The sequence below is a fragment of the Neolamprologus brichardi genome, chromosome 1 (genome assembly GCF_056152115.1).
Source record: "Neolamprologus brichardi isolate AB-2024 chromosome 1, ASM5615211v1, whole genome shotgun sequence".
NCBI lineage: Eukaryota > Metazoa > Chordata > Actinopteri > Cichliformes > Cichlidae > Neolamprologus > Neolamprologus brichardi.
The window spans coordinates 27,187,856-27,259,944 of NC_142104.1; the positions used below are offsets into that span (position 1 = coordinate 27,187,856).

A 72,089-nucleotide genomic window follows, 5' to 3' on the forward strand; every position below is an offset into this window, starting at 1 on the left:
TGTTGATGAGAAGGTTATCACCTCCTTTAAACTTTAAAAGAAGTTGCTTTGCCTGTGAGAACTTGAGAACATCGGTGTTATTTGCTCTGGCTGCCTATTAAAAATCAGCTTTTCAATAAATGCAAATTTTTCATCTGTTTTTACTAAACAAGCGAGACAAGGGAATGGATTAAATGTTAATATTGACATATGTACGTGCATTTGAATTATAATCTTCACTACATTGATTCCAGATTTCTGTTCAAAAGCTGACTTGGATTTTAGGTGATACATTTTCATTCAAAATCAGAGCTATTTGTTTTAATCAGAGCTGCTATGTATTCATATTGTACTCACACATGTGATCATATTACAGTAAAGTTTAAAAAATAGGCAAATGCTACCCATTTAATCCTGGCTTCCTGTGTTTTAATTTATTTGGCGTTGCTCTCAGATCCAGTGAAGCCAGGAAATAAGTTACACATAATACCAGTGTTAAATGTAGATGTATTTGTTTATTTGTTTATCAGATGAATAAATGAAGATGATATGCTCTATGTACTACAGTAAAGCTAGACTGATCTGTTCATCTCCAGCCCCCAGACACTTTGAAGAAAGAGTGGATAGCTGTAACTAATGGAGAGACTGGTGGAAGAATGTGGAGAAAAAAAAGAGGTCATCAGTATTAAAGCTGGTTTGTGAACTAAAAACATAGAACAACTCAGTGAATATTGACATTATCTGTGACTTTTAGCCACTTTCACTTCTCCGCTGAGCATTATAAATTCTAAAAATCCTCAACATAACCCATGCTGTCTGCTCTTGTGCTTGCCTTTGTTTCCTTGGCTCATTCTGCATAAAGAACCCTGCAAACTCACCGCCCACACTCCGGTCCAAGAATGCGCACACTTCAAATGACTGACTGTGTGCTGTGCCCCTGCCTCGATAACGATGCCCTGTGTGATGGCGTAGACCTAGATTGTTCTGCATGATTAAGCGGCGACAGCCCCCTTTGTTTCTCCTGAAAAGTAGAAGTGTGCGTAACCTCGTCTCTGGGCTTTGAGTTGTGGTCAACCGCATATTTATCACTAGTACATGTTTAGGGAGTTATTCAGAAACGAGCTGTTGAAAAGGTTTTTTAAATGTCAGAATATGTATTATATGTAGGATTATATTATTACATCACATATTTAGATAAGTATAAAAAATTAAGTACACCCTCTTTCAGCTCTAATGCTTTACATACTGCACAAGGGTTACACACAATTTATACAACCTATAATTTATCACCATCCACAGTCATTGCAGGAGTGGACTTCCCAACAAATTCAGACTGTGCAGTGCTCAGAAAAACTGAAAACCTCAGCTAGCATCTTAAACATCAAAGTTCAAGACAGTACAATTAGAAATAGACTGAAAAGGTATGACTAGTTGTTTTGTCCACAGTGAAAGGCTGTTCTCTCTGAAAGATCAATGGCACATCTAAAACAGTCTCCCTGAAAGAGAAATGTCCTCAAACCTCAATGAACTCAAACACTGCTTTAAAAAAAGAGTGTGCTGAAGTATACCACGTGTTGTTGTTCTTCCGAGGTTATATTTAAATAGCTTGCTAAAATCATATATATTTTTTTAATCACGTCCTGATGTAAAACCTCAGAAGTTAAAGAGGGTGAAGTTTCACTTTCAAACTAACAGAACAGAAGGAGAGACTGATGATTTTGACCGGCAGCAAAAGAAAGCAGATGCTCAGCTTTGTGCTGCCCGAGCAACCTTGGGGAATTTATCACACGATTCACATTTAAAGCAGCACTGGAGAGTTGGCCATGAGATATGATAACACTGTGAAGCTGAACTTGCCTTCCCAACCAGCTCCGCCGCTGCACATTACAAGCTACATGCAACAGAGAGTGTAGCCTTTACTGTTTGACATTACACGCTGAACTCCACTTTATTCTTTTCTGTTGACACTATGAGAGGACTTACCTGCAGTACAAGTAATCCCTCACTTTTATTTCTGTAGTAGTCCTAATAAATTTTAAATTTCTGAGCAGGAAGAAGTGGGAGGGTGGATGAAGTCTTCAGGAAGGCTGACCATCTGTCTGTCCTTGGGCAGGAGTCCGAATTCGAACATGGACCTCTGGGAAGAACAGAGATAAAGCTGCTTTCCCAGCAGCTGCAGCTTAGGAGGGAGAAAAGGCTACAGGTGGGAATGTCAAAATATAGATTTAGTATGAAATGGAATGCAGAGAAAATAAAATAAAATAAAATAAAATAAAATAAAATAAAATAAAATAAAATAAAATAAAATAAAATAAAATAAAATAAAATAAAATAAATTATTATAAAAACTCATTTGTACATGTCTGGCTGGAGCAGTTCAAACTGTCCAACCACTGGCCATCAGTGACCCACACCCTCAGACCACAGTGCACACACTACAGGGTGAGCTCAGGGCTTGAATCTATGTTGCTTGGCTGATTTCTTCCTCCTCCTATGCTGAACCCATGTGTGTGTGTTTGTGTAAAAGTGCTGTAACGCGGCTGCAAGAGCATGTAGGTCAGCTACATGAAGTGAGCAGTGCTCTAAAACACCGCAGAGGCCAATTACCTTACTCATTAAAGCACTATTAAGGTAGTCACATCTTTGTTTAAGCCAAAGCAGGCAGTACCAGCTACCTTTTGCAGGGAGAAAAGCTTCAAATGCCTTCATTTCTTTTCCTCTGAATTGTCACCTTTCCAGTTAAATGTCATTTTTCAGTTCTAAATCAAAGCTGTGGAAATGGGCCATTGTTGCGACTGGTGAATGGAAGCTGTGAGGATGTGACAAGGACGAGAGCCGGGGGGAGAAATTCAAGGATACAGGAGGTGGGAAAAAGGAGAGAACTCAGTGGAGCTATATTAGTGGTAATATGTAATGATGTAATGTATTTTCTTTTAATGCCATATAGGCATTAAAACAACAACAACAACAACAACAACAATAATAATAATGTAATTGTGTAATAATGTAAATGTACCAGTGAACAGTTGTTTTTTTCTGGTGTATTTGTGCTTTCTTGTAATGTGTTTGAGTCCTCTTGTGTGTTCATCATATATGTGCGCGTGCATGTGTGTGTGTGTGAGAGAGAGAGATGTCAGTCTGCCCACGGCGGTGCAGTAGAATGGGTTCAGATGAATATAAATCAGGTGACTGAACAGGCGGGGGTTTCTCCCCAGACAAGCTCAGAAGATTGTGTAATGCCCACTCCTACATCACTGGTTTGCATGTACACACACACACACACACACACACACACACACACACACACACACACACACACACACACATACATAACCCCATCTCCACTTGGTGAACAGCCACTGTATTTACCAGTCTGCCTTCAGACAGACCACCAGTGTTGAGCTCAGATACTGAAGCTGACTAGATTTTATTTAGAGATTTCAAACAAGCTGAACGGGAGCTTAAATTTCCGCTAAAGTCTTCCTGTCTCTTGGATTAGTTTGAATTTTAGATGTTTTGATTTTTGTTGGGAGCATCTTGTTCCATACGGTCATAGAGCTAACACATCCTCTGTGCTGTTTCACTGTTCTTTCATTCTCTTTGAATGCTGAGGTCAGTGGTTGACCCCCAGAAGAGAGGAGGTGAAGTGGTGACAATGTGGATTCCCACACCCAGTATGACTCTCCCTCAGCGGATGGTGCTGTATGGGACGTGTGTCGTGGCACTGATGAACTCTATAGGCCTTCTGGTGCTCTTGGTCCAGCAGAATCAGCAGTGTGCCAGGCTGGAGCAGACAGAGGCACGGCTGATGGAGGTGGAGCAGAGCTCTGTGGTGGAGTTTCTTCAAGAGGTGCCCAGAGGAGCAGCAGGGCTGCGGGCGAGCGTGGGGGAACAGCCACAATATCAGTACCAATACTCCAGGAACAAGAGGAGCAAAGAAGTGGAAAAGGAGCTACAGCAGGAGCTGCAGGAGATTCGCCAGGAGGAGGGAAAGGAGATCAGTGAGCAGGAGGCCAGCCAGGAGGTCGGAGAGGAAACCGAGAAGAGGACGAAACACGAGAAGCACAAGCAGCGGCACAGCCAGCACTACCACAAGGCGCACGTGCAGGACGACATGATGATGATGATGACATACTCCATGGTCCCGGTGAGTCTAGATCCTTGAATGAGAGAGAGAGAGAAGGCAGGCCAGGACATGTAGAGCAGCTCAGCCTGCTTCCTTGTTTTGTGATTGCTTAATAATGCTGTCGCTAATGGTTCACTGGACTAATGGCTGAAAGTCGTAACGCTCATGGAGCCTGACGATCTGGCAGCGCCGAAGGCTCCAGATCCTGATTGTGGTAATATGATTACAGGAATTTTAGTTTAGATGTCCTAATCAAACTCCAACAGAATATTTCCAACACATTTGAATTTTAATTTTGTACCATTTTAAGCTTCTACTCAGCTACATTTGACAGAAAAACTGTAGTTATTTAACATACTGAGATTCTGCATTCAAATCATGCTCATCTTATTGAATATGACTTACTGTAGTCACTGCCACAAAGTAAATATTATTACATATCAAATAATAATAATAATAATAATATTCCTCGCATATAATTATGTATATATATTAAATATTATTCTATAGATACTGACTTAAAAGCACTATACAAAAGAATTTCAACCAATGTGAATGACTGAATTTGAGCCAATGAATGTTAATGTAACTTAAAAAAGGAAACATTCCTGACATTCTCAGTAACATTGAACAGTCTGATTTCTTTGGAAACACTCTGTGAAACTCATTAACTATCTTCTGATGACTCAGAGGGTAACGGTAAAGGTTTGGGGGCGTTATGTGTAGCTGGTGGATTTCAAGACGCATAATGGATGAAGTTAGAGCCACAAATTCAACTGTGAGACAAAAGCAAATCAGATTTCAAGCTAGCACTTCAGTCAGTGCAGTCCCCTTTTGCTCTGAACATGAACCCTTTACCCTTCTGCAATCAAAGCCTAGACGAGTAAAACTAGTCAGTAGTTTTTGAACTACAAAACAGAAACTGGATATTCTATTCTAGAGACTATCATATAAAAAGACTGGAGTTAGATTTACCCCATACATCCAAAGAAAGCGACATTTAATCTTCCTTTAGAGCACCTTGCCTCAGTGCTTCTTTTTCTCCACTTCCCTACAGAGCAAAAGTGTGCAGCAGTCAGAGTCAGTGATTCACTAATGTCAGCAAACAATCAGTTTCAACACAGCCAGAATTCTACCTGCACTTTAAAAAGGTGACGCCCGCCTTGCATGAACAAGGGTCAGCATCAACAAGCCCTTAATCTCCATGCAATATTTTAGCTCCTCTTGCTCTTTCCTCTTTAAGAATCTAGCTCAGAGTCAAATGTAAAACAGTTAATACTCAGACTGTAGTAACAGCGTTCGTTTACATTTCTCATCTACCAAAATGATCAGTCAGTTTAATGTGTATGTCAGGCTCATGTTCTGGCCTGTGCACAGAATGCTGACTCATACCTACTGAGTATGAACACCACACAATTAACATGATGCGAACTGCAGTTACCTTAATGGCCGCTGGTGTCTTTTAACATGAAGGGGTTTCTGAAGTCTACACAGATAATCTTTAACTGGCACGTTAAAAGGTGCAGGGTTTTTATTTTTAATAGAGTAATTTTAGGTAAAGTATGCTGCTAAATTTACTGCATTAATATTTTTTCTATTTCCTCTTTTACTTCAGATCAAAGTGCTGATTGATATCTGCAACAGCACCAGGGGAGTCTGCATAGCTGGTATGTTTTACTCATATGAATCATGTGATCATGTTCAGAATATTACTTTTAAAAAAATTCTCTAACATTTCTAAACTTTCGTTTACAGGCCCTCCAGGTCCGCCGGGTAAGTCAACCCACAATTCCTAATCCAAATTTAAAACCTGCTGTAGGGTATGTCTCCTTTGTGGTTTAGTGACCCATATTCTTGATAAGTCTTTTTTTAATGTTTATTCTTTCGTTGGGTCCACAGTAAAGATTTTTTTGTGTTACTCTAGGTTTGCCTGGTGCAGATGGCCTGCCTGGACACAATGGGACTGATGGCATCCCAGGACTGAATGGACTTCCTGGGGCTGATGGGAAAAGAGGAAGAAAAGGTAAGGAATTAGTGCTTTCACTCGGCATCCATCTTTATTTTGTCCTCAGGCAATCTTGGCCATTTAAGCATAGAAGTAGTGGTACAATGTAAAAGTCAAAAGGTTGAGTATAACCTGCAGAGAAAAGTATTAAAATAGCAAAAAAGAAGAAACAGCCACTTAAAATCCTTGGCACGCGCACACACACACACACAGACTTCTTTCTGTCCATGTATCACAATGCAAGCAGAATTTATTCACATTTTTGCTTCATGAATGAGTGAAGAGTTTGAAACAGCTTTCTTCCCTTGCCGATATTATTCATCTCTGTGGTTTTGGGCTTCAGCTGAATGAACTGGAAAACTGTCTTCCAGTATTCTCCCACTTCACTCTGCTCTCCTCCACAGTGGATGGCATGATTCATGCCAGCAATTCAATGGGACAATTCATTTCAACAATGGGGCAAAGTGTATTGAGGTTACGAATACAATGTTCTAGCTATTTTGCACGGTGTTCTCCGCAGGGCCAGCAGGTGAGAAAGGAGAACCAGGAGAAAGAGGGGAGCGAGGAGAGCCGGGCCCACCCGGAGAGAAGATCCAACCATCCAATGATGCCATTATTGAGGGCGAGCAGAACTTTATTGACTTGAACCATTTTGCAGATGACCTGAAATAAACATACATTTAAATGGATAACATTTAGACATTCTCTCCATTTGAGCAGGTCCACCTGGGCCTCCAGGACCACCTGGGCCTATGGGTCCTCCTGGCCCGCCTGGGCCTCAGGGGCCTCCCAGAATAGGGCACCGCAGAGCTCACCTCCAAGCTTCTCATAATCAGGGTGAGAGATCAGTCATACTTTGCAGGTGACATTTGTGATCCTAGAAACAGTTGTTGACAAAATAATTTTCAATGCAATCAAAGCTCTCGGGAAGAAGGTTCAAATTCTCTCTCTTTTTTTAAATTCAAAGACCCCCACCTCCCCATAAAGTGTCTAATTGAAACCTTCTGACAAACTAGTCCATCAATGACATGACTAAAACAGGATGAAACTGCTTCTAACAGGGCTACATGCAATCCCAAATGATGAAACCTCACCTGTAAAGGAGACAGAAAAACTACACGAGAAGACTGCCAAAAGGAACGGTACGTTTCCAGAGGAGGTAGTGTTCATGTGCAGTCATGTGACCTGTGAGTAAATCACCTGAGATTTTTTGTTTTTTTCCCACAGACTGCCTGATTAAGTCTCTGATCAACCCCAGAAATGTGACAAAGATGAAAACCACATTTGGCACATGGATGAAGGACACCGCTCAGCTGAACGATGAGCGAATATGGGTGGCGGATCACTTTTCTGGTAGGCTGGTTACAGAGTGTCGCGCAGGTGCTCCTGTCCCCACTTTTATAATCTCCACATCTTTTAGCAGTAAAGATTTTGCTTGTTCTTCCCCAGGTCGCATGCTGAAGGAGTACAAAAGCATTTCCTTCTTCCAGAAGAACAGCAGCGACACCATAGACGTTATAAAGTACTATCAAGGCTGCGGCCACATCGTTCACAATGGTTTCTTTTATTATCATGCTGCTGGCACTCCCAGCATTGCCAAGTAAGCCTTAAAGCCACTCGATGCACATCAAGGTGATTTTTTCATGACTTCCACATCCTTCATTTAGCAGCTTCCTGCTTGTGTGTTCACAGATTTGACTTCAGCACCAAAAGACTTCAGACTCTCACTATTGAAAACTCTTTGTACAACAACCTCGCCTACCTGCTCCCCAACTCTAAGACCTACTTCAAGCTGGCAGCAGATGAGAACGGCCTGTGGCTGATCTTTGCATCCAATGTTGACGAGAGCATCATGGTGGCCCAGCTGGACCAGAAGACCTTCTCCGTCACATCCTACGTGAACACCACCTATCCTCGCATCAAAGCCGGCAACGCCTTCATCGCCTGTGGCGTCCTGTATGTCACCGACACCAAGGACACCAGAGTCACCTTTGCGTTTGACCTGCTGAAGGGAAAGCCGGTCAATGTGACCTTTGACCTGAGGTCTGCTGGTGAAGTGCTGGCAATGCTCTCCTACAGCCCAAAGGACAGACACCTGTATGTTTGGGACCACAGCTACGTCAGGCTGTATGTGGTCCACTTCATCTCTGATGAGTGAGAAACATGATGTCCGAACACGACTGTTACAGTAAATACTGAGAGCAAAACGCCTGCAGACTTTCATCTATTCACTGCATCTGAAAACTGATAACTCAAGAGTGACATACAGTGTGTGTGTCACTGTTTTAAATATATTGTCCTGTGTTACTTTTGTGTTAAGTGAAATTGTAATTGACCGTCAAACTATTTCACTAAAGTAAATATGGTTTTGGTTAACAAGACGTTTGCGCTGTTGCCTCACAGCTAGAAGGTCCTGGGTTTGAATCCGCCACCTGGCCAGGGGCTTTCTGTATGGAATTTGCATGTTTCCCCCGTGTAGTCCAGCTTCTTCCCACAGTCCAAAGACATCCAGTTAGTGGAGTGAGCTCAACTGGCAATTATAAATTGCCCATAGGTGTGAATGTTTGTCTGACTATCTGTTAGCCCTGCAGCGACTGCTGACCGGTCCAGGGTGTATCCGTCCTTTCGTGGAAAAAAAATGTCTGAATGGATGGATGAAGGAAGTGCTGTATTTACTGTACATGGAGTTTTCAAAGGACACAAGATTTACTAATAGTGTGAAAACTTATCATTTTGTATAAGCTGGCAGTTTATGCCAATCAAACCTATAACTCAACTTTTGTTGCCATTTGCGTTTTTGCATGGTGGTCACCACTGCTTGATTTTTATACAGATGCAACTCGTGATGTCCCTTCCCCCTCTTTCTGTACATATAGACAAACCTGCCTTTGTAAGGGAGCAGCACAGCTCTCTGGCTGAACAAGATAATAAAAATAAAAGAAAAAAGAAAAAAAAAAGCGCCAATTCATCCTGATGAAATAAAAAGAATTTATTCACTTTACAAAGGTAAAACTGATCATGACCTGTTCTCTTACACACCTTCAGGCTCAAGTACCCTAATAGGCCTCTACTCATAATAATGGCTTCTTTTGGACTGTTTGATGTGCACGTACGCACATGAACACGTGCGCACACACAGACACACACACGACACCAGTGGGACCATTAGGGAAACACTTAAGATGCATACAGTACACACAGAGGGCAGAAAGAGAGGGAGAGAAACACAAATCTCTTTAATAAATACCATACATACACTTAACAAAAGTTACAACTAATCCAACTGGTATGATACAAACCAAAAATAAAGAAATGCCTTCATGTTTGTACAAGGTTGTTGTGATAGTTCATATATATATATTTATATAATTTATAATAAAACTATTTCAAATGTTGTACTAGTAGGCCAAATAAAGCCAGACATTCATTTGTATATAATCGTTTCCTCTTTAATAACCTATTTATTTGAAATAAACTTTTAGTGTCTCCAGAATTTGAGTGCAAATATCTATTCCTTATGGATGAAACAGTAAAAACAACTAGTGAGGTAAACACACACTTACATACAGTAGACTGTTGCACATCTCCCAGTCAGATTACAGTAAAACCCCTTACATTCCTAAAATAAAAGGCAATAAGTTAAATAGTTTTACAAAGGAATGGTCAACCAAATGAACACAAACATAAATAACTTAAATAAGAAAATCAACTCAATTAAAAAAAAAAAAAAAGAAATCTTTGTGATAAAACCAGAAGTGAACCTTTGTGTTTCTGCTCTGGGGTGAGTGGGTGGGTGGATCTTTAGCGTTTTACCAGACAGATGGAAACACTGAAATCACAGTCACAGGAGTAAAACACACCATCTTCCAAACAGGAATGTTCTAGCAGTGAGTCTGCCACACAAACAGGCATTTGAGGGCAGGTGGGCGCGCAGACGTACAGATGGCAGACACAGCAGAGTGAACACGCACGCAGAGGGCCAAACTGGAGCGGGCTGAACCCGAACCATTATAGGCCAAGTGAGTGATGGGCAGCCAGTGGAAAAAAAGAAGGGGGGGGGGGGATACAGACAGGTGTCACTATCAGGAGCAAATGCACCATCAACTCTTCCACGGAGCTGAGAAAGCTGGGCAAATAAAAGGCAGGAGGGTGGGGGGCAAAAACCATTGAAACAAAATGCAGATTCCAACAACTCGATTCACACTGGAAACCACTGACTTAATAACAAACCACAGTGCTGGTTACAGTAGATGCTAAGAGATTTCAGCTGTGGGCACAAAATGACGACAGTTACACACTTTTAAAATTTTTGCTTGAGCACTTTTACAGAGCACTATCAATAGACCTGTGATTGCACCGCATAACGAGAACAGGACATGCATAGCTTCCCTATGGACACACTCTAAGAGTAGAGATTCTTCGATAAAATTACAATAAAACTAGCTTTAAAATCAAGTATGATACCGTTTGCTTGTAACTTTGTTTTCAGCCTTTGGGAAAATAAAATGTTTGCAGCTCCGTTTTTAATCGTTCTGGATACGACCGACAGTAAACTCATGAACACCGTTCATGCTGAAAGATGCCAACAGCGTGGTAATCTTTTGACTAACTCTTCCCCCAGCAGCGTTTCTATTAATGCCTACAGAGTGTTACAGAAGCATTTTGGTTTTTTCCTCCACTTTCTGACCCTTTCCTCTTAGGACCCTCAGAATTACAAAAAGCATTACAGGGCGTCAACCAAGCTGCTGGGGATATTGTAGCGGTCTGGGAGGACCCTCATCTTTAGGGTGCCGTCTGCTCCGCAGGTGAAGATTCGGTTTACGGGTCGCGTCTCCACCTGCATGACACCTGCGCCGATGTTCCGGAAGATGGACTGCTTGGCGTGCTCTGTGCTAAAAGAGTGCATGAGCCCGTGGCCGGCTAGCTTCCACACCTGGGTACGAAGGAAGAGAGAGAGAGCGAGAACAGAGTATATAATTAGTTTCTCTTCCCAGGGTTTTCTGGATGGAAAAATAAAAAAGTTTGATTTAGGACCTAAAAAAAAAAAAAAAAAAAAACCCCAAACAGAGCATTTTTTAAATAATGAAACTGGAGAAATTAAAAACTATCTGGCTGGAGACACCACTTGGCATTTGTGATCAATTAGCATTTTTCCATGTTGTTTCTACAAAGAGACAAATGTGCTTTAAGGATCCAGACAACCCCCCCAAAAAGGTGGTTGCTGGAGGTTGATGGCAGTAGCAGGAAAGACAAAGAGGTTGGACATAGAGTGCTAATCTGTGTTTGCTTTTGTCACTAGCAGGTTGACGAAGTTGCCGGTAGTTTGCATAACTTGACTTGTCTGTACACACTCGCCAAGCAGAAGTGAAATGATTGAAAGTCTGATGCAAACAAAAAACAAAAAACAGAGACCATCTGCACCCTTTCAAATGTGTTAGTTACAGTGATCAGGCACAAATTTTACTTTGAAGGTGAACAGCCTTAATTTCTGGTTTCCTTAAATGTTTTTACATTTCACAACATGTAGAGTAAATGGCGAGTATTTCCAGACAAGTTGGTGTCTTCCATGAAAACTACAGGTGATCACAGCAATTTTTATTAGCAAATCAACAAAGTCAGAATACAGAGAACACATTTATCAGTAATAAAAATAATTATCAAATATTTCAGGACAGTAATTTCAACCAGTACTCCATGTGATTGTGCCAAACATTAACACACTGCTGCTTTGACTGTCACTGATAAATATGAAGTCAGATTTGAATATAAAAAACATACAGTAGTCTGTGTTTTAGTTAGTTCAGCCAAAGTCATAACGAACTATTTTTAGTGACAAGAAGAACAAGGCTTCCTGCAGCAGACAGTATGGCACCCACAGAGGCTTTATCATCAAATCAGTCTGAGTTTACATTAAAAGATAAAAGAAAGAAAAAAAAAAAAGATAAAAGAATCTGAGATGATTAAAAGCAGCATGAAAGACTCACTTCTCTAAATCCTTTGCCTTTAACAGTTTCTTGTTCCTGCTTATAACATCTATAACAAGAACGCAGTCATCCCGGCAGTGCAGTGTTGACCTTTAGACCATATCACCTCTGTGTTTTAAGTCTTTGATCTCGTCACCCTGCTGTTGTCTTCCTCTGTTTAACACCCACATGTAAATCACACCCTCCACTGATTGTTGTCCTCTTGTGCACCAGTATGAATGCCGTGCTTTCCAGTGCTTCAGGGTCAGCTTAATTTTCCAGACCCACACCAGGCTGGTAAGCCCACCGTATACCGGAATACTTAATAAACAAACCACAACAGCAAAGCCTGAAAAACTAGACCTGAAATCTTAAATCCAGGGACAAAAGTGTTGTTTGAAGGCTAGAGGGCTGCACCGAATACTCATCCAGTTTGTGGATTAAAAAAAACCAAAAAACTGTTGGAATGAATATAAAAGAATTCTCAGTAGTTTTGATGTTGAATGCTTTACACAGTGCTTAAGTTCAATAACATTCACTGACACAAAAGGATATTATTCCTCAGCACACAATGTGAGCGTGTATCAGCAAGGAAGTGAGTGAGAGAAAGAGCATGCGTCACCTTCATGTTGCCCTCTGCAGAGCCAGTGACGAAGAAGTCCTCAAAGGCATCCAATGCGAGGGCCTTGATGGCTGAATCATGGGCCTGGAAAGTGTGGAGCAGCTGCCGCTGTCGGATGTCAAACACGCACACAAAGCCTTTTCTGCCTCCAGTAATCAGCAGCTGCTGTTTAGGAGCATACTGAAGCACAGTGGCCCCGTTCTCATGGCAGGGAAAAGCTGAAGGGGGAGGTAGGAAGTAAAAGTGGAGAAACTTGAAATATAGGGAAAAAGAAACTCACTGAAACTCACTTATTAGAATAAATATGGATTTCTCACCATGCACCATAGTATTGTTAGGTGAAATCAGAGTGTCCCACAGGCAAACATTTCTATAAATAACATAAAGCAAAATATTAGGCAGCTGAAAAAAAATAAACAAAAAGAAAAAGAGCAGTGTTTGATTAGTAGTCCAAATCTGACCTGTTATCATTGGACTGCCCGGCCGTGGCGATGAGACTGGAGGATGTGATGAAAGCGAAATCCCCGCAGGTCTTAGTGTGGCATTGCCAACTCTGAGAGCAAGAACAGGAAAATAAAAGCACATTTTCATTTGAATTATACAGACCACTCATATTGTGTGTGTGCTGCGACTGTGAATGAGGAGGTGGGAGGGAACCTTACCAGGTACGGTTTGGGGTTGGACGATGTCTGGTTAACCTGCCAGAGACTGAGGAAGCCCTCTCCATCAGCGACTCCACACTACAAGAATGTTTCAGAGGAATCAGAAAAATGACATCTGATTGACATACACACAAAACACAGTTGCTACTTTGTGTGTGTACCTTATTGCCCTGGGAGTTGAAATAGAGACGGGTGACTCGAGCGTTGCCTGCTTGTCTGAAGCAAATGAGTTGCTGAGGTCTGTTCCATTCAAACATCCTCACGCTACCATCCTGAGCCCCAGTCATGTCTGATACACAGCCCCACACACACACAAACCAGGAAAAGAAAGGGAGAGAGATGGTGGGAAAAGAACAGGAATACAAAGCAGGAGAAGCTATATAATTGACTTATACATGTTAAACATGTATACTGGTGAATCCTCTCAAAGTAGCACTCACAGTACTGATATATGGGATGGGATGTCATTCTCTTCACATTGTTTAGATTCCTCTTCATAATCTGAAAGACATCAATATAAACATACATTTATCTTGTAATTAGCTTAAATTAGTTAACTATCTGAAAATGTCAGGCGTGAAGATCAGCCTAGTGAGTGGTTGACGACTCCCTGAACAATAACTGTTGCCCATTTGGGTTCCACTCTTCACAGTGTCACTACCACTTAGCGTGCATTTAGCAAGTTTTTGCAGACAAATTGGTTTTACACATTAATCAAAGGCGACCATATCAATCTGCTACCATTCAGTGCAGCGCCGATCATCAGTGGTCATCAAGCAGTCTTTAGGCATTTTTAACTGGAGCCTTGGGCTAACCTAAGCAGTAACGTGATTGGATGATGGGCTGACTGAGGCACCGTCTATGTGCGCAAGAGTTTAAATCCCTTTTATCGAATCTTCTTCTCAGACACACATGACACTCGTTCAGGTGTGCGCTCGTTCAGACTTATACGTGACTATGGTAAATTACACACCAACACATCACTTCAAACATCAAGCAAATTTCTGCAGATCGCCTCAATATTCAGAGCTTCCAGCTCTTTTAGTTAAAACTCATTCCTGCACTTTCATGACTTCTTCAGCATCAACAATATCTTTAAAGTATTTTACGTGCATGTAATTTCACATTTTGGTCATGAAAAAACTTCTGACCACCGCTGTAAAGACTAATTCTAAAACTGGACAGATAGCAGCTTTTAGACAGATGAAACAACAAACCAATTTACATGAAATAGAAGTGCAACTAATTTTGCTGCACATCAGAATATGATAATTGAATATGTTAAGAGAGCCCTCCTCCCCCTTCACATTTAACAAAACCGCTTCCACAGTCGTTTGAACCTCTGTGACACCCTCGGTCTTGTCCTCCTTTGCGTATCACACTAAACATTTATCACCGTGGCTGGGACACGGAGAACCTATCTGCGTGTTACTCTGACGCAAATCTGTACCTTGGCTAGCCGTCTGAAAGGGCTTGTGATATCTGTGTTTATATGTAGCCATCACTGCCACGCAGACACACCCCCAGTCTGTATCTGCATCTACAGACTCAGCAGGCCAGCTGTTTAGTCGGCGTGGTTCAGCAGCGATAACAATAAAAAACAAACTTTGCCTGAAAGCGTGCAAGCCCTGCAGACTGCTGAATAAAATCCCCAAATTAAATTGATTTCTTTCCAGAAGCAGAGTTTTAAATGAAGCGTTTTCATTTTGTAAAACTACATCTAAATCTTTACTAATGAATATTATGAAATGAAACGACTGCAGAGTCATGCCACCCTTTCTATGAGCCCTGAAACAGAACTTAATCACCCCCTACTGGTTATCACTAAATACTGCATATGTACTGCTGCCTGGTTTTGCTGGATTCAGGTTGCACAGCTGTGTAGATTTGCAGTGAAGAATTGCGTACCACACTGGCTCCCATACTGGTCTGACCACTACCGAGCCACGGCATGGATGCAGAGACTGGCATCTGCGGTGGTGCAAAGGGGACGGAGCTAGCCTGGGCAATATTGGTGTGCGAAGAACGATGATCTACATCATCAGAGCTGTAAAACAAAGAAACAAAAAACAAAACACAAGCCATCATTTAATCGGAGAGGAGACAGGGAGTGTGCAGTCCAGGCTCGGTGAGATTTGAAGAAAATCATATGATCTGCTGCTAGTCTGACCTGCGGGACTCCTTATCAAAGTCCTCCCCAATCCACGTGTAGGGCTGGACAGCCACTAGACTGGACACATCAACCTCTTGGACATCATGGGTGGAAGCCAACACTATTTCATTAGAGTTAGCCTAGGAAAGTAAGGAAGCACGGTGGATAAGGCGAGACAACACATCACTAGCTTCTCTGAATTCCCAGAAAGTAACTGCCATGTATTTGCTACTTAAAAGGATTTCTAGAAACCTTCATTCAATGTAAATCTATCTAATAATCCTGTCTCCATGTACAGTGTCCTCAGAATCAAAGGAAATTATGAACCACAAGTTTTCCCCAGTATTTTACACAAGTTAACACCCACAACTGACCTTATTTATGGCAAATGCCATGATTATATCAGATTCCTTGTGAATGATTTTAGCTTTTCCTCCTGGGTAGCCCAAATCAGCCTCCACCTGGAAAAGGCAAAAAGAAAAGGAAAACATCAAAGCTGAAGAGAGAAAAACTAAAATAAGGTTCTCCTGGGTCAGTTTAATGGTAAGAAAGACATTTTTTAAAAAATAAATAGACTTTAATTTCCCTCTAGTAGGATAAAGATAGAAAACAGAAAACAGAAAATATTGACAAGTATGACTACTGAGCTTCTGGGCTGACACCCTCCAGTTAGAAAGCCTCGCCACCACACACTGACAGTGAGCATGCAAGTTAGTAGGTTTAAAGTATGTGCCATCTCACTTATGTGATTTTGAGTCCTGCAGAATCAGTCCAGCTAGAAAGGATGTGAGCTACACAGGGAGATGAGTTATTGATAGGTTTGGATATGAGGTTATGTGAGTGGATAAGTGTCCCAGTGAGAGGAAGAGATTAGACATTAGATCTAAGCCATAGAGCTTCGAGTAGATTTTATGCCAAAAAATTACCAGAGCAGTCACTATCAGGCCAAGCTAGAGAGGAGACATGCAGTGCTTTACCCCAGCGTGGCGGGATCTCAAAACAAACTGCAAACCAAACCCTGTGCAACTGGTGCAAGATTTCTTTTAGTGTTTAATGCACTTGCTCCTTCAAGCTTGGCTTCGCAATGACTCTCCCAGACAGACAAGATAGACAGATGCTCAGACAGAGCCAGGGCCTGGGCTGGTACAGTAAATGATACTACCTTATAGGAACTGCTAGCTCCTGCTTTGCAGTGTGGGCTTATACGGTCCGTATGGTTCTCTACAGACTACACACACACAGAGGCAATATAGACACAGGACACACCAACACAGCACGACACAACACACATGCACAAACAGAAAAATAAATCATGAAATGAAAATGGAAAAAAATTAACAAAGCTGACAGGATATTGTATACTTGGTGATAAAAATGGGAGTAAGTCAGACATGTTGCAGCAGGTATGGAGACATGAACTCTTGATCTGACTATTACAGCTGAATTTGGCATGATGTTATTCCAGTTAGCGACAAAGGTTTTAATTATTAACTAGGCATGAGGACAAGAATCTATAGGAGGTTTTTTTTTTAAGTTCAATCTGTGAGCTGCATTGGCAGTCTGTCATAAAAGTGACTGATTCAGACATCACAGAAGGCAGTGAACTCTCTTATACTTGATTATATGCTAAAGGAGTCAAAGCAAAGATAAGAAAAATATTAATAGTGATAAAAATGCTCACTCAGTGCTTTTAAAATAAATAAATAAAGAAAAAAATCAAGGGATGAATTTAGATACATGACTAAGAAAATGACCAAATTGCCATTTCCAACTAATAGACTGCAAAAATATTCCAAAAAAGATCTGGGAAAAAAAAAAAAAAAATATCTGGACAACCGAGCATCTGGATACCGTTTTCCATTTTTAAGGGAAAACCTACTGTAGACATGCGGCACACTAAGAACTAAAGTTAAATTAAAAAGCATATAAAATATGTTATTTATTTTTGTAAAAATTGTTCGGATACTTCACTTTGGTAGGGCTAGTTGTTTGATGCCTACAAGGATCATAAATCTCTATGTTTATAGGTGTCGTGTCTTTACGTGTGGTTAACCTGGGCTAATGTCAGCAAATCCACTTCAGAAATTTGTTTTCTATGACAATCATGTGTTACACTAAGATGAGGAGGAAAAAAACAGAATAAAAGAAAAAAAAACAACATAATATAGTTGCTGACTAACGTGATGTTCAAGTACTTAAAATTCATAAAAGAAATGATAAACTTCATCTAAGGAAAAAACAAAAATTAAATGCCATGTGCCGACCTCGCTCTGCTTCCTTTTCTTTGTGAAGATGTAACGGATTAATGTCTCCTGAAGAACTTCCTGTTTGACCAGAAAATGCCACAGACGTCGGGCTGGAAAGGACTGGTGGTTCCTTGTCCTAAAGAAAAAAAATAAAGTGGATGAAAACAAGGTGATCACAAACAGGCTGTTTGTGACTGTCACTTTGTAAAATCAGAAGCAAAGAAACTAACAGAGTAACACAAATTCCTGTAGTCTGCATGGAAGAAAACTGTCTTTAGCAGGTGAAGCCTGAAAAAACACAAAAGCTTGAAAAAATGTGATGCAATCTGGAAAGAAAGAACAGCCACTTTCAAAATTCAACTTATGCCTTCTGGCTGAAACCGACATGTTTCTAGGGGTGAAACTTGTTTTCCATTTCCAGTCGATTTACACTTATTTCACTACCACTTGTGAGCAGTTAGCGAGCTGTTCGGAGAGAATACTGTTTTTTCCCCCAGCAACCTTTGGTCACTAACTGGTGTCTACATCTGTGCTACTGAGGCCTTATCTATTTATCTGCTGTAAGTACAAAGACAAAAATTACATATAGATGATGTAATACTCACTTGAAGGGTGTGTTGTCAGGCTCCAGCATGGCCTTATGTCGCAGTATTGCAGGGCCACCTCCTGAGCTGAGGTCAGTAGGGTAAGTGTTGATGTAGTTGGGAGGTGGGCCATCAAACGTATTCATTCGCTCCAACAGAAGCTGCTCCCAGGTCTCTAAAGTCTTCAAGACAGCATTGCTCAGAGGGGACGTGACTGGCAGCTCTGTGACACAAACACATATACAAATTTGATATTCAGAAGCAAAAAGCTATGAAGCGTTTATCTGTGGATTCCATATGATTAACAAATTATTGTTGAAATGTCCTAAAATATTTCCATGCACCTTCATAAAGAATGCATCGCTTACGTTTAGAGAGCCGTTTAGGATCGGTCTTTTGGCGAGCACGTACCTGTGAAGTCCAGGCCAGTGAGAGGAATGAAGTTCTTGACATTGTGATAAGCCAGTTTCACCATGACCAGGCGGATCAGAAACCAGCTACATAACCCACAAACACACAAATAATTAAAATATGAACCACAATGAGTCTCAGAGGAAATAAAGAGAAAGAGGCATGCTGGCTGTACCTGTAAGAGTTGGGGTCAGAGTGCTCAGTCATCTGTGTGTCAGATAGGAAGGCGTCATCATCATCTTCGTCATCCTCGGCACCGCTTTCGTCTGAGTCATACAGAGCGCTGCTGTCTGACAGCGGCAGGAAAGGCTGAGAGGGGAAATGATCAGCAAAGAGTAAATGAAAGGTTTAAATATGTATATTGTTTTTTTTTTTTAAACCTTAAATCTGAAGCAAAGATTCAGTTTGACAGTTTTACTCTCTTACTTTGGCCACAAAATAGTCCCACATGCTCAGCTCTGGGGGAATGAACTTCTCCCTGTAGGTGGGTCTTTCAACGGGAACAGGAGGCGGCGTGGCAGGTGTCTCCTTTACAGGGCGTCCAGGAACCAGCATCCTCATGTTGAATCTGCGTCTGTATCGGTCCACATCCTCTGCTGGGGGCTGAGGGGGAGCCACTGTAGCAGAAGAAGAATGAAGAAATGGTATATTTCAAACACAAGACAATTTGAAAAGAGATCTGCAGTGTGCTGCATTTTATACAAAGGCTGAAGATCAGCTGAAACTCAGCATCACTTTAAATCCAAAAAAGAAAAAGGAAATAGATCCGGAGGAAAAGTACTGCATCCACATCCTACATAAAACACATAATACCTGAGAAAGGAGGCTCCTGTCTGCACCTAACTTCACTCACAAATGAAACGTCATACACTTTTGGAAAGGAGAAATATAAAAAGGCACAAAAAGCACACGTTTGGGATGTAAGCACAGGGCAAGAAACACTCGCTAGTACACAAACCTGCACCATTATCCAGGATGACTATCTCTGGTATCGCACCAGACAAAACAAGACAAGACACAAACCAGAGTAGACACTGCAGTTAGACACACAGATACTGCACAGTCCATTACATAATAGAATCAGTGAATATTTCATGTGTGGGCACAAAGAACACATCAAACGATGGCAAATTTCTTCAGCAATCATGTGCTAAGCATTTCCTCATATCCACAGCACTTAATAGGCAAACACAATGAGACTGGCAACTACAGTATGTTAAGGTTAAAATGAGTTAATTAGAACATGACAGTTGGGCATCAGCATGTAACTTTTCTCTAAAGCTGTGTGACTGTGCCATGCATGCAGGTTTGCCGCGGCCCTCGAAAGGACAATTTTAACAAGTGATTTTTTATCAACAGGCTGGCATTTAAGATGGCCTGTCCTCTAAAGGAGCTCTTCAAAAGGCCCCTGGCCTTGCTCAGAGCTGCCTCAAGCTCTAGAGATGTGGAGTCTAAATGCCAGTCCCCATCTTCCTCCCTCACAAACACAATGTGAGCACGGTATACTCTGGCCTGATGAATATGGATGAACAGTGTCAATTTCAGCCAACAGTGACACAGTAGAGCTGTGAGCACTTTGGGAATGGCTTCGTTTTTGAAATAAACAGACAAATACCTGAATCATGTCACACAAGCGCTAGTATAAATCTATAATGCAGTAACTCACTCAACTGCAAATTACTTACGTACACCAACTCCATTTGCATTACTTCAAAATACAATCCCAGTTTCAAGAGAGTTGGGATGCCGTGTAAAATGCAAATTAAAAACAAAATGCAATTTTCGCGAATCTATTTTCATCACAGTAGATCATAGAAACCATATCAAACGTTTGAAGGGAGATTAAGTACCATTTTAAGAAGGATATTAACTCGTTCCCAATTTGATAGCAGCAACATGTCTCAAAAAAGTTGGGGCAGGGCCATGTTTACCCACTGTGCAGGATCCAGCCTTATTTTAATCTGTACAAGTCAGGACTGTCTGAGCAGAGCAGCTGCTGGACTTTTGGGAGAGGAATGCTGTCCCATTCTTATCTGATATGGGATTGCAGCTGCTGAAATCTGCAAAGCCTTCCCTAAAAAAACTAATCTGAATGGGAGCACATGCTCCTCTAAAACCTGTACATACCAGTCAGCACTGATGGTGTTATTCCAGATGTGCAAGCTGCTAGTTCCATAGGCACTAATACAGTTCCATACCATTTCTGAAAGGAGCGCTCTCCTCTTTAGTCTGGAGGATGATGCGTCCATGTTTTAACAAAAAAAAGAATTTCATCCGACCACAGATCAGTTTTTCTAGTTTGTCTTAGTCCATTTGAAATGAAGTTTGATCCAGAGAAGACAAGGGTGTTGCCTTCTCTGGTAACGGCCTTGTCCTTTGCGCACAGGGAAGATTTCTCCAGGTTCCTTGAATCTATGAATTTTCTTGAATTTATGGACAGTAGATGATGAGATTTTAAAAGTTTTACACTGAAGAGGACCGATGATCCTCAGCTCTTTGAGATGCTCTTTTTTTTTTACAAAGCAATCATGTTAGTGACATGTTGTAAATGAACCTGATTAATTGCAAAATGTTATTTTTCAGGCCTTTTGTCACCCTGTTCCAACTTTTGGTATTTGTTGCTGTCATCAAATTCAAAGTGAGCAAATAGTTTTCATGAAAGAGTAAAATATCAATTCAAACATCTCATAGGGTTTTTGTGTTTTATTGTAAATAAAATATAGGTTTAAGAAATGTGTAAATGATTACATTCTGTTTTTGTTTAGATTTAACACAGCACCGCAGTGGTTTTCTTGAATTGTGGTTGTATTTCATTCTAAATTCGGGACAACACACAAGTAGATATTTAGCCTGAACGCTACAGGAAGCCTCTGAAAGTGTACCTGGTTTAGTCTCAGATTCACATATAGTGGGCTGCTCAGCATTGGCCTCTGAATACTCGTTGCTAGGCCCAGCTGGTGCTTCAGTGACACAAAATGAGCACAGAGGACGTTACAACATGTACATGCAATGCAGTATACACACACAAACACACACACAGCTGTTGGCTTGTCATAACAGTAGTGGATTTTTTTTTTGTTTGTTTGTAATGCTCATTCAGCAGTAGCTTCACGATAGAGTGGTGGGTCAGTCAAGCAGCTGCAACAATGCAAACCTTTACAATTACCATGCACTGCAATTCTGCAAACCAGCACTGCAATCCACCAGCCCAGTTACTCACAGCTGGTGTTAGCTGCAGATACCACAGTGCCCACCCCCTCTTCCCTTAAAACAGGAGGAGGGGGACGTTTAGGGCGCTGGGTTTCAGTAGGGGTGACAGTGGGGTTTGAGGTGAAGTTGCTCTGCTCTGGTCTTCCTGTCTCTTGAGACTCCTCTGGCCTGGCTGCCTCAAAATCAGCTGGCACTGGGACACAGGGCAGAGGGCACACTCACACAAGACGCTACACACGAGTAGCAGCAGCATGTTAGGAGCATCAACAGGACAGTGCTAAGTAAATATCTATGCGATAATACCAAAAGTGGAAGTGATCAGAGATGTTAAAGGGAAAACAGACGTGGGAGGAAAAAGGTCAACTTCATGTGCTGAATCAAGGGATAAAGGCAAATAATTACAACCATGAAGAATGTTGACATGGTAAAGATAAAGGTTTTAGATCGCTAACTACCAAATCGTCATTTTACCTGGTGGAGCCTCAGGCCTCTTTGGTTTAATGACGACTTTGGCCCCTCCTCCGAAGACTGCGGCCCACACCCGGTTATTGAGGGGATGTGCTGCCAGGCGGAAGAGTTCATTGCTGCTGTGAGTGCCCAGGCCATGGATTAGCAGGGAAAGATAAACTGCCACAACAGCTTCACACAGGAGCACGCTGAGCTTTGGCTGGTCCTCGTCCCTCGCGGATGTCAACAATGAAATCAGGGACGACACACCTGCAGAGAGGGGAAGCACATCCAACGTGATAAACGTGCAACAGATTAACCCCTAATTTACACAAATAACTTCCACAGGCAAACAAAAACACCATCTCAGCACCATCGAAAACCCATTTATGAAACCTTTTCAGGATGGCGTGATCAGTCTCTTTCTTTCCATTTCCTTCCCAGAGGCCACTGAGCTCCTATTATAGAACACCATCTGCCTCTCTGCATAAACACAGACTGCCTGCTTTGCTCTGCTCTCTCTCGTCCTGCTCTTCACATTTTCACAAAATACTGTCCTTGATGTTTGCACAGAAAGCCATTTTCCCCATCCTATGCATCTGTGACGATCCTCAAATATAACTCCATTTCATTTTGTAAAACTACAAATTAGAGCAAATGTGTTATTATATTCTAATCCAAATTCTCTCTTCAGTCAGAATCAAACCAACTCCCCAAAAACACCACTGGGTAGTAAAGTAAGAGGTCTTATTACCTGGCCACTGTGCAGGTGCAGACGTGGGAGTAATATGCTCTTCAATGCTTTCTGTGCGAAGTCGTTTCCTCTCACTGAGCAAAAGGCCCTGGTAAACCATCCCTGTAAACTGGTTGGCCTCTGTTTGAGTGCTGCAAAGCAACCAAAACATGAAACGATAAAGTCACAACAGCCCAAAACATACATGTTCAACATTTTGTTAAATACATTTATTCTTCTTTCATAGTGTGAAACTCAAAGATACAAATGTCCGAACAGACCTGGAGTCAGACTAAGCTACACAAGCACAGCATCAAAAACAATAGTTCTTAACTACTAAATAGCAATGAGCGTGTACTTTGAGCACAAGGGTAATGTGAAGCCAGTTTTGGTTTCTGGATGTGTTGCAATGCACGTGTTTACCTGTAGCTGTGACTGTCACACAGTGCTTGATAGATGCAAGCAGACAGAGATGCTGCTAGCGTGTGCAGAGCGTTCACCTAAAAACATGAACATCACTTTTCATTATTCATCCCCAAACTGAACAACCAGACAGTGAGACTTTCAGTCAGCTTAAAGTTAAGTTAGAGATTTTTTTTTAAAGTACTGACCCGATCGTCCATGATGTCCGGACGTGGTGGGGTCTCCATGAGTGTGATGGTGTAGAGGATGTCGTGTATGTGATTGCTGAGGTGGAGAACAGGGTTGGCTATGACCGTCTTGGTGGAGGCAATGTAAGCAGATAACAGGGGCAGTGTAGTAGGCAGAGGCAATGGGGACTGCAGCTGCTTCACTGTGGTCTCCTACAGAGTATGACAAAAAGTGAATTTGCCTTCTCTGTAAACTGTTTTGTACTAATAAAAAACAAACATATATAATGACATATGTATAAAGGTGCATGCATACCTGCTGGCTCTCCTGCAGGAGGAACAGAAGCTCCATGCGAACAGAGGTGACTCCGCCTCCCTTGGCTCCATGAAGGCTGCAGTAGGATAGAAACACTCTGAGCAGGGCCTGGTTCTTCCTCAGCCATGCCTTGCGCCTCTCAGAGTGCTGCTGTTTGGCCTGAAGCCGGCGGCGCTCCATCTGGTGACGCTCATAGGCTCCGGCATCTGTTCGCTCCAATACGTCATCTGATATGTCCACCGATGTTGAGCGTTCTCCCCAGCGCTCCACCTCTGACTCTTCCTCCTTTCCTTCCACCTGAGTTGATAACATTTATGGTAAAAAATAAAATAAAATAAATTACAATGAACCAGAACTGAAAAACATTTTTAGAAACATTCAGCAGTTTTTAAAATAGGCTAAAACAACATCAAATAATATTAAAGTCCACCTTGTAGTTGCAGATTTTATGCATGGCTGCTATCTCTTTCTCCAGCCAGTTGTAGAGCTGAAAGCGGAGCTTCCCTCCGTCCACCTCAAAGCCTGTAGCCAATGTACGCAGCTCTGTCATGAGGATCTTCAGACAGGCACGGAACTTCAGCTGCTCTGCTATCACGTCGACCTCCGACTCACCCTGAAATACATGTGAGTGACTTAAAGGAAAAAGACCGTGCTTTGTAGCCTCATTGAATTTTATATTTGGAGCCGACCCAACAAAAACACTCTCCTTGCACCTTTGCTGCAAGTTTCCACCTTTTGGAGAAGACCCCACCAAAAACATCTTCTTTGATGTGTTAACTCCAAATGAAAATCCTTTAAATGTAACATTTTGGTTTGTATCTGTCGTCTCCTATATGCCAGATAAGACAGTACAGAAACTAGACAAGGATGTGCCTTCATACAACATCAAAATGAAGGTTTTTTTTTCCCTGTTTTGGCATTTTAACTGTGCAACCAAAGGAAAAAAACCACAATAAAATAAAATCTGAGATCTCCACAATTACTCAAGGAGATTCTAGATATCATTGCTACCTGTGAGTCCTCTCTTTGCAGTTTCTGGCTGCCTTTTCCTGAACCTTCTTCTCCTTCGGTTTCCAGCTCTGGTTTCTTCATGGTCAGACCATCATCGTCCTCATCCTCATCATCTTCCTTGTCATCTCCCCATTCCAACTTCAGCTCATCTTCCTCTACCTTCACCATAGGCTGGCTCCAGTCCAACCCACCAGTGCCATCATTTCCTCCCCAGGCCTGTGTCGGTGCTGCTGGAGAGCCCCAGTCCAAACCTCCCTGAGTGCCATTTTCCAAGGGTTGGCTTGTGTTTAAATTGGCCTTGGATGAAGCCTTGCTGAGAGGCGATGAGCCAGACTTCTTGCAAACCTTGGGGATCTTGGAAAGTACTTCCAGAGCTAAAACTGGGCAGCCCACCTACAAGATTCAGAGATTATATAATATGTATATGAACTTTTGTTATATAATCTCTGCATGCATGCTTTTGTAGTTATCAGAATGATACATAGGGGGATGGAAGTGATAAATTACAATTATTTTTCTTATTGTAACAAAGTGGATTTTTTTGTCTACAATGATGATTATGTAAAAGGTATGACATCAAACAGCAACAGCTAAGGCCTAAATCTGAATCTGAATCCTAAATTGACGAATCCTGGTGGGTCAAGCAAAAATGTTAGTTTCTTAGTTACAGCTTATCTAATTTCCTTCATATCACACTCAATGACATCCTGGCTGGGTTAATGCAACATGTAATTGAGAGCCTCCAAGTATAGTTTTTATTCCAGTCTATTTTTCCTGTTATAACACTGCTACATTTCATTTCCCTTTAGAGGAGTAGAAAGAGAGCAAATTCAGCAGATCTTCATGGAGCAAAAATACAATAATGTTCTGTGATCGAGCCCAACAACAATATCATGACTTATTGCTGCATTTCTGCTAAACTACAAGGCAAAAATATTCTTTCTCTTTCCCTGCAAAATTGTATGCGACTGCAGTAAACTGCGTGTAACAAATTTAGCATCCTTTGATAGTGGAAGTTGATTCTTGTGTAAAGCTGTTTGCTGTGTTTGATTTATTTATGAAGCTCATGAACATCACGGTTTCACCCTATCCTGTTTACCCTAGTCCTGCGATTTCAGAGGAAGCAGTCTGGACATTAAAAATTGATCATCAGTTACAGGCACAAGCAACAAAGTGCACTTAAATGTATAGGCTAAAAATGTTCTTTGCTAGTTGTGTCAGAAGGCGATGATTTCACTAATCTTTTACTCTTGTCCTTACCATTTTAATGTTTACTTCAATTGTAACTGGCTCACTTTATACTACATATTTATACTTACACATATAATGTACAAGTTCCCAACTCCATCAAAGGAACTGGATTGGAGTAAATAGCTAGATTAGTATGGACTCACCTTGAAGTGTGCATTGGCTGTAGTGAAGAACAGTTTGCGCTCTATGAGGTTGATCTCGTCTGCGCTGCTCTTTTCAGCAGTGAGGCCTACTGTTGTTGCTGTGCCCGCTGGATTTGCAAAGTGGCGGCGAATGATCAAAGGGTGTGTCCTTAAGTAGTTATAGAAGCTAAACACCACAGGGTTGCAAGCCTTAACCATCACATCTGATGCACAAAAATGGAAAGAAAATGGAGAAAATATTTATTTCAGGTGAAAACAGCATGAATAATGCACAATCCGCTTTCAGTGGAACGTGCCATTTAAAAATCACTAAAATGTCTTCAACCAACTAACCAGGATTCTCATCGTCCTCTTTTGGGATTCGCTCCAATAATGTGTCCAAAGCTTGCGTGTAGTCTTTCATGATCCAGTAGGCTATGCTGCGGAGGAACGGATCGGGGTGCAACCTGGAACAGTGGTAACCACTCCCGTCCCTATTGCAGCCCAAGACCTTCTCATAAAGGAGGCCTTGGCAGGTGGATGAATTCTCAAAATCAGCCTCATACAGCCTTGCTACTATCATGGCTAACTGGAGATCCTCCATCTTCTCCAGCAATACCTAAACACCATGAAACAGCGTGATGAGTTAACGGTGCAGTTTTTTTTTTTTTAAAGAAATAACAAGCCAAGTGCAAAAAGTTAATGATTTCTGCAAGGTACAAACAGAAACTCACACTTCCTTTTCTGCACATCTGTATATTTTGACTGTGTGGTGAAAAAAATCTAGGCCAACAAAGACTATGTGCTACTGTTATGCATCTTATTATTAATATAATTTAGGCTTCTCTTTAGTGATTTAAAGGCTGAAGAATATCCCACTCTGTCATCAACATATTTCTGTACACATATCACCTTAAAGAGAGACAACTTTATGATATTGCTGGTGCAAGTTACACTGAAATATGCTACTGGAGTAAACACAGCATCAGTAAGTTGTCTGTGCACTATTAAAAAAAGTCCTCAAACCTCTATGGCATCTTTGAGGGAACCAGCCAACAGGAAGAAGGCAGCCGACTGTTCAAAGCGCTGCTTTCCCAGTAGGGAGAAAGCATTTTTGAGAGCTGCCTTTCGCCAGCGGTCTTCACTGAAGTTGTTTTTGAAGAACTGAGTCATCTTCTCGTCATGCTGAGACCTGAAAGAACAAAGCCACAGAGTTTGGCATCCATTCTGCTTTAGTAAGTAAATTCACTTAAAACCTCTTGTTCTGAACATTGGAAAAATTACTCAAATTAATTATGTGTTTAGAGAAAATGTCCAACCTGAAGAGTCCCCACAGGACAGCTTTCTTCTTCATGGCCAAGTAGAACAGGGCAGCATCTAAAGGGTCATTTTGCCTCTGGAATGCAGCTTTTCCCAACTGATGATAAACAAGCAATAGTCATTATTTAGTTATTTCTAAAGAGTTATCAGTATTTACCAATTGCTTTGATTCATAAAGTCTTTACAGTAACTCCTAGCTGTTCGATATTTATTAGAAATGGAAAACTCCTGTAGGAAATTAATTACATTAGAGAGTAAACTGGATGGTAAGTTTCCTTTTCTAGTTCATATACTCATCTAGAAACTGAGGCAATATCTGAGTAAAATGACATTTTATACAGATATTGCCATAATCAGCATTACATTTTGATTTTTATGTATATAAATACACATATTTATTCTGGTACCTTCTCCACCATTTTCCTCAGAGTGTTGATGTTTCTTATCCACCAACCCACACCCACGGCCCGGAGCTCAGACCACTGTGGGTCGCCTCTCTGCATTGCTGGGATCATGTTCAGCAGCTCTTCCTCTGCCTCTGAGTGGAACGCCCATGCAAAGTGACATGTTGAGAGGCCTGCAATAGAAGCAGATAGTTGGATCGGGATAGTGAATAATAGGGATAGTGAAAGGAGCAATATACCCCATAACTGTCATACAAAACGTTTTGTATACTCGTCTCACAGCAGCAGCACCATGAGCAGAGTACTTTACCTTGGTGGAGCAGCTGCATGCGGTAGAGTGGGGGCAGAGAGGTGAGCAGGCAGGTATGAAGACGCATGGCGAGCAGGTACCTTAGTCCACACTCATCAAGAGCCTCGCCACCTACACAAATACCAGCAGTTGATCAGTTTTTCCCCCCACAGACCACTCAACAAGAGGGCAAAGACCTTTAAACTCAAGTATCACTTGAGTTCATGTGATCCTGTCACACAATAGGTCTCCAGTCCTTGAACCTTCTTACCCTCTTCTCTGCTTACTTAGCACAGGAACAACCTGCTAATGTCTTCCTCACAAAAGACTAAATAAAAAGAACGAAAAACCGAAGTAAAAAAAGGCAAAAGATACTGAAAAAGAGAAAGGAACAGTTTAACCACCAAGATTTGATAGCTGGCGAATGACTCAAGAAAAGTAGTCCTTTCCTGTTTGTTAAAAACATTTAACTTTAATGCAATATTGGACCGATTTGCTAGGTTGCAATTAAATACCAAGACTTAGAACCAATTTGCTTGCTGAAAATATGTATAGCAGGACTGAGGAGGGGGACCGTAATCAACCTTTACTGCTGGAGTGCAATATCAGAAAGGATGCTGTTATGACTTCTTTTTAAGGAATACAGTGTTTATGCCACATGTCAGATGTATTATATTGTACACAGTCTCCTGTACATATCATAAGTACGACTGGAACACACACAAACTAGACAGACCTGTGTACTGTTGATCAGTGGAGCTTGCGACCTCAGCACTTGTGGTTGCAACAGTATCCGCCAAGGCCACCAAGAACATCTGCTCTAGGCGGGTCAGGCCTGGAAGGCTGGAGTGCATGAGTTGACTGGACAGCACCTGGACACAAATGAGAAGAAAGCAAGTGAAGCAGAGAACTGGTAAACAAATATTACTTCTCCATAAGTATATTTTTATGTAAAGAGAAGTCTATTTTTTATTTTATTTTTACCTGAGCATGTTCTGGTCCAAAATATGTAGGCCCATATTGAGAGAGGTTAATAACTCGGGATTTTTTCTCTGGTTTATCTGTGGCAAAGTTTACAAAGTCATCCGTGGTAACTGTTGGCACCTGTTAATGCAGGAAGAGAACGGTTTAAAGACCTTACACGCAGGTAAACCTTTAACAACAAAATCTGTTCAAGTCTCAACTCTTCCTACCTGGAAGAGGTCAGCATACTGGTCCTCTGTGGACTTTTGGGCTGCCTCACCATCAGTCCCTTTAGTTCCCTTAGCATTCTCTTCAGGTCCTTTATAAGAGGTGTCTAGGTCAGCCAACATGAGGGAGTACAGAGGTAAGGGAGGGATGGAGTTGATCTCTGTGTAGTCCCTGCCTCCGTCACGGCCCGACACTATGGTGTCTTTTGCTGTGCTGCCAGTAACGCTGATTGTCCGAGACAGATGTCTCCTGGCTCCGCCCTCACCTGCCTCCACATCCCTAACCACAGCGACTTCCCCAGCAATACATTTTACCAGGTGGGCGAGGATGGCCTGACACACACAAAAAAAACCAAGACTTTATTAAAATCAGCTAATCCGCATCACATCGTGTGAAAAACACTGAATAAAAACTCACTAGATTTCACTTGGATGTTTTTCACTACTGAATGAGGTAGAAATGGACTCACCTTGGCACGCCGAACTCTGCCCAGGTCCATGAGTTCCAGCAGCTGGGTTGGATGGTACTGAGGCAGAGTTGGGGACAGCGAGTGAGCTGCTTCAAAGAGTCCTCCTTCTTGAAGTCCTGCCGGGGCACGAAGGGCCTCATCTACTGCAGTACTCCCCTCAAACACACTCTTTGACCTGGCCCTCCCTTCAAAGATCGAGGAGGACACTGTGCTTTGACCTCCGGCTATGTCTGCTGATGAAAGGTTGCCTTCTTCTCCCTCACCGGGCTTCTTGTCCTGATGCCACTGTGCATACACATGCATTTCACAGTCCATGCCCACCACTAGGATGCCATCCCTTACCCAGGAAAGGGAGACCGGCAGTGATGGGGTGCCATCCACAGATGACAAGAGGTCAATGGTCCGAAGCAAAATCCAGCGTGAGCGGATCCCCTGTTTGATACTGCCCCCTAGAGGAAGGGTGATAACAGCCACACCCTCCTTGCTGCTAGTCTGCTCATTGACCACGCCAGAGATACGGCCATACATAAGAATGTTAGAGCCCACTCCCACAGTGAGGATGTGCGATCCATCCTCCTTTGACAGCCAGTCCAAGTGCACGTAGTGCTTAATGTTGGGTGAGCTATGGTCTCTGCTCATGTACAAGTCAGACCTGAGGTGAAGAAAATGAATAACCTATCAGACATACAAGCAAAACACTTAGTCTGACATAATAATGATGATAAACGTAATAGTTCCTGACCTGCTGTAGACAAAGAGATTTGAGTCCACACTGACTCTTGGATCCAGGGTGGAAGAGGGTCTGGCGAAATCATCCAGGTGGACAGTTTGCTCTAAAACCCACTCTGAGCCACCAGTAGACTCACACTCGTAGATGGACACATGCATAGAGAAGTCTTCTCTGGAACTTAGACTCTGAAGACAACAGAAGACCGTTTGATTTAACATGACTGCTGTGACAAATCAGTAAGACAGTAAGGCTCTTAATAATACTTTTTACATGCACCTTAACACTAAATACACGAACCTGCTTGTAAGCCAGACTGCTGATGTTAAACCTGAACTTATTTTCACTTCAGTGACATCTAGCTAGTTTTTAATCCCTTCTCACTAATGCTGATCATTTCTAGATGCAGCCCAAATGCAAAACTTGATCATTCTCCACTTTACATAAAAGTAAAATAATATGCAGACACAGGGCATTAGTATCCATTAATGGGCGAGTCCAGGGTCCAGCCAAATGATGTTTCTTTGCCCAATTTACATTTTTATTGCATTTTTCTTTCACCTCAAGGTAATTTCCACATTTTTTTTTGTGGTATAATACATTCACAATACAAATACAAAGCCAAATTCTAATTTCCTACCTGTCCTTGTCGTGGCTGTTTGAAAGCCACAGCCAGCCTGCCGATGTAAGAACACGACACAGCTACAGGCCGGCCTGACACACACACAGCACTGTTGTTGTCCTCCTCTTCATTCATCAGAGCCCAGGGCTCCCAGCGGTACACCCGGTTGTCCTCGCCATCCATACCATTCCCATCATCACCCTCCACAGCACAGTGCCAGAACCGCACTCGGGAATCAGAGCAGGTTGTAACAATCAAGTATGGAGCCAGGCACACGGGGTAAATAGAGGAGGAACTCAGATGTCCTGGTAGAAAGAGGAGACAAAATGAAATTTAAGAATATTTTTCTTTAGCATATTTAAACCCATCAGGAAACTCATTTCCTCAAAACTGAATGATAAAGACACACAACCTATTGAATATACTGTGTCGACAGGCATTGAATTATTACAGTAAGTAAGGACAGGTGAAATGATGCATTAATTTATGTGTAAAAAGAAAAAAAAAAAAAAAGAGTTTTTACTAGTGCTGTCAGCTTTAATCTGTCAGCTGCACGGCATCAATGCGTTAGCTCGTTAATGCGTTAGCGCTGTGCAGCCCCACGCATAGGGCGACCCGCGCTAACTCGCTAACGGAGATTTACCGCGTTAATGCGGTTAAGGCGTTAATGTCATTTTAACGAGATTAACGCTGACAGCACTAGTTTTTACACATCAGCAACAACAGCATGGTTATACTCATAAGTTTATATTCCAACCTGCAGATGGGGTCGCCCTAGTAACCTCCACCCCATGAGGAAGGTCAAGGCGTTTGCTGTAAACCAGCTTCGAGCTGAGGATCAGTTTGCTAGCAGATTGCAAGTTAGCTGTTGAAGTTGACCGTGGCAAGGGTCTGACAGGAGACGTCTCTGGAGATGAGTCAGCATTCACAACTTGATTGGGAACCATCAGCTGGCTCTGGAAGCTGTAATCTGGGCTTGGCTCATCTGCACACAGAGGCAACACATCAGAAGAGACAAGTTAATCTAAATTAAAAAAGCAAACTTCACATTATTTTTCAATTTCACCTATAAATGCTTTGCTTCACGCACCAAAACACTTACCCACACAGGCCTGCACAGACTTAAGATGTAGATGCCACATCTGTAGAACAGAGTTCCTGTTGAGATCCTTTTCGATCACCACCAGGAAAAACTTCTCAGAGAAGGGAGGAGGTTGGTAATCTGGATAGAGTAAAATGCAGTATTATCGTCATCTAATGACAACTGGGTTGTAAAATAGGAATAAACAGACCGACACAGAGTTTAACAGAGTGCTATACCTCCCCCAGGTGGAAAGGCTGGTGTGTTTGCTTCTGGTTCTTTCTGGGGCTTGTAACCTAGAATGAAGTCCTCTTGGAAGACATGTAGCAGCTGTGTACTGGCTCCACACTGGAGGCACATGGACATAGCATCACACAGTTTACTATATCTATTGATCAGGAGGTTTCAGTAGTTCATGCCAAGAATTTTGGTCTGTCATTGATCTGAAGTGGGTGAGAAAAAATACAGAGCAGCTGCTAACCTGGTTTGTAATAGCATCCAACTCTATGATACAGCCGGGTCTGGCTGTGGACTGCTGGCTGACGATATTGAACACTTCGCCCACGAGTTTCTAAAAAGAGATATAAAAGGAGAAAATAAAACACATAATCTACTTTGTATTTCATCATACTGCATTTCATTTAAAACCATTGGAGTGGTAGAAAGTGTTGCATAATATTTTTTATATTGTACAAAGGAATGAAGTCTGGAAATTGTTATCTGTGTGACTGGTGTAATAGGTGTTAGGTTTTTTAAAAGCTGGCCTATAGCAAAAGTTAACATCTGTGAATAAAGTGTGTATTTGACCGCTGCTGTGTTTTATGGTTGGTGTACACCTTTAAGCCAAACAAAGCCAACAAAGCAACAGATAAGCCTGATTTTAACTCAATTCTTGGTCCCTCATGACAAATTCTAAAGTTCCGCAGTGTGAGGAATGAAAACCCAGATACATTCACATAAACCTTAAACGAAAACTATCACATTGCAGTGAGCAATAACAAAACAGTGCATATACTCACAGATGTTTCAGGATCTGACAGCTCATCCAGTAGTTTCCTGGCATCCACAACAGCTTGATAGAGACGCAGGTTTTTACCATCTGATGCCACGAAGCAGGCACTGGCACTGTTACAGTAAGTTCCTGTTAGACACAACACAAAGATTGCAGGCTTAATATTGGGCAATGCACATAACTCTGAAGGACACTCATAAATGGAGCCGTCCAACAAAACTTCTTCAAAGAGCAATAATCGAGACAAACTAGATTAAAAATGGGTTTGAATTAGAAAGGGTATATTGTTTTTTTTTCTTTCAAGACTTATGGCATCAGTATCAATAAGACAGAAGAACACTGCATTTTGACCGCAAAGCTGGAACATACTGCTGATTTGTTTGCTACTGCTGGAACTGAGTAGCTGTGACAGTTGTTGAAATTCTGAACTTAATATCATCCTGCCACCTGGACAAAAAAAAATAACTCTGAGTGCAGCAAGAGCCTCAGCAAGACTGAAATTTCCCCTCTTAATCAAAATTCTTGTTATTAAGCTACTTACAATAACAATAACAACAATAATAATAATAATAACAACTCAAAAATCAGCTTTATATAAAAATGTACGGTATATTTACCAAGTACAGTGCTGGGTACTAGCGTGGGTAGCCAAGCAACATTGCTGAAGGCAGAGGTGTGCAGAGAGTTGATACGGGCCAATTCTGAGACGCCTCCAGTGCAGGACAGGGGTCCAATGTGGTCCACTCGCCACAAAATCAGCTCACTGTAGATTGCGTTGGGGTCATGGAAGGTCCTTGTAGCTGCATTACGAAGCTGCTTCCTTAATAATGGATAACAGTGACAGTTACTAGCCTATCAGCAGCAAGCTAAACCCATTATTGACTGCTTCAGTTCTCTACCTCTACTCCATGCTATACCTGGGAAGACCCTTTGGTAGGGGAAAAGTAGGAGGCTGCTCTCCTTCCAAACTTCCAGGGGCTGAGGGAGGGGTGAGCAGGGCATTGTGGTGAGAGGAGGTCAGCAGCAGCGGCAGCACTGTGTGACAAGCTTGGTCATTCAGATGGAAACGATGGCCGCAGTACCGGAACTTATGAGATACTGTCAGTACATTGGAGAAGTCAGAACGCTCTGCAAATGTCACAGCCCACTGCAGACAGAGGAATCAAAGCTTTTTGTGAGGGAAACAGAATATGCAAGAAACATCAAATTATAGCGTGAGCTGCAAAATGATAGACTGTCTGAGAATTGTGTCAAGCCTGTGGCAACATCTTGGGCTAAAGTGGCAATTTATCAAAACATGTGAGCAATGCTCTCAGAAAGAAGAGCGAGGTTAACCTCAACCTCGTACCTGGTTAAGAGATCCATCAACATGCTTGGAGACCATCATGACAGCTGGACTAATGTGAGGGTTGGGAGGGGAGGTCACAGCAGCAGAACTAAGGCCAGCTGAGGCTGAAGCAGAGTGGGACACATGTTGGACTATCCTTCCCTGCTTGCCTACTCCAGCGCTTACACCCTCAGTCAAAGTGCAGGCATACATGAGGATGTTTTTACTCAGTGAGTTGGCATCTCCTGTGGGAAACGCCACCGGAATACGGGAGGAGAAGGACACCTGGAGGAAAATAAGAAACAGTTGCAAATATTTTCTTAGTGCCTTAACCCTTAAGAGATCCACCTATCAGTTTAAATCAACATAATAATTCAGCTTCCTAACGATATTCCTTTTGGCTTACTCATCTGTGCTAAACCAACTCAAACACTTATTTAACTTGTATTGTGTAGATATGTTTTAATATTAGAGCATTAAAGTCTTTTCATACTCTACTGTATTTTTGCAGTCAATGCAAAAGGGATATTTTCGAACAAATTTAAACATCTGTGCAGCTGAAGCCCAAAATTCAGTCCTTTTAAATTTAATATCCTGTTTGGTCCTCATTACAGGAGTGCTGAAGTGCTGCTCTTACTAGGACAGCCGGATGCTACAGTGCAAGCTTCTCGCTGCATATCAAAGTGAAAATTAGAAGAAAAATTACTTGGGCTCTAACTTTATTAAAATGACAAAGACTTCCTTCAGTAAGTTATAACAGCTTTTGCTAATTAATATTAATTCTGTGGGTAACTTGATAAAGCGCAGAGTACACTCCATAATTCTCTATTGGAGAAAATGAAAAAATATATTCTGAATGTCAAACACGACTGGAGGAATGCTGAGTCAATTTATAATTGAGAAAAAACAGTCACACAGCTTGTGCTGTGAGCAAGGTGTGTACGCGCAAGTAAACGACTAAATTCAATTTAAAACAGAAAAGTTACAATTTAGGAAAAGAGATTATGATTTGCTTGAAAAATGTTTTTCATATTCTGAATTTTTGTGCACACCTGAACCTGTCTGAAGATGCCCTGGTTGAATTCGTCCAAGTATTTTACATGCCAAACCAGGAAAGATCCATCCAGTGGATGGATGGTAAACAGCATGTCCGGGCTCTTGTTCCACTCTGTGATCAGAGTCTCCATCTTCCTCTCTAGCAGCATGGAAGGCAGAGGCATGCTAGAGCTGGATCCTGGGGAGGATGCCTTGGTGCTTCCCTGCTCCCCTGACTCACCCTCTTCTCCTTGCTCTGAGGATGCTTTGTCAGACATCTCATCCAGGTCTGGAAAAAGCAAACAAAAACAAAAAAATATTTAGTCTTACATGTGTCCTTTAACATGGTACGTTTTAAGCATCCTTATATATTGTTAGCCTGGTCATACCAAAGTCAAACTTCATAGGGGATCCTTCAGGATCCAAGGGGTCCTCAGTAGTTTGGTCCAGCTGTTGTTCAGAGAATTTACGGAGTTGCAGCATAAAAAGGTCCATGGATGAAGTGAAGCTAAGATCCTTATTATTGAGCCAGTGAACCACAAAGCCTCCGCCACCTGTGCCATCGTCTGGGTTAAACACTGCAGAGTCAGCTAGCACTGATGGGATATCTGACAGACAGAAACATGGCAGGAGCACAAATATTACACAAGCTTAGATTAAGTTTACAGCTCCATTCAATGTGCACATTGATTCATTTTAAAACCCAGTCCAACAAAAAACACTACCTGTGTTGGGATTAATACTGGCCGAGATATGGAAGTGACACAGGGCATTGGCATGATGAGCGATGTGGCGGTGAGTGTGTGCATCCTGTGTGCCCAGCTGAGAGGGCAGCAGCTCACTGTGTGCCACCAAAGCAGAGGACCGTCGCCGGCCACGGCGCAGATGTTTTAGGTGGTGGATTGACTAATAGACAGGAATAAAGGCAAGAGAACAGGTCTGTGTTATTCCTTTCTGAGAAATATTCCATTTTTTGGTCATTTATGAATTATTTCTGCTGAGATTGAACCAAGTGTACCTCCAAAGCATGTTGGATCTTGTCCTTATTGCCTGCCAGGCCTGGCAGGCTAGAGCTGAAGGACTGTGTGTTCTCAGTGATCTGTCCACCAAGCAGACTGTCTTCAGGTAACAGGGTCTCCGACCATAATCTACACACTCCATCCTCACAAGATGTCAGCAACACATTGCACACTGAACCCCTAGAAAATAACACAAGAATGTAATCGTCCTTCAGTAGTTCTTTTTTTTATTCATTTTGCCTTTATTAAAAATGTTCAGTCAAAACACATTTTAGGGACACAACAACAATTTTTTATAACAAGAGTTAAGTATGCATACCCCAAGACTAAAATAAAATTATTGCTGGATGCCCAGTTATTGAATATCTTTCTGGCCTAGTAACGCATCACTCAACGGAGGCAAAACCTCATTTTATAGCCAAAACATTATGTCTGGCTTTGAAAGACAACAAGCACGTACAACAAAAGTGGACAAATGAACACGTTTACAGCATATTATGTGTGTGATCATGTGTGCTTTCTTACTTGGGCATGTACTTGCTGGTCTTCCTCCAGGACACACCAGTGACCGAGCGAGGATGAGCCAAGTAAACAAAGGAGAAGTGAACAGGAAGAGGCTTTTTATCAGACGGGTCCTGGACCACCACTGCGGCTCTCCAGCCAGTAGTGGGATACCAAACCTTGAGTAAACAGTCATCCTGTACATGTGCAGAAAATTATTATATAAGCAAACATGTTACAAAAAAAATGTTTCAACAATTTGCCATTTTTAAAAATGTTATTAACCTTTCCAATTGTGGCAAAATACTCTCCATCAGGAGACCACTTGGCTGCGTGGACAGATGCAGCGGTCCTAAAAGAAAAGGAAAAACAAACAAAAACAATATCAGCTATTAAGGTTTCTCATGTGATGCCAAACACACTTTCCTCAAGAGCTGTTCACCATGTTGGACATAATGCAAACAATGGTTGTTAGGGAATAAGATTCTCATCTCTATTCCTGTGTGAGTGGGGTTTTATCCACCTGCTCGTACACTGTCACCATAATTTTCACACGTTCAACGCAGCAAAAAGTTAACCTCACATGGTTAGTGGTCAAGCGTCAGCAAAACCCTTAACATCCACTTCTCCATGGAAACAGTCTGTTTCTTTGTGCACAAGGTATTGTTGGTCGCAACCATTTCGTAGTTTTCTGTTAGTCATCATATGACAGTAACAAATGTGGTTTCATATGACTGTGTCTACTCACACAGCTTAAGGCGTGGGAGCGGCACTGCCTGCTGACTCAGAAGACTAGTCTTCGTGTGAGGCCAGATGTGTTTGAATAATCAGTAACTGACTATAGGTTTTATGAGGGAAAGGGAAGATTTCAGAACGTTTTCTGCACAATAAAGTGATTAACTCTTCACTGCATGAGAAAATGACCAAAAAAAGTTTACTTCCAAAGTAATAGTGAAAAAATAATGTATGCAAAATATTCAGCTGTTGCCTCAATGCTACACAAACTAGAATAACTGCCTTGTTACAGCCGACATCTATGTCTGGGCATGCTCATCATATTACACTGTGTGTTGTAAAGTGTTTTTGAAGAACATGATGGTCTGTGAACATTTGTGTGTTATATATATATATTTTTTTTAAATTTTATTTCTGTTTAATGTTATCATCGATGACGATTTAATTCAGTTACGACCAGAAAGGGTTTTTTTGTGACCTTTGACAAACAAAATCTAATCAGTTCCTTCCTGATTAGATTGGTGCCAAATTTGAAGAAAATCCCTTTCTGCATTTGAGTGTTATCATGTTTAAAAGGATGGGGCAGGTAGACAGACACAGAACCCAAAAATATAATACCTTTTCAGAGCAGAGGTCTAAAAATCCACCTCAACTTTCTCAAAACGGATTTTAAATAATTTCTAGATTCCACTTAAAATTAGACAAACTTGGCTGAAGAAAGCATCTTCAATTCCACAAAAAGAGAGAAGAGGAGGTGGGAAAAAAGCATCTGGTCTGTTCAACACTTAATTTACTGGTTAGTTAAATGTCAAGGTATTTATCCTAAAACTGTAGCTTTGTAAGGCGCATCACCCTGAAGCAGCGAGTTTTGTTTTTTAATAAAACAATATATAGAATGTAAGCCAAAACGCACTTGCACTGCCAGACACAGTTCCAGTCACTGAGGACAGGGTGGGGCTTGTCGTCAATCATCTGCCCATCCTCCTCCTCTATCAGGGCATCCGTCAGTGGAGGTGCCCACAGCTGGAGTCGCTCGGTTGCTGCTAGGATACGGTTCCCTGAGGACACAAAAGCACTGTGTTACACACCTCATGTCCCACGTTGACTACTACACTACGCAGAGCCACATACAAACTGTGACTCTTACATAATGCACATGCTGTTTCAGCCAAATCAAAGGGTGGTAGGAGAAGGAGCTGCCTTTATCATGTAATGATTTCTCTGGTAATCATAGAAAGCATTTGTGTACCTTGTGGGTCCCAGGCCAGGTTGTAGGTGATGGCATCAAGGAAGAACTGTCCTGTCTTTTGCCACTGATAGTTAAGCTGCTGTTAGTGGTGGGAGAGCGACACACACACCATGCAGTGTTACTGGAACAAAGGTGTAATTAAATCTGCTACATACTGATTTAAATCCCTAAATCTGCCTAAAAAGCTGGCGCTAGTACTCACCTTGTGGCGTTTATTTGGGTTGATAGAAAGAGGTTCAAAGATGCAGACTGTGTTTCCGTAGGATGCAGCAATCTAAAAATAAAGAGCTGTGTTCATCATCACAACATTACTCACCCCATCAGTGCTTTTGCACAGTCACTCCCACAGGAAAAAGGAAGGTGTGGTGTGGTGCAGGAGAGCAAAATGGCAAAGGAAGACGAGAAGTTGAAGACAAATGCAAACGAGGCAAAATGTACCTCTTTCCGCTCAGCATAATTGATAAAATCTTTTAGCCACAGGACAAAAAAAACTAAAGCGGTGTGTGGGAGTGTGTCTCTGTGAGCATTTAACACTTACCCTGCCAAGCTGGTGGGAGCACTCCACACAGCCCACCTGTATGTTTCCATTTTGAGCTCCCGGGATAATCTGAACACACTCAAAGTCACTAGCCAAGATCACTACATCGCATCCTGAGCCATAGGCCTGAAAATACCAGAGTATAGGAAAAAGAAAATCACATTTTAAGTCATTCAACAAATGTAATCAAGACACTGAGATTTAAAATTACAATCATTGCAAAATGTGTCTGGAAGCTGGAGATCATTCTATATGCAAATCTTTTCACTATGCTATTTTTACTACTTCAAATATTTATATGACTTGATTTTAACAAGATGGGCAATATATAGCCAAGCATATCACAATATCTGCAAAAGCTGTGTCAATCACATGAGGCATGAAAGAACAGCTCAACAATTGGAAAGAGGCGTCTACAGGAAATTACATTCGTGCTGAATGGTGGAGAGAAAGAAAAACAACAGTGTGACTCTGCAGTCGCTGAAACAACCTCCTGATCTGTTTATATTACACCCCGATATCGGTCATTTTTGTTTTTACCATTTATCACACTGAAAAAAAATAATTTTCTTGAAAATAAAGCGCATACACGGGACTGATCAGCCACTGCAATCATAATATCATTTAATGCACATATGTGGTGATTTTATAGCACTATAGCATGATTTCACATGATCTATTGAAAACAGCATTTCTGAACATCATTCTCATGTGGCACTGAAGGAAAAACTGAGCCTTTAACAGCACATGTGACACTGCATCTGGAAGACCTGAGCCTTGCCAATGCAGGATTTTTAAGACCAATGTTTGGGGATTTAAAAAGCCAATACTTTGGTACTGGTCAACATTTTTTTTTCCTTTTTAGATACATGAAACATTTTCCCGACATCTGTTGGCTAGTTATTTACTCGTTTATGCTCTGCCTGACTGCGCTCAGAACAGCTGCTTGTTGTTTTTGTTGCGTTCAGCGCTGTTGCAAACAGGAAGGTTGCAGAGTGCCCTCTGGTGGACAAATCTCCACATATTTGAAGGGTGTTTCTCCCATCTCTCATTTAATTTTCATTTGTCAGCAGCTATAAATGCCAATACTGATTGAACTGAAAATAGCTAATATCATCCCCCCACCATCTAAGATAGTCTAAGACACATTTTGTGGATCATATTTCACACAATATTTAAAGAAAACTGACAAACATTGATGAGACAAAAATTTCACTGATCACATTCACCATTATATGCATGCTGTCGCACTGCCGAATAACTGCTGTAAGACTAGTTTTAGTTACTTCTCATGCAAATCAAATAAAACCAATTCCAGACACGTTCCTTTCCACCTGCAATACTTAACCATGGGAGGATATCCATGGTGTAAACTCCATACAGTGTGCATTTTTTGTTTCCTTTTCAGTTTTGCTGAACAGACAAACGTTCATAAACAAAACTTCTGCTTTCGCTCTCATCTTGGCAGATGAACAAGGGCGAGCCACAAAACTAAGTAATATTACATTGCAACTGTCACAACCAAAGAGGAGCTGAAAAAGTTAAATTAAATGTTCAAAATATTTACATTTTGTGTTTTAGACAGTGCATGAGCAACAGTCTGGCAGCAAGGATTTTTATACACTTGTGCAGACCCGGTGTAATACCTACAATATAAAGATTTGGAACATCGACTGGAAGGTAAATTGATATGATGCTGATTGCCAGCAGCTGGCATACATGAGCAGAATGACAGCGGCACCTAGGACACCAGCAAACTGGTCTCACAGCAGCACTACAGTCAGGATGACGGCTTGTGTCTTTCATTATTCAGGAGAACAGGAGGAGACGCTGAGAACCACTAGGTCACACAATAACACACTACAGCCAGTTATATAACACTGAGTGACGATCAGGGGATGAAGTTATAGTGAAAACTGTCATAGGACTGTACTTTAAATACTATAATTTAAAATGTGAGTGACACGTAGAAAGGAAGAAGGGAGGTGCAGTGTGTACTTCATTCTTACTGCGACACTTCCCTCTGAACATTACAGCTGGAATTAAAAGCGGTCACCGTCACGCGCTGTCTAGGACTGCTTTGCACCCTCTCCCTCACATACACATTTAGACACAACAGGACCTGGAGCTAGTGAGCTTAAATATACCCAAGTTAAAGAGGGTGACCCATCGTTGTTGTTTTTTTTAAATCATCCTCAAATCCACATAGAGGGTTGGCAAAGGACTGCATTTTTTAGTAATAGAAATTTAATTCTGATATTCATGGTATTGTGTAGTGTGATAGTCTGTGTGGAAAGACACCATTAAAACATGGCGTTAGCACATCATACAAGATTAATAATCATCGCAGTGTGTGCTCAGCTTTCAAAGCTTATCCACATGCTATTGCTAACTGACAACTGATGCACTGCCAAATACGATCCAGGTGGAACTTGGCTCTAGAGTATATAGAGCCAAATAGATGGTGTACCAAACAAAGGAATCATTCTGAATTGAATGTCCCACACTGGTTTGGGACAAATACATGTATCATTACCCTATGACAAAGACTGGCACTGTGTAACAAACAGAGAGAAGATTTAAATGGATAAATAAGATAAAAATCCAACAGTGTCACCATCATCAGGTAAGAGATTCTCGGTCAGATTATACCTCAGGTTTGTCTTTTATTTAGGTTTTTTTAAGGAATGAGATATTCCACAGTCACATCTAGACAATCACGTCTCTTGTCTATAGCATCTTTGGCCTCTGACAAGCATTACCTCTGATCTGTCTGCACGGCATTATTTGTGTGCAGAAGGGAAAGGATATTAGAGAGGCAGGGAGACAGATTCTAAGATTAAAGTAGATCAACTGAGAGATGTGAAACACTATGACTTAGTCAACACAGTACATTTATTTAAATGGCAGTCTATTGCAAACACCACCGTTTGCTGAAAAGTCTAATCAATGTAATGCCCAGCTAACTTTTAGGATAGTAATTTGATTCAGTAAAAGATTAAATTAGACGGCCACTGATTGTGTCTGAATATATTTGGATCATCACACTCAAGTATCTACAGCTTCTAAATCCACTGACTTAACGAGTGTGACCCTGATGGAGCTGCATTTCTTCCCTGTCAGACATATAAGCTGCTTATATGAAGAATGTTGCCGCCATTAGATAAATACCGTCTGTCTACTGACGAAAGAGCTGCAATCAAGCCAAGAAACAATAAACTGTCAGTTTTCTGTTAAATACAAACTATGTATTTTTGAGCACTATCTACTTGAGAGCTTTGGTAAACAACCAAAGGTCAATTATTAGCTAATTATTTAATTAAACCTTAAAGCCCTTATCCCAATAACACATTTTTAAGTTAACCAAAGTTTCAGTTTGTGAGGAAAAAAGGACATAAATAATACAGTGTGTTGTATTAAAAACAGTTGTCCCTGAATCACTCCTCTGGGCTGGGTTCCTTAACCCAGCTCTGGAAAAACCCCAGTGTCCTTATTTAAAGGGTTAGTCAGCAAACTCCATTTCTAGCCTCATGAAAGACAGCGCAGGTATCTATAACATGTGTTATTACTGATAAGAGCTAAACAAACGAGGGACATTTTGCCAGTCTCATTTTAAATGCTATTTGCATAATGACAGAGAGGTATTTGTTAATGTCTTTTAAAATAAAGGAGTGAATGTAATTGTGTTCTGTGGTAATGAAAGTAGATATGAGGAACAAAGTGAGAGATCACTTCTGCCTTCATTACATCAAATGCCACTTTTACATAATCACGTGATCATGTTCCAAAGGCCCAGCTGCTACCATCTGTGGCATATTTGTGCAAGCTAGCAGGACTTAGAGTGAACATAAAAAGCTTTTGGTGCATTGTTTTCTTTAAAGGATTGATCAATTCTGACTTGCAGTAACCTGGTAAGTCTATCAGTCTGTAAGATATCAACCTTTGCGAATCCTATGGCACAGACCTGTACTTTGACTCCTCCACTTATAGTCACATGGCATGGTCTTTACTGTTCACTGCAGCAAGATTGCAAGAAAACAATGAATGTTTTAATGCCAAACACAACATCTAGATTCAATCATTCTTCATTCTCTCAGTTAGTCATAGCATATTCAACTGAATCAATGTAGCCAGCCAGGCAGGTTGCTTTTAGAACAACAGGGGACCTGTTTTAGTGACACTTTTGCTTCATAGATACATAATTAACAAACATTTTTTGGCCAAGATTTATGTAATCTTAGACAATCCTATCCATATTTGATCAATGTGCAGCACCTTCTTCTATTGCAGTAATATAAGAACATTTTCAGAAATATGGAGCTTTGGGAGAGAGTACGTGCTCCTCCTCTCCTTGTGCTTAGTTTACAGATGTATTCTATTTTTAGCAGATCACACATCTGCAGATCTGCATATCAGACCCACTAGGCTTTTTACAGATATTAAGACACCGACTACGGCTTAAGAATCACTTTAATAGACATGAAAATGATCTTTCTAACCAAACTTTACAGCTGTGTGTTAGCCACAGTTAACGACAGAAAAAACAACACGTGATTATTAAAAATCTGCCAATATTATATTTTTTAAATATGTACTGTTCCTTTTAATTCCGACTTATAGATCAAACTGTTCTGGGTTCTCAGCACATAACCACCATCTATCAAGCCACTGCACAGAGAGAAGGCAACATGTCTGTTTTTCACTTTCCAACTCTATTTAAAAATATCTCTTCTGATTTCTGTCAATATGTCAATGCAGATAGTTTAGAATGAAACACTGCAGACACCACGCTGAAGCTGGTGCCCTCATGGCTGCTCTAGATTAGATATGTACGTATGTGTTCGTGCGTTTTGTCAGGATCTGGCCTCCGAGCCCTAAGGGTCAGTGGGAGTGTAAATGTGTTTGCTGGACATGAAGCCCAGTGCTCTTCAAATACCCTCTCAGACACTGAAAGAAAACACCAGGCACAGAAACCGGGCCCTTTTGGCAAAGCGATATGCAATGCTTTAGCTTCAAAATCATCTTTGTCCTTTGTTGTAGCGCATATTTGAGGATACTGAAAGACGCCTGTTTTTTTGCATTTAAACTGCCCTCATCAGTCGCCAGTATTTAAAAAACAGATCATTTTAACTGTAATAAACAGCACGATGCTCTACTGTACTATAATTTAACAGAATGGCATCAATCAGAAGGGAAGGACAAGAACATACCCATTCTCCTGAAAAAATTAAAAACAAAACACAATGACAAAACACCACCTCATTAATAGGCAGCAGGAACAAGCCCAGATCTGGCAGCTGTAATAAGCCAAAATAAAGTACATTCATCAGGCTATCAGTAAAGTCATCATTCCTCTTCTGCTATTGATTCAACACCAACACAGAGAGCAACAGTTTTGGATTCTGCTGCACGTTTACTTCAGCCTGTCAATTTGTTGGGGGTGAAAGAGGACTGTGTACTGTGACATTACAGATTCTTGCCATGTCTTGTAGCACAAAGTGAAATATTGACTTGTCTTCTATGTATTCGGAGTCGACTTGAGACAGATCTTAACAGATCTTTGACACACAACACGCAACAGAAGCAGACTCAGCTCAAGATAATAGCGTTTGATCAAGATGCCTAAAAACCCATCAAGTCTATGTGACTGATGTCCGACTGCCCCATCTAAAACTGTAAACCTCTAAAGAACATCAAACACTTGGTAATGAAAAATGTAACTAATTTATTCAAGTCAAAGCAATGGCAAATGTCTTCTGATTATGTTCTTCCCCAGTGACAAAACACGGCCATTCAGCCGCCTAACTCATGTATCCATATAAGGCTCTCTACGTCACGGCTGGCGCAGCTGATGCCAGGATGACAGCGAGCTAACGATCTGTGAGGAGGATTTAACGCCAAATGGGAGCAAGCTAAGCTAGTTCTGCAACCACACCAAACACAGCGTTTTCCTTCTGTGAAGGTGCGCAACGTCGTCAAACCCTGACACACAAGTCGCCCCTAATCTGCACTGCAAACGAATTTCACCGGCGCGTATTCCACTGCAAATATTTGCCAATAAATGTTATGGCTGCGCAAAGGGATTCCCTTGCAGTAATTCTAATGTTACGAGATGCAGCTAAAGGTCATTTGAGTGGCTGTTTTTAAATGTCTTGGGGAGAATAATGTCAAAAACCTTCACGTAAATAGCTAATGCAAACACCGCAGCGCATCACGTACTCGTGGGGTCCTGCTTATCGGTGACTGACTGTCACGGTAAATTTAAAAAAGGAGCTCGTGACACGGATGCCCCGCGTAGTCTCAACCCACTGTTTGTGAATCACTCGGTGCGGCAGTTTGGCTAGCACACTACCCGGCTAGCCAGTGCTTTAGCTCGCTAGCCATCCCGTTTACAGCCAATATAACGCTGGTTAGCTAACTACCCAGCTAGCTAACTTAGTCGCTAGCTTCAATGGGTGTCATCTTTGAGCAAACAATATCAAAATAAAATCTTACCGTGAACTGAATGTCGTTCACACTTCCCACCGAATAGCAGCAGTCTCCTGGGTTCACAGCTCCCGTCAGCACCTGGTGCAGATGCATTTTCCTTTTATTTTAGCAGCAGACGGGCTCTCTTTTTTTCTAATTATTTATAACGAGTCCACCCTTTCGGTTTCTCCATCTAGCAGCAGCGACTGGGAATTCCATCATTAACATTAACGTCGTCCTCGGACAGGCAGCACCGTCTTCCTCCACAAACGGTGTTGTTGCGGAGAACCTGACTTGGACTTGAATAAATAAATTTTATCAGGTCCTGACATTTATTTAAACGTGTAAAAACGTCCGCTTGCTGCCTCTCGCTGTCAACACCATCCCGACGATTAATCGTGAGAGCCGAGGCAGCGGGATCTCTGCAGCGATCCTGACATGCGCGTTCACAGCGTTGTCCAGGCACGACTGAAAAGCCCTAGATAGCTCAACCTAGACTGGAAATCTTTACTGCTGGATATGTGTGCGAGGCATCACTGGGTGTATTTCTCACTGAGAAAGGTGTGTGCTTAAGCCCTCCTATCTATGTTATAGAATGACGTAAAGTTCATATCAGTAATCAACTGTACTTTTATCTGTCATGTTGTTCAGCTGTTCTAGTAGCACTCTTCTGTATTTAAGGGACTCCATCTTTGTGGATTTCAATTTATTGCTTGTAAATGTAGGGTCCGGGGTCTAATTGAACGGGTTAAATCAAAAGTGGTAAAGGGTGGGTTTTAATTTAGACAATATGATGTGTATACTGCGGACAGAAAACATTTAAAATACAACAGTGAGGGCATTTTATAACTGACCAGACACATTCACAGAGCTCTGTGGCTCTTCTCCTTTGTGGTTCGCCACTGCCAGCTGAAAGAAGGTGGCTAAGATTGCAGACATACTGGTTACGGAAATAGCAGTTAGTTTCTTTTAGGATGCATATGGCACAATGTTTCAGTGAAACTCCTGCTTTTTCTTTAGAGAAAAGCTAATAAATCTAGAGATGATCCAAAGGGAGACTTTTCCTGTTTAATTTCACTTCAGTTTTGTAAAATAATGTATTTGTCTTTTGGCCTCAATGTCACAAACAATTTCTTTAACATTAGAATTTCCAGTGTTGTACAAAAATCTTGAGTCACACTTTATTTCATGATATTTTGCTTCCAATGAGCACACATCTTGCAATTTTCAAAGTGGTTTTGAGCAATAGTTCTTCAGGTTTTCTCAAGGCCTTTCAATTTTTTTCTTTAGACTGCCTTTTCATGCATTTTCAGTCCAGTTTTTGTACCTGGGGTGTTAAACGCATGTTTGTTTGTGCTTTGGCCTGTTTGTTTGTTAAGCCACTGACCTATGGATCATTCAAGCATAAAAGAAGCACATAACCCATGGGATGAACCACTTTTGTGTTTGTTAAGAACCCATTTTAAATTGTATATTTAGGCAATTTGTTACTAGCAGCCTGTTGCAAAAGCTTCCAATTTTTTAGTCAAAGCTATGAAAAATACAACAGTTTGATATTATTTTGCACCAACAAGGTGATATTAACTGAAAAGCTGATAGTATGTATATGAACGAAGAAAAAACAGAATAAGATTTGAGCTGCCATTCAATGCCATCTGTAGGCATCTGATTGGTAGCACCTTCCTTTTTCAGCATATCAATGATCCCAAACACACTGCTGGTGCAGTAAAATCATGCACACACAGAGAAACACTATCAGTTATGGATTTGCCTTCCCAGAGCGCAGACCTCAACATTATGAAGCAGTGTGGGATCATCTTGACAGAGAACAAAACAAAAGGCAGCCAACATCCAAAGAAGAGATTTGAATGTCCTTCAAAAAGCCTGGATAACTACTCCTGAACACTAAAGAAATGACACAAAGGCTTGCCTGAGAGAGTTCAGGCTGTGCTGAAAAATAAAGGCGGTCATACCATTGTAGGTCCAATAACACTGTGGAAGCATAATATAAAATCAGTGAAGAAATGTTCTAATGAATAAAAAGATCACATGCAACTGTCCTGCCTCTTGTTTGTACTTTTTGGATTTTGAGATTCACTCAGGCACCATTTAACAGAGAACAAAGGGAGGTGAGCAAGACCTGACTGAGCTTCAGGATAACTGTTCCACATCTGTTTATCTGCTCTATTTCATCTCACTGATGAGATTTAACAGAACGCATCAGCACAATGCTGTTTATCCTCTTTCCCCCTTAAACTCCCTTTTACATATCGGCTGTAACACTCTCCTTCATTGTTTGTAGAAAAATGATGTGAACGATCCGTGGGGGATGATATGCAACCTACCATCATGGCACTGGCCTAGTTATTTAAGCCACACTGACATCATCAAGCACAGCCTGCCTGCCAGCCACCATGACACACAGGACATCAGAACAGAATATTGTGAGGCAGAAGCCCACAGAGAATGTGACACATACGCATAAACAGTGTCAACAACAATGGCGGGGCACACTCATCGTGTCGTATGTGTCTATCCATTTAGCATTTGGTGACTACCATTTTTTAAACTTCAAGTGTCAGACTTTACAGCTGTTCTGCGTTCATAGACTGGTCATAATGACTGATGATTAGCAATAGGTCCTACAAAGAACATAAGTCCTCCATCAAAAGAGTTACATTTACAGTTTAACCTTCAACATCAGGTTATAATTTACGCTGTCGTAATCTTGTGTAAATTAGAAACAAATTCCCCAATGACTACCATTACATAACCCAGAGTGCCATCCACGAGCTTTAAATTCTGTGAGACTTTACCAAAAATGCTCTCTTTTCTTTGTTTTTGAAATATTTTAAGAGGGTAGATTGCCGAGAGGAAGTGTGACTAAAACCTTGAGTGCATTCCTTCAGAATGAAGTCTTGAGGAATCTGAGTGACTGAAAAAGCAGTCTAACCTGTTTATACTAATGCACGTGTTTGCGTCTTATTTTGAGATAATGGAAGATATCTGCTTTAGATTATTAGGAAAAAGGGAATTGGTACCAGATATGTTGTTCAGTTACTTTGGTTTGCAGGCCAAGAATACTGAGGTCTCTGAGACTCCACTGCTGCAGCACACTATGTGTGAAGATAAGAATGTATTTAGAGCAAAAAAGAAGGAATTGTGCAAGAATGCGTATAGTAGGTGTTTGACAGGGTGAGTAATAGGTACTGTATGTCTGAATATTGCAGGAGGGTTTGATGAAGGTTGATGCAGTGTTTCTAGTCCCTCCAGTACCACTAAGAGACACTACCTTGATCTACAGAGATGAAAATTAAGTGCATTATAGATTTTCTCATTTCATGGATGGCTGCTAGCTGGAGGGAGTTCCAGTCTGGGTCTGAGGTGCAAGACATTCTGCTTCCCAGCACAAACATGTAATGGGGTTTCATCACCATTATATGTGATGGGAAGTAATAAAGAAAGAGTGTTCGATACATACTGTTAAAATAGCATGTGAATGCCTCAGCATTGCATCAAGAGGTGTGCAAATAATAACACTCTGTGTAGTTGTGAAGAACTAGCAGGTAGTAACTGGTTACAGAAATAAAGATTCACTGGATCTTGGAAATTGTGTTAATTCTGAATAAAACTTCAAGATACAAGATATAAAAAGGCATGCCAAGCCTGGACGCTGAGCCAGTCAACCTTCTGCATCCTTTGGTTCTGTAGTCTGAGCTTCATCTGTGCTGCAATGAGACAAATATAGTGTGTTTACATCACTGCACAAAGTTATAATTTTTCTTTATTGAACCTGTTATACATTTACAACATATCTATTGGCAGGCTTTTATATTTTTTATTTTTTTTTGGAGGGCAGTGACCTCATCCATGGTGTACTGGCCATGAATATCATATGCTTTACAACTACAAACCGTAATATGGAACTCTCATGAAGATGTCACAGAGGATACCTATACTAATTTACAACTTCTTTTATAATGTTTATTCTTGAACTCTGCTAGAGCAGCTTTTCATGATTCACAGTTTAGAAATGATCCTTGTTTACCTTTTACTAGGCCTCGGCACAGCCTCTCAGTTCATCATCTGCCTGAGACAAGCTATTCATTTCAGCCACCTTCCGCTTCCCTTTATGTCTGTTTCTTCTGATTTTCTCACCTCACTAGAATAGATTTGGACAGCAGTCAGGTTTGGCTTTTGTATTTTAGTTTTAGTTTTTTTTAGTTAGTTTTAAACTCAGTCAGAGAGAGATTAGAGATTTCTGAACTATGACTTTTTGGCTCACAGGAATTGCTTGGCACTCATTGACTGATTATTAGAAACCACGAGCATATATGTAACAGAGCATGCATATGACATATAATTGGTAAAAACATAGCAGACTCATTCAATATGCTCCAGTGGTTACTTTAAGCCTTTAAATGTTACTCTTTTTTTAACCTCATTAAGGCTGCCTTTGGATTCATCTTCCGATGTGCGCCCACCATATTAATCCCCCTATTTTTAGATAATTTGTCAAAAGTTTGATTAAGCTCTCCTTTAGAGTACTTAAGAGTCCTGAAAATGAATCAATATTACACTCAAAATAAGTGATAGTGTTCTCCCCATATGGATTTTAAAAAAAAGAAAACAGTCATTAGATCAACCTGTTTAACTGCTTTTTAAGCTTAAATAGCCAATCAGGTGTCATTGCATGGCAGAAACTCAGTGCATTTATTCATAAGATAAGATAACTTTTGTTAGTCCCATGTGTGGGAAATTTGTTAATGAAGACTGTTCTCCAGGTAAAATGCTTTGAATGCACATTTACACAACTAAATGTCTGTGTTAATGAAAATAAAAAGATTCAACAAATCCCTTTAGCATGTGACACAAACAAAAGGAAGCACTTCTGTGGACAAAGAAACCCCTCCACTTGGTTCGACCTGCTGATGTCATGTGTGACATCATCAGGACTTTAAAATGAGTAAATGCTAGGCAGGCGTTTCCCCACACCTGACCCACATGAAGACTGAAAAGACAGAAGAAAGTAAATATGAACAAATGACTTAATCTGTAACATATTAAAATATAAAGAAACATGTAACTGAGTATTTGCCTTAATTTGCAGAATGTTTGTGGCCCTGTGGTCCCAGCGCAGCTTCACAGGAGGGAAGAGGTGCCACTTCCCAAGCTTGTTCCTGTGAATGGTGAAGAGTCTCTCAGGAAGTGCTTTGAATATTTTGAAGAACTAGATGTGAACTATCACAAGAGGTTTTTCCGTCAGCTTGAAATTAGTGACAATGTCATCAAAAGCAAAGAGAACCTTCCCTATGAAGACAGGATCCATGAACTGCTGCATATTTGGGTGGAGAAAGAAGGTAAAGGAGTGCGCTTAAATGACCTGCTGCAGGCTTTGAATACCCTGAACCAAAGGCGAACTGCTGAGACGATCCACCAGAAGGCTGTGGACAGCGGTCACTTCCTGCCTTTGTGGGGGGAGGACTGTGTAATTGTCTCAAACTAGTAGTGGTCAGAATAGGAACAAAACAAACTTGGACACCTCAAGTGTGTATGTTGTTGAAGCTGCTGCTGTTTCAGTAAGCGCATCTTAGCGTGAGCTCTTAAGGTAAACATGCCTGCTTGAACTAACTTATTCCAAACTGACGGAATTCAGTCGTTTTTCATATCTGACTGTGAGCCATGTATTCCTGTCAGCTCCATAGTGTTAAGTATTTCATTAGTACCTGTAAAAATATTTTTTTGCTGATCCCAAACCTCTTTAAAGGTTGTTTCAGCGAAAGTTATGTTCAGACATTTATTGTAATCTAACAGTGTCCTGAAGAGTCGATGTATGTTTCAGTTTGGTTCTGTAACTTCTTAGTAATTCAACAGACTGTCAAATGACCAATGGAGTTAATGAATGTATGTAAGTTATTACAGTGGAGGGTATTTTATTATATCCTTGACTGTATTATTTATTTTTATCCTGTCTTCCTTCTCTCACCCCAACCGGTCGCAGCAGATGGCCGCCCCTCCCTGAGCCTGGTTCTGCCGGAGGTTTCTTCCTGTTAAAAGGGAGTTTTTCCTTCCCACTGTCGCCAAAGTGCTTGCTCATAGGGGGTCATATGATTGTTGAGTTTTTCTCTGTATCTATGAAGTGCCTTGAGGTGCCTTTTGTTGTGATTTGGCGCTATATAAATAAAATTGAATTGAAGTGAATTGAAAATTGAATTGATTTGCCGGCAACAGAACGCTTACACGAACAAACCCGAGACACAGTGAGTGCAACAATGTTACTTCACAAATAGTAAATCATAGCAAATAAATAGAGACAGAATAATGTGTATATTGTGCAAAAAAAAAAAGGTCAACACATATGGGACAAATGGAGAGCATTGCAACTGCTCATCCACTTTGTCACACCTGTCCATCCCTTTATGACCACAATGTAAGCCATCTTCTGATGGCTGTTTTCAGCAGGTTAGTGCTCCATGTCACAGCTCAATCTCAGAGTGGTTTCTTGGAAATGTCAGTGAGTTCACTGTACTCAAATGGCTCCACAGTCAACAGATTCCAATCCAACAGAGCACCTTTGGAATGTGGTGGAACAGGAGATTTGCATCACAGTTGTGCAACCAACAAATCTGCAGCAACTTTTGATGCAGTCATCTCAATATGGAGCAAAATCTCCTAGGGACGTGTCCAGCGCATTGTTAAATCTATGTCACACAGATTAAGGACAGCTTTGAAGGAAGTTGGATCCAAGTAAGTTGGTACTAGTAAGCTCTATAACATTACCAGTGAATGCACTGGAATGCCACATATCCTCTCTACTTAGACATAAAAAATAACCTTTTGGTCTCCTGTGTTTGAATGGCATATGTAAATATGACTATATCAAAAATTCATTTAGGCAAAAAAAGTTATCAAACATTTTGGAAATAATACTAACAATTTGCTCTTTCTAATAAAGCTAACTTGTATTTGGTACATGGTGTCATACCTGGGGAATATTGTAAGTTGGAAAAATTATTTCCTTTATTTAAGTTTTAGTATTTGTGAAGAAATTCACCTGCTTTGGACTTTTAAAAAGACTATTATGTGTCTGGTATATGAGGAGCTTTAAATAAAATATCAGTTCCCTGTAAAACTGTGGGTTCTACAGGCCTCTGTTTTCAAAGATCAAACATGCAAATATTCGAGGAACTTAAAGCATCCATCATTCTATCTTAACTTGAGCTACGCGTCTTAGAGTGCATATTGACAGAGCACAAGGGCCACATTTGATGTGAAAAAACTGAAGGTCCCAGCTCAAACATGCTAAAATGTTCAGCAGAAAGTATTTTTTCTCTCCAAGAAGAGAAGTGTCGAAAAACTCTCCTACTTTTATTTATTGTTCTTTTTTTTGGGGAATAAAAAGTATAATGGTCACAAACCCATTACACCATATTTGTTTTCCAGCCTGCATTGTGAAAATGAATTTTTTTTAAATCATCTATTGATCTATTATCTGTTAATATTTAGTATTTTTGTCCTTAGTTGGTGACAGATTGTTTGAGCTTGAGACTGAAGGCTGAAAGTCAGGCTGGCTGACACTGGAGTGAGTTGAGCCGGCTGGAAGATGCAGAGCTCTGCTGTAGTGAGCTGGCAGGTGAGCCAATGGATTGTTGTCCTGAAACACAAAGAAGAAAATTACTTTGGATTTATGCAAAAATTACTGAAGACCAGTAGACCAGAGAGTAGAAGGTCACCATCCTTAGCTGTACACAAATTTCCACACAGATATGACAAACTGGCAAGGGGTGGACAACCCAGACCTATACACACAAATACATTCAAAGGAGAAAATGGAAACACAAGGAAACTAAAGAACACTCAAGAGGAAAGAGTACTGTAAAAAAAAAAGTACACAATGTTTGAAAGTAGCACAAGACTCACCTCTTTTAGCTGAAGAAATAATTGATAAAATCATATGGTACATGAGCAACATGTGTGCAGGTCTGCTCTTTATGTTTTTCACATTAGAAGACCTGGTGAACTTGTACTATTGTTTCCTTCATATCTGCTTCAAACTGAGATTAAATCTAATTTAATGATTCGATTTAATGGCTGAAAATCAATGCTGCGTTCAAAAGGACAGGCTTCTTGTCAGCCCACTCAGCACGAGCGCTAAAGGATACAGAATAAAGGAAAGATTTGGAATCAGGTCCTTAAAAGTTCAAATATCTAAGCTAGTCATGAACAGACATGTCCTACATACCTGCGGTCACAGATCCAGACATGCAATCTCTAAATTTCTGGCTTTCTCAACAGTTTCATTTACTGTAGCTGATGGTGTTCAGCACAACACGTTGCCAGTGACAACAGCTTTTAGTGATAAATTGTCCGGTAAAAAAAATGAAACACAGAATTTTAGAAAATTCAAAAAGCAAATGAAACGCTAGGAAACATTTATAGCACAGGAACTGAAGCAGTGGCAAAAACAACACCGAGTGACATCTTTTTGTTCTTAATCTGTCAGAGGGACTAATCCTATTGCAGATTTTTGTTTGTTGCCATCAGTCAAAACTAAACAGTGAGGTAAGACAGTCTATTCACTGTAAGAAGACGAGTGATTTGTGCTCCGTGCTCTGAGTGAAACAATTTAATGAATCGCTATATTTGGACTTTAAACAGCATACTACAACATAAGACTAACTAAGCAAAACACGTTAAACCTTGATGTTAAGTACAGTTTTCTTGAAACCCGGACTCCTGATTGGGTCGGAGCCTTTTTTGTCCACTTTTTCAGAACCTTTCATGTGTGTGTGGGTGCATGGGTAACACGCACCCACACACACATTCAGTAGATTTTGAATCCCATGTTGACATGTAAGATATCATATCAATCAACGTGGTACAAAAACGTTAGTTTTTTTTCAGGAAATTCTGAATTTTATGAAAACTGGAAACAAATGATTTGGTTGCTGAAAAACAATAAAAAAAATAAGATAAAAACATCTGTATTAATTTCTATGCTGTTTTCATTTTATTCTTGTGAAATGTGTTTGGTTTGTGTTGGACCTTGTAATGACAGGATAGCTTAGATTGTTAATGTTTCTTAAAAAACAGAAATATGCACTGCCACAGAAAGGTGGAAAATCCTGACGGATCCTCCTTAAAGTGTTTGGTAACAGCACCACTCAATAAGGCAAAACTGCCACAACGGCCATGGATTCTGGGTGAATAGATGACAATTTATTTTCTTTCTTTAGGGACAAATTAAAACCACACACAACAGTGTAATGTGGTTTTGTATTAGTGCTTCCTCATGCCCCTAGCCTCAGTAATTTTGTACTCCATATTTGATTTTGGAGTTACGCAGCTACACTGTAAGTGTCATTGCTTTCTATCTTCTGCTCCTCCTCTATCTCTTTCTCACACACGTCTTCGGCTCTCTGAGATTTCTGTGTCTGTAGCGATACTGAAGATTGATGACAGCTATTTCAGAGTATCGTCTATGTCTTTGACACCATCCCTGATTCTCTCTCTCGCTTTCTCTCCACACTTGTCTCACTCTCCCCTCCTCTTCCCACTCTTTAGAAGGTCAGCCTCTCTTACTGTGGTTAAACTAGTCCATCTGTCTCTCCTGCGTTCCTGTCCAGGCAGCCTTGAGCCAACTGATGGATCTCTTGCAATTGCAGTTGTTTCAGGGATGAATCACTGTCTGTGCCAGTGTGTGTGTGTGTGTGTGTGTGTATAGACATAAAATTAATTATTTCCTTTCCTATTCACTGGTTTGAAATTCTGTCGAGGTCCTCCTGTGTTCAGTAGTATAAGTAAATGTGTGTACGTGTGGGTACACTCATCAGGATTATCTGTTCCTTCATTTTAATGTCAATGAGCTTTACTTGGTCTTGCTATGTCTTTCTCTTTCATTCATGTCTGACTGTCTGCCGTTCCATTCTATTCTCAGCAAGCAAGCAATTAATTAATTATACACTTATTTATCTTATTTTACAGCTACTTATATGATAGATTTCAGAATGCATTCATTTTTCAGACATGTTCTATGCGACGCACAGCATATGACCAGACCAGACCGGACTAGAGCAGATGGTGGGTGTGAGCAGCTTTGTGAGGTCACTCTTGAGTGTCAAGAGAAGATCAAGGGCTTGGCACACAAACACCCATGTGCACACAAACCCACACAATAGCAGACCATACCAATGTGCGTAATCTCCACAGAGTCGCAACAGGTTTGCAAATGACTGTGATAAACACTGATTAGTGAGGAGGAGAGAGGATATGTGGAGAATGTCTCTATTACTATTTGTTTACATTGTCCATTGTACTTAATTAATGCATGTGCTTGATATTGGTTTTACTGGAATATACTGGTACATGCCAATCTGCTAAGCTGCCCATCATACCTTATTTTTTGCATTTGGAAGCTTGCATATTATAATTTATTATATGTATTCAGATGGCCTCTATATTTTAAAACTGTTCTAAATCCCTGACTAGATCATAAAAAAGAGTGACATGCATGGCTGGGATGTTGACAAAATCAGTGTGCAGTCACTTATTGGTATTCAGTTTGCATAGCAGGGTCAAAGGTTGGAGTCAAGCTGTGGCCACTGTGAAAGAAGCTGGCTACCTATCAGCAAGCATGATTGAATCACAGAATGGGAAATGTGCCTACGTGCAATCTGTAAGTGTCCTTTAACAGAGCTGTTTTTGTTAAACACCAAAGAGAAGTACACTGTGCAGCAATCAGAATTTTATTCAGTTTTGTTAGATCGCTTGAAATACTTTCAAATTGGGTTTCATAAAAAAGGGTCAGCGGCATTAATGGCCTACCGTGCATATAAAAGATTACTTTCCATTTCTGTAAATAGTGTACTCTCACCTTTACAAAGGCAAACATTTTGTTAGTTTTAAAAAGATGCTTATTGGATGTCACCCAACAAGTATCACTCATACATGCTAAAGTGTTAATGTAACAGGATGGGTCAGAAGCAGAGGCATTCTAGTCTTCCAGCCAATGCTGTTGCAATCAAATGAAAACCTGTAAAATCCAGTGAAAATGGACTTTAAGCCTTTTGCCTCTGTAGAAATCAAAATCATTTTTATTTGTTGTTTCTGTCATGTTTAGATGAGATTATGTCAATGGACTGGTACTTGTATATGGTGCCTTTATACTCCATACAAGCATCATTCACAAACACACAAGTGATTATTTTATATGCTCTTTTGTCTCTACTCACACTCACATTCAGTATCTTGTTTGACACGCAGGTTTGCTGGGATTTTGCCACCAGCCATTCAATTAACAGCCACCTTGCTGTTCATCTGAGCCACAGTGATAACCTAATGAATTTGCAGCATTGGTCATCTCACAGTTGTAATGTGTTTCACTCAGTAATTGTATAAAATATTTGTTTTCTAAAGTATTTTGTGTTACTGTGAGACTATTTATAGTATTGATGTCAAAAGAAAGACTAGAGAAGGTTTATATTGCAATGTGTATTTTAAATTTGTGGTTGTTACATGTCTCACAATATTTTAATTAATACTTGATTTCTTGAAATTTTGATCTCTTATTTTAGTCTAGCAAAAAAACAACAACATTTATTATATGCCCACCAACATCTAATAGAATAGAGAAGTATCTGGTATGACACCCAAAGGTTTTGGGTGCTTATTAAAAAATAACTATAGCAAAGAATGTGGTATTTAGGAATCTATCCATCCATCTAAATGGTTATTCAACTTCTAAGCTTTTCGTCGCACAGAAATAAGCGGTTTGTCATACTGTAATTACAAATATTAGTCAGAAGAGGGCAGTGTTGACTGGAGAGAACAAATCTAGATGACCCTCAGAACTGAAGCAGCTTCTTGGGGAATACATTGCCTGAACACACTACACTATTTCCCTTATCTCAGTTGGTGGGTCTTGGCAAACACCAGCAGTTCTATCTGTAGTAACGGAAAGATGTCTGTGTGTCCATATGGGCATAAAAAAATGTTACTGCTACCAAATTGGTGCATAAAGTGCACAGCCATCTGTGTTTGTTTGCAATACATTTGCAGTGTGTATGTGCATCATACTTCCTTGCATGCATATATGTGACATAGATTTACACGTGTACTATTGGCAGACGGGTGAACCCCAGGAACAGAAGCCTATAGAGTGAGAGGAAATGATTATGCCACATGGTTCCACTATTGCGGCTGGGCAGCTCAGCCCCTCCCTTCCCCCCCAGCTTATGTAGGGCTCTGTTGGTTCAGCAACCTACAGTGAGATTATCAGAACTGTATCAAGACACAGACCAATATGGTAAATAAAAAATGAACACACGGTAGACAATAAGATTAGGAAAGCTACCCCACCCAACAGAAAGTGTAGCTTAGAATTCAGAATCACAACATTTTGCACATATTTCATGCTTGTTTACTATAAAGTAAAAGAAAATATAAAAACTAGATAACATTTAGGTTTTGATTTTGTCCAAATTATCCAGACATGACCTCCTACTGTTGGACATTCTGATTCATTAAGAGGGGACTTGGCACTAATCCAATCACATTACCTGTTTTAAAGGATATCATAATGTCATTTCTACCATTGTAGGAATGAAACAAGAAAGAAAGAAAGAAAGAAAGAAAGAAAGAAAATGTGTCTTTGAACAGTGGCTGATTTAAAAGTGTACTTTTGTAAATGGTCCTGTCTGTGTGTGTCTTTGTACTCTGGCTGATCATTAATCTGAACTATCAGGTCTGATAAGATGTTTCTAAAGAGAGAAGCAACTGAAAGATCACTCTCAGAGTGATAGGTGTGTGTGTGTGTGTGTGTGTATGTGTGTGGAGAGAGAAAGACAGACAGAAAGGTAGTTTAAAGGACCTTGAGTTTGACGATGGTCATACTGCAGCCCTTGTAAATCTTACAGGAAGCTCATAATAGACTCCTTATCTGCACAGGAGACAATGAAGCCTATCAAGGGAGAACAAAATAAAAGGAATCAGTCTGTGAGGTGGAGAAAGAGTATTCAAATGAGCACCTACAGGCACTGGCAGAAGAATTAGCAAGGTCTGGTCAGATGACATTCAGACTCACATGCACATTTAGAAATGTTATGATGACACCTGCCTTATTTTTAGTTGTTCATTCCTAAGTTAAAGAGAAAAAAAGGATAAAACTTAAACATGAGAATTGTTTGGTTAAGACTTTTAAGTCAATGAACTAATGTATTAAAATCCTGCCTATTATATTTGCGTATTATATTTCATATTAATTTACATATTGGAGAGACTGGAGAGAATGCGAGTGTGTCATTTGCCAATATGACAGGAAAAGAAAGCAGGAATAAATGCAAGTTAAAGGTTATTTGTGTTATTAAATACTGCATGATTAAATAATAAAAAATGATTAATGACTCCAGGATGAAAAAACATCCCTTTGTCAGACATCCTTCATTATCACCTTACTCATTCGGCATGACACGTTGTGACTGTGGGGCTGTTAGTTGAAAGCACCAGGCTTAGTCAGATAATTTCCCCTGACAGTGGGTGATATGAAATGAGGTCACCCAGCAAGCACGGTGGCACAGATTCTGCTGTTTAGCTGATTCAAGTATATCATATTTAAGAGTTGGGGAACAGTTCTTCCGTCCTCTACACATCTATGTGTCATACCAGTGCTAAACACATTTTCTTTGCAGACATCTGTGAGATGCTCTTGAGCATAAATGTAGTTTGCAGCACTCCTTTTTTAATTTATCTAGAAGGACACTGCCTTTATGTAACCGTCATAAAAAGGCCAGTGGTTTTTAATGACGTTCCATACTGAGTTCACATTTTGCTGCTACACTGATATAGTTCTTTACAGTCAGTAGGGGGCAATAGAGACCAAGAAAAATGCTCATCCGCAAATAACTTGAACTGTTGTTCTAGGGTTGACAATTCTTGATTATTCTTGCACCTGAGATCAACCTATGCTATTGAAAAATATGTCATTATAGAGATAATAAGAGCATCTGCTGCTATGGGGATTTCATCTTTAAAAGCACGCAGAATAAAGCATGCAAATTGCTCTGTGACTCCACTAAAGATCGAGAAAAAAAATGTGTTCATGAATAGAAACATGCTCACATGTGATCGATATGATTTGCAGCCCTTTCAGATGTTTTTTATTTCCTCTTTGTGTGTATTGAATGACTCTCTTAAGATTGTCTGTAATAGTTTGTGCTAGTGATACATGGGAGAGGGATTCAGCTGTCGCGGACTTTTCTCCACTCCGAGTATCACTCCTTTCCTGTAAATGGCAGCTGTCAGAGATGCTCTTGAGTGTATGAGTGCACACATGAAAGAACACGAATGCCTGCATGTGTGTGCTTGACAATGTGTGTGACTTGATCCAGATGGACATGTTAACAAGAGCAAGCATTGCCCTCTGGCAGCAGTTTATTTCTGTGATTAGATTGTGCCATTATGTGATTTCTTCCATAATCAACTCATAATCCCCTCCCGTCTTCACCAGTCACCCTTCCTTTGGCTCCACCTCGTCACTCTTTCCTTCCCCTTTGGTCCTCATGTCTCTTTTCATCCTCATCGCACAACGTGTTTGCCTCATGTCTCTTAATGTAGTGCATCTTCTCAACCTCCTGCCCCCAGTGTGGTCGTGGTTGCACTTGGCCTATAATAATGAGCAATGAGTGAAAGGAAACCGTTGAGCGCGTATTGGCTCAGGGCGCACGATAGCCATTATGGGGCTAAAGCACTGCCAGCGTGCTTGATGAGGGGGAACAACGGAGCCTCGCCCTGGGACACTCCATTAAACTCCCCCTCTTTGTCTTTCTGTCTTTGGATAATACGAAAACACAGAGTAACACACACGCACACAGCTCCAGTGGCTCTCCCGTGTGTTCCTGTACATGACCAAAAGCCATGTCTTCAATCTTGCTTTATAGGATAAGCCATCACCTGGCCAATGGTCTTTGCAGCACCATCTTCTTCCTTCCCCACCAGCGTTGCTCCATCCTTATTGCTCTTTCCTTAGCCTCCTGTGTCTTCACATAAGCGTCTCTCAGGCAGCAATACAGGCTTTTTAAAAGATCCGACTGCATAATATGGTAAGAAACAGCCGTTGGCTATTTTAGATTATTGTGGGTCAAATCACACAAAATTGCCAAGGAGCTAAACACAAAGAAAATGTTAAAAGAGAGAGAGGCTTTTTATGGCACTCAACCATACTCATAAAACTAAGACAAAGACAAAATAAAAATCAATTGAGCTTCGGAGAAAAGCCGGGAGGATCACTTTTCATAGTTGTGGATATTGATCATGAATAATGCTTGTTTGCAAACAGTAAAGCCAGGATTGCTAAATGTGGCGCCTTTATTACACCGACTGTATCATTTTTCAGCAGTAAGTTGAACAAGGCTTGCCAGAATTTGTCTAAGTGAGAAATATGACATCAAAATATGTCTCAACTATTCAAAATGCATTCCTTGACACTACAATGACCTTTTGGGGGTTGAACACTTCTTCTCTCTGTATTGTTATTCATCCGAAGTAATTAGTATGCTAATGGGTTAATAAAAGTCTCCTGGTCCTAGGTTGCCTTTGGAGTTGAAATATGACAAAGTTCTTTTTAATGAGGATGTGCTAGTGTTATTGCTTTTTATTGGACTCATCTTTCATCGTAAAACTTTTATTGAAAAACTTTTGCAGAGGGCTTCTATCTTGCTCTCTGAGTGAAATAATGGAGTTCGACCAACAAGCAATCATAGATTTAAATTATACTTTGAGGAAAAGTCTTAACACAGCAAGGGAGACAGGTTTTTAACAAAGAATTGAAGGCTATAGTTCACTGCAGTGTCAATGCTTTAACACTCAATCTTGCATCATGAGAGCTAAAACTTCATTGAGCTTTTTTTGAATAAGCAAAATAGACACCAAAGTATTTATTTAAAAAGTTTCAAACTGTTATAATTTTTGTGCTCATCGTGGAAATGAGAAGGAACTTGATTCTGGATTGGAAAGTGATACCTCGTTCTTTCATATGAAAGTAGCTTAATGATGACGGAGTTAGGGGACCAAAAAAAGACATTCCAAGGTATGCTGTCTAAGTTCATGGGTTCTACATGAACTCACACAGAGAACTGATATTGTTTTTAATGTTGTTGATTACATGCCTCTCTCTTTTTACTACCAAGTAATTGATGATGCAACAAGCAACTGAAAATAGTGCGAGGCAGCTTTATGGGTCAGTTGAATATAATTAAGTTAAATATAATTAGTTTTTTAATGCTTTTACAAATTTGTGTATTTGCTTATGTGCAGTATAAGTAATTTAAATTTGAATAAATCTGAACTGTGAAAGGGAAGCTCTACAAGCCACTTATGTTATATCCCGGATAAGCCCCCAAATATGTTACGGTTCCCAAATCCACGACTCAAAGGAACCTAATATTTTGTTTAAGATGCCACAATTCTGCTGCATTTCCAATAAACTTTTAATAAATATTACATAAATAATAAATTAATAATAATGAACAGACAATTTGGGAAAGAACCTATTTAAAATTTTATCTTTTGGTAGTTTATTACTAGCAGCCTGTCATAAAAACATATATTTGTTCCCATTTCTTTAGAGACATAAAATAGTATCTTTACAGAAACTGAACAAGCAAAATACAAAAGAATTTTTTTGAGAAAAGTCTAAATAAATGTGAATGTGTGAATGACATAAAATTGTCCAATCTATTTGTTAAACAAGCCAGGTAATCTATGCTGATTGGTCAGGGAACAAAATTGTGCCCCAAGAGGCGAATTCCAAGATCCAATTAAAACTCAGCCTTAGACCCTCATGAGTTAAAAAAAACTTTCCATACACTACTATTTGGCCAGTGTCCATATAAGGAAGTCGATAAATAATTATATATTTCACAAGAACCTCATGGATAATGTAACGTAAAGTTTGACCACAAAATGCATTCTGGCAGGTGGGTTCTGGCAATCACACATAGTGTATGAGCAAACTGTACTTGTAATGTAATGTATAATTGTAATGTATGCCATATTTCTGTAATTAATTGTTTATGATGGATTTTTCTCTTCCCATATTTTTATGAGGGCGGAACCCTAGCACCCTCTACTGACGAGTCGCCACTGATTTCAAGGACGGGGTGTTGGGGGTTTTGACAAAACTGATGGAATTATGAATGCACAAAAGTACCTTCGTGTTTGGGGCAACAACTTAATTTTCCAGCATAACAGTTGCCCCAAACACACAATCAATGTACTAAAAACCATACCTGGATTGAAAAACACATAATGGGAAACTATCAGTCATGGATGACCTGGACCTCAACATTATAGAAGCAGTGTGGGATCATCTTCACAGAGAATAGAAGAAAAAGCAGCCAACATCCACATAAAAGCTTTGAATGTCCTTCTAGAATCCTGGAGAACTATTCTGAAGACTACTTAAAGAAATGCCAAGAAAACTTAGTTTAGGTTAGTTCAGTTAAGACAGCTCAGGCTGTGTTGAAGGATATAGGTGGTCATACCAAAATAGGTTGTTAGAATTGTATAAATCAGTATTTGAATTATATACTGCATTTCCATTTATGTTTTCATATGTTTTAATCAATTGCTACAACTTTTCCCCAGCAAAATATAAAGAAATTAGGGTTCACTCAAGTCATTTGCAGAGTACTGTATAAAATGGCATACACACTCTCGTGAGCTGAGATGTCAAATTAATCTTTTCAAAGTACACCAAAAAGGTTTTCTAGAAAATCATTTTTGCCATCCAAATAATCAGCTGGCACTGTTTCTGGTCTTTTAAAGAGTAACCACTAAAATTATGCCAGTCTTAGAAAAGGTCTAGGTGTCCGCAGGTCAAGCATAATACAGATGAGGTTAGAGTGGAGTGCAAACACCTGTTACCTCTCACAAGAAATCACCTGGATGCATTGTAAGCAGAGCTTGTGCACTATTTCCCATCTGGAAAGGACTCAAGGACAAGGTAAAAAAAAAAGAATATCTGAACAGTTTGTCCCCAGTTCATTTCACAGTACAAGATGACAAACTACTGAAGCTGAAAATGATAGAAGATTAAATATGTATTTCACATTCTGTCGCATTCTTCTGGATAACATGAGTGCAGAATAGCCTACATATATCACAGTGATAAAAAATATGACTGTAGGCTGTGAGGCTGGTCCTGGGTATAATAAAGTAAAAATCTAGGAGTCTATCTAGAGTTCATAAGAAGGTGACTGATGCATAAATACCCCCCCCCCCCCCCCCCCAACCTGACTGGATGTTACAAAAGTAAACTTATAACTCACAAGCATCACACCAAGCTCTACCTCAGTAGTCAATATAAAACATTCATCATAGAACAACTTAATACAGAACTGTATCTTTGCTTTCATCAGTCATGTCATTCACACTACGTACATCCCACATTTTGTTGTGTGTTTACTTTGATTTAAAGATAAAAAACAAAACAAAAACAAAACAAACCATAATGATAGCAAAGCGTGGGTAACAAAGGTTCAAGTGAGGAATAAAAGATTATGATTGTCCCCCTGTCAACATGGAAAAACATCTAAAATTTAAATGGCTCTGAAACATATTCAGATGCATCACTTAGAAAAAAGTAAAGTAAACAACTCTGGAGAATGTGCTGGACAACTTACATATTTCCTAAGGTGATGGCTGTAATCTGACACTCATGCACTGGGCACAAAGATGTGGTTTTTCATTACAACCTGTGAGGTCTGAAAGTAATGTACACAAAACAGAAGCACCCAACCAGTAAAAAAAAGGAAAAAAAAAAAGAATAAGTGCATTCTTGGTGTTGTAATCATAGCTGGATGGGCTTATTGATTTGATGTTGGAACAATTCCTGGTGTGTGTATTTGTGTGGGTGCATGAGCTTATATTCCTACGCTTATACTCGGGCTCTGCTCTAATTGCGTGTGATGAGGAGATATACTTGTGTTCTCAGAGCCGAGAGAACGTAAAGGACATCAGAGGACATCACAGCGTTCTCGCAGACCCTTATCATCGCGCAATGTTTCATTCTAAGTGAAGAGTGCAGTAACAAAATTGCCACCATCTACCGACACGAGCTGTTTCTCTTATCATAAATAATAAAGGTGCGAGATGGCTGTGTATAAACCAGCCTCGCATAAACTGGATTGCACAAGACAAGAGTAATATGCACGGAAAACAGGCCAAAAGCTAAATGTTCTTCGTCTGGCACTTGCTGAACTTTACGTAAAATTATAAGACTCGAGAGAAAACACATGATGAAATATCTGACCATAACTCAGCAATAAAACCAAACAAAGGAGCAGAGGTACTAGATCCTCCTCCTTCTCGCACTCTGACATTACTTTCTATTCAGATCTAAATAATTCTCTATCATGAGTGCACCTGGGTGAGGATGGGTTGCTTTGGGAGAACCCATCTTTATCATCTTAGAGCTTCTCCACTGATGAAATATTAACTCCAGGTTAACAGCAGCAGAACCATTGATTCTGACCACAGCTTTGAGTGTGCAGCATTTAAAGCAGCCCTTCAGGAAAGCATGGCATGACTGGCATGTTAGCAAGGTCCCACATAAAAGGACATGGAGGAATTTGCATCGCAAAGTGCTGCTAGTAGCTCTCCTCCAAATAAAGGGGAGTGAATCGGTGTTTGACACATCAAGCTGACAGCTTGAGGTGAGGTAGGCAAATTCCTGTAATCTCTCTCTCTCTCTCTGTATGTGTATGTGAGTGTTCAGGAGAGTCTAAAGAGCACAGAAGGGCCGGAGAGGTCCCCTTGGCATCTGCTGGCTCAACAGCCACCAAGGCCCTCTAATGAGTATAATGAGTCTTTGCCACAGAACTCCTGCCACGCTCCCTTCATTCATATTGATTTATGTATTGTTTCTGCAGTGACATTGTCTTTGATGTGGTGTCAGGGGGAAAAAGAAGGGAAGAGAAGTCATTGTTAAAGCCGTGATTACAACAGACAGTCAATGTGGGTACAATGTGATGCAAGACAGGACAAACACTTTGGATTTGAGGAACCCCTGGTTCATTAAGGTTGGGTTTCATGACAGATTTAAGAGCTTTTCCTAACTAATCAGCTCTTTTTCCATTCTCCTGTATAACCTATGACCTCACTTTAGTTTACAATTCATATTCTTCAAACTATGATTTGAAGGGGGGAGGGGGGTATAAGGATAATGAAATGTGTGAGTGCAATGATAAACACAGGAAAACATAAAGGAAAGAAACCTTCTGGACCCCCTTTTTCTGATTCTAAATGATGTTGATGAGCTGCCCTTTGGCAAAAAATGAGAGTAATTTATGCAATTTTAAATCATTTGCATTGTTTGAATTGCTTCATACACATTCGCTTTTGGCAAAAGTACTTAAAAACCATTATTTACAATTTGTTTACTGCAATGCTCCATTTACATGTTTTCACTTCATATACACCCACACACCACATGTGAATTATAGATGACATTTTGTTTTTAAACTCACTTTTAGCAATACGAGGACCCGGGGCTCTACTGTACGAGCTGTTTTAAACATATGCATTTAAACCTTTTTTCTTTTTTAGCAAAGCTATTAATGAGCGGTGAGTCAAACCTGCATAATCACAGTGACCACAAGGGCTCCATTCTTCACTTGGTACCATAGCATGTCCCTGGTGTTTTGCCTCATTAGCCAAACATCTATTCCAGTTACTGGCTGGCCCATTCTAAGAACTATTTGGCTTTATTCTGCAATTTCACTGCTATCTGGCTCTCACCTTCCACCGATTATAAATGGAAGAGGTTCTAAACAAGGATGGCCAATTAATTTTCCCGAGAGGCCACATGAGAAACTGGGAGTGCCATGGAAGGCTGCACCAAAAAGCTCGTAAAGGCACAAGATTAATATTCAGTAAAACTGAGTTAAACTTACTGGTGCTGCCCTCTACAAGAGTCCCTGTTTAGTATGTGGCCCCTTGGGAAAATTAATTACCCACCCCTGAATCTGTGAGACTATTGTGTCCTGTTTTGTTTCATTTTTAATGTCACATGAGCATCTAAACACTGTGCAACATTAAGTGTAAGGACCTTTTTTTATTACACCATCCATTTATTCTTCTTTACTATCCTCTCTGCCATACTCTCCTGCATCCTTATCTTCAACTGGAAAACACACAAGAATTCTGTTGTGTTTTTCTCTGTAATCTACACAGGCCATAATTGTAACATAGAGAAGTGGCTTGGAGAAAATTTAAAGCTTTATGCATCAGATATGGTTAAATACTCCACAGTCTGGATGTGAGTGGCTTACTGCTTGCTAATATTCTTGGATGGCTGGAAACACCGCAGGTTTCAACATTTTGGCCAAATTCAAGGAATTTGAATTTCTGAATGCTGATGGAGAATTATATCAAGAGGAGCAACTAAAAAGCCAGAGATGAAATAGTTTGGGCTGCTGTGCTGAGACTTCAGACAAGGGACAGTTCTCAGTGTCAGGCACCAGATTGTTTTAAAGAGATGTAGAAGAATTAGGTCTTGAGGCAGGACTATGTGCAGAAAAAAATAATAATGAAACAATGGAAAAACTATCAGGGAATTCACCTATATATAACTAAATGAAAATTCAGTCTCATTCTCTCTTCTCCTGTAATTAGGCATTTCCAGCCTCACCTGTATGGACCGTACCACTTATCAAGGTAAGGAAGAGGTCATAAAAACAAAGAACCAAAGTATACATACACATATTACTAGCAATGATCCTGGTTTCTGCTAACAGCACCTTTACATATGAGTACTGATAGATATATTAGATATTCTAATGCACGTATATATGTTAAAGGAATGTCAGATACATAAACACTCCACACTTCGTGCTTCTTTTGTGCCCCAGTTACTCACTAGTCTGGACCTAATAATGCAAACCTATTATAATCATAAGGGCCCTATTCTAGGTGCATGTAGCAGGTTTAGCTAAAATCTCAGATGTTGTTGAACATGTTTTTTGGAATAGGACCCACTTGATTCCCAGGAATACAGACGACCCATAAACAATTGTGAAAAATTGCAAAACACTGAAATTGAACTGACCAAGTCAGCAACTAAATTAAACAGAAAGTCATGTAATCAATAACGAAACACTACACTGATACTACTGGGAAATGGGCACAATGGAAATGGGGAAGGAGTGACCCCTGTCAAAGGGAGAATCGGCATCAGTGTAGTCCACACATTAAAGACCAGACATCCGTTTTCCATCGTTATTTGCTTGTGTATGCCTTACCCTTACCAAAGAGTTTGCTATTACATTTTGTTCCTCATATTATAGCAGCTTTAATAGACTGGAAAATGAACTCGCAGTAGGAGATAGCATTTGAATATACAGTATGGAGAATACAGTAATTGAAAGAGGTTATTATAGCAAATGCTTAGACTTCATTAGCAAGTGTGTTTAAAGTTCAGCTTTTTTGGACTGCATTAAAATGTGTACTTAATAAATATTAGATCAATCTAAAAAAAATTGACATAACAAGATCAGATATCTTCTACTGAAAAAAAACAGACACTAAAAGCAAAAAAAAAAAAAAAAAAGATTACTTAATTAATAATCTCTTATTCTGTTCAGGGTTGCATGGGGCCTGGACAAGTCCTGGACAGGTCACCAGTCTGTCGCAGGGCTAACACAGAAAGATAGACAACCATTCACATTTACATGTACAATTTAAAATCACCAATTAACGTAACCCCACTAGCTGTGAGAAGAAGTCGGAGTACCCAGAAAGAACACACGCAGACATGGTGATAACATGAAAACTCCACAGAGCCAGATGGTGTATGTAAGCCCAGTACATTCTTCCTGTGAAGCAACAGTCACGAGTGGACTGGTAATATGGCATACTGGGCATTTTCCTGTTGGGCTGATGGACCGGCTGAAGCCTGCTGCACACCAGGCGTACAAGCACTGACAGCAATCAATTGGTTCATTTTCATTACAGACACTAGATTACCCAATCAAATGTCTTAGTACGACTGGCCCCTCCCCTACCTTTGCTCTGCGAAACACGCAGCTTGTAGAAAACGTTTAGCATAGAAAAAGTGGTGAAAAAGGTGGAGCTGAAAAGCTGATAGAAAACAATGAAAAGAAACCATTTATTTTATTTTATTTTATTTTTTTGAGCGATCATAGTGGGATGCCTGGACCAAAAATGCAGGGGCTGAGTCCAACCCTGGCAACAGTGCTAACCACTGTGCCTTAATTTAGGAATCCTAGATCAAAAACAAGTGGCTTCTATTTCATATGCTAATCATAAATATATTAAATGAAAAAGCAGGTTTGAAACTTAGTTTTGAATTACAAGAGCAACACTTAAATATTAAATTAAGTGTACATTTCTTCTTGTGCATAATATGTTTGTGCAGGAGTAATGGATTTGTGAAGAACAGGGAACATGTTGGAAGAGTGGTTTAGAAAAAAGGAAAAACCATTACAGTACATACACAAACCCCCATATCAAGGAAATACTTACAGTAATATAAATAGCAGCAACAGTAAAGATATTAGAAGGGCACTACCAAGATATCTACGTGTCTACCCCTAGTTAACATAGTATGCCTTCAGCTGGTGCAAGGAGAGGCCTGTTTTCTTATTCAACATGGCTGCTGTCCAAGTTGGACTGGTATTATCATGCTCTGAGTCAGCCTCAGACCTGACAGGGGGGATATCAACCCACTGTACAATTTCCTCCAATAACAAAACAGCCCCCAGACCATAAGAAGGAATCCTGTTTGGTGTTAGTCTAGACACTTTGATGTTAATTGTAGTTGAGAGGGTGGAGATATAAGAATCCCCAGAGCATTCTATATATGTGCTCAGGTTCAGAGACCAACTTTGTCTGATTGTGTGACCATGAAAATACTGACTTCTGGATCCAGAATCCTGTCCAAGTTCATTTTCCATTATTTTAACAACACTGTCTTGAAATGCAGTAGAAGAAGAACCAAATGCAGCCTGCCGAGACAGACTTGAAACGAACAAAAGGCAAGTCCAAAACAACAAGAGAAGACTGCAGGGAAACACACTTCAAGCAAACGAGTCTGGAACACAGTATGACACAACAACAGAAGCAAAATGCAGCTTTAAAGACTCACAGGAGGCAACCAGAGAGCGTACCTTTGAACATCTGTATAGATTTGATTAATTGCACTGTAAACTATTGAAACTGCAAAATTCTAGTATACAATAGCACTGTTTTGGTTGTGTTATGTTTCAGTGCCAGCTGAAATCTTATAATCTTATATCTTATAATCCAGTTATTGATACAGAAAATAAATAAAATAAAACAACAACAAAAAACAAAACAAGACACTGTGCTCTGATACAGTGATCCCGACTCCTGATTTGGGCAACAGTTTCCCAGCTTCCACACCACTGCTGGCAACCAGTGTGAAGAAAACGCTGTAAGATAATCCAGAGAAACCCCACAAACAACACTCTTTGAGTTACTTTATTGGCACGGCAGGTAAGACGCAGGCGAAACACAGGCAAGGCAGCCGTTCTGAGAATAGGCTGCCATGACAGTGGTGGCGGCAGATTAAATGGTCATAATTTTAAGAGTGACCAGAATGGCAGAAGGCATCAACAAAGGCTGCGGCTGGAGACAGATTTCAGAGAGCAGCAGATCCCAGCAACTAGTGGCAGTTATTGTTGTTCCGTCCACGACGGCTGGAAATAAATGGGCGGCCACACCTTAGCTGTTGTACAACACGACCGAACTATCTCGGTTAACCTCACAAATTGCGGAGAGCCAAAATCATGGCGTGGAGAAGGTGAAGGAGTTTTGAGCGAGACATGAAGCCCGGGTGAATTTATGCTGACGGAGACACAACCCCGCAATTAAATTGCTCAGCACAACAACAAGATAGAGGAGGAGCGAGAGAAAAGAAACAGAGCAGGGAGCATAACCTCCCTGGCTACAAATAGGAAACCATAAAACCACCAATTTAGGAGAACTCCGAGTTAATTTCTAAGGGGCTCCTTTGGCTTTTCCTTTACACCCCCAATCCATGGATGTATTAAGAATATTTTTTAGATGTTTACTAACTTACCTTCTGCCTGTTTATCACAGTCACTCTGGATATTACATTATAAAATCCCCAGGGGGGATTTAAAATTTATGAAAGAGTAAAAATAAATAAATACTGTCTTTGCCTTCGGTCAGTATCTCTGCATCTTCAATTTTTCCCAAATACTTTGAAGTTTCTGTGGAGCAGATGATATCTGGGGGAGATGGTTATGAAGATCAGCATTTAGTTGGTGTATTTGTCTCAATTAGTCTTTGCCAAGAGTGTGAACATGTTAATGCAGTAGCTCATGTGCTCTGTGTTCACTGTACAGGTACACACACACACACACACACGCACACACACACACACACACACACACACACTCTCACACACACACACACACTCCAATTATTTTCCTCAACACATTATCTATTGCCCCTTAACCCTTCTTCCCTCTTCGCTAATAAAAACGAGTCGACCCGGCCTCCACATAAATTTTGATGCAATCAGAACTCAGAGCAAAATATTGCAAGTAGTTTCACAGAGAGCGTCGAGAACTGTTTAATCAGCCAAAATTAAGCCGCGAGAATACAGGAT

At 40.5% G+C, this 72,089-nt stretch overlaps 2 protein-coding genes across 7 annotated transcripts; one reads left to right on the plus strand and one right to left on the minus strand.

The window, feature by feature from the left end:
* Positions 1-3,356: 3,356 nt before the first annotated feature.
* gldn (gliomedin) lies at positions 3,357-9,067 on the plus strand. 2 transcript variants are annotated; one of them, XM_087840273.1, is made up of 10 exons: positions 3,357-4,126; positions 5,721-5,772; positions 5,861-5,878; positions 6,030-6,128; positions 6,631-6,732; positions 6,831-6,947; positions 7,172-7,252; positions 7,338-7,463; positions 7,560-7,710; positions 7,803-9,067. In XM_087840273.1, the coding sequence occupies exons 1-10, from the start codon at positions 3,584-3,586 to the stop codon at positions 8,266-8,268; spliced, it is 1,755 nt and encodes a 584-aa protein (XP_087696399.1). In that variant the 5' UTR covers positions 3,357-3,583; the 3' UTR covers positions 8,269-9,067. The 2 variants fall into 2 exon arrangements, with proteins under 2 accessions (XP_087696399.1, XP_087696397.1); XM_087840271.1 differs by having other exon boundaries at positions 7,338-7,710.
* Positions 9,068-9,078: 11 nt separating this feature from the next.
* dmxl2 (Dmx-like 2) lies at positions 9,079-46,863 on the minus strand. 5 transcript variants are annotated; one of them, XM_087840265.1, is made up of 56 exons: positions 46,445-46,863; positions 39,950-40,075; positions 39,614-39,685; positions 39,412-39,490; positions 39,076-39,220; positions 37,713-37,779; positions 37,452-37,624; positions 36,926-37,106; positions 36,633-36,813; positions 36,297-36,515; positions 35,925-36,196; positions 34,894-35,157; positions 34,463-34,692; positions 34,163-34,365; positions 33,553-33,674; positions 33,015-33,104; positions 32,773-32,881; positions 32,555-32,674; positions 32,210-32,437; positions 31,471-31,757; positions 30,846-31,018; positions 30,104-30,755; positions 29,637-29,966; positions 29,428-29,547; positions 29,180-29,315; positions 28,465-28,575; positions 28,158-28,327; positions 27,750-27,847; positions 27,457-27,622; positions 26,785-27,049; positions 26,452-26,654; positions 25,058-25,450; positions 24,477-24,659; positions 24,047-24,343; positions 23,752-23,943; positions 23,564-23,640; positions 23,162-23,292; positions 22,432-22,677; positions 21,633-21,710; positions 19,709-19,735; positions 19,177-19,367; positions 18,926-19,059; positions 18,751-18,836; positions 18,361-18,562; positions 17,774-17,891; positions 16,672-16,737; positions 15,884-15,970; positions 15,528-15,649; positions 15,266-15,404; positions 13,798-13,858; positions 13,519-13,646; positions 13,358-13,435; positions 13,157-13,248; positions 13,013-13,065; positions 12,696-12,913; positions 9,079-11,043 (listed from the first exon to the last, which is right to left on the minus strand). In XM_087840265.1, the coding sequence occupies exons 1-56, from the start codon at positions 46,529-46,531 to the stop codon at positions 10,834-10,836; spliced, it is 9,288 nt and encodes a 3,095-aa protein (XP_087696391.1). In that variant the 5' UTR covers positions 46,532-46,863; the 3' UTR covers positions 9,079-10,833. The 5 variants fall into 5 exon arrangements, with proteins under 5 accessions (XP_087696391.1, XP_087696388.1, XP_035765003.2 ...); XM_087840262.1 differs by lacking the exons at positions 19,709-19,735; positions 21,633-21,710 and adding an exon at positions 21,971-22,153; XM_035909110.2 differs by lacking the exons at positions 19,709-19,735; positions 21,633-21,710 and having other exon boundaries at positions 39,412-39,487; positions 46,445-46,862.
* Between the last annotated feature and the right edge of the window lie 25,226 nt (positions 46,864-72,089).

Coding starts and splice junctions, on each gene's coding strand:
- gldn (XM_087840271.1), top strand. CDS start 3,584: ATGCTGAGGTCAGTGGTTGACCCCCAGAAGAGAGGAGGTGAAGTGGTG. Junction 6,733..6,830: donor CAATGATGCCATTATTGAGG/GCGAGCAGAACT, acceptor CCATTTGAGCAG/GTCCACCTGGGCCTCCAGGA. Junction 6,948..7,171: donor CCAAGCTTCTCATAATCAGG/GTGAGAGATCAG, acceptor TGCTTCTAACAG/GGCTACATGCAATCCCAAAT.
- dmxl2 (XM_087840262.1), bottom strand. CDS start 46,531: ATGCATCTGCACCAGGTGCTGACGGGAGCTGTGAACCCAGGAGACTGC. Junction 22,154..22,431: donor GAGGCCTGAGGCTCCACCAG/GTAAAATGACGA, acceptor CCTGTGTCCCAG/TGCCAGCTGATTTTGAGGCA. Junction 13,249..13,357: donor CCAACCCCAAACCGTACCTG/GTAAGGTTCCCT, acceptor TCTTGCTCTCAG/AGTTGGCAATGCCACACTAA.